The sequence below is a fragment of the Cebus imitator genome, unplaced genomic scaffold (assembly GCF_001604975.1).
Source record: "Cebus imitator isolate Cc_AM_T3 unplaced genomic scaffold, Cebus_imitator-1.0 Scaffold149, whole genome shotgun sequence".
NCBI classification, from domain to species: Eukaryota; Metazoa; Chordata; class Mammalia; order Primates; family Cebidae; genus Cebus; species Cebus imitator.
In genome coordinates this window covers 925,806-995,037 of record NW_016107464.1, presented here as the reverse complement: position 1 = coordinate 995,037, position 69,232 = coordinate 925,806, and the positions used below count along the sequence as shown (strand labels likewise).

At 52.8% G+C, this 69,232-nt stretch overlaps 2 protein-coding genes across 8 annotated transcripts in view; both read left to right on the top strand.

The window, feature by feature from the left end:
- RPP25L (ribonuclease P/MRP subunit p25 like) overlaps positions 1-590 on the top strand; it is a 1,688-nt gene extending 1,098 nt beyond the window's left edge. For both annotated transcript variants that reach the window (XM_017542998.2, XM_017542999.2), the window contains exon 2: positions 1-590. This exon is cut by the window's left edge and continues 249 nt beyond it. In XM_017542998.2, coding sequence (XP_017398487.1) covers positions 1-274 — 274 coding nt within the window. In that variant the 3' untranslated portion in view covers positions 275-590.
- Positions 591-19,403: 18,813 nt separating this feature from the next.
- Positions 19,404-58,532, top strand: CNTFR (ciliary neurotrophic factor receptor). Of its 6 annotated transcripts, none has more exons than XM_017542991.2 (10): positions 19,404-19,503; positions 28,831-28,945; positions 41,066-41,150; positions 45,186-45,419; positions 52,269-52,386; positions 52,561-52,727; positions 53,836-53,999; positions 57,076-57,256; positions 57,625-57,793; positions 57,883-58,532. In XM_017542991.2, coding segments are annotated over exons 3-10 (1,119 nt in total). In that variant the 5' UTR covers positions 19,404-19,503; positions 28,831-28,945; the 3' UTR covers positions 57,884-58,532. The 6 variants fall into 6 exon arrangements, with proteins under 6 accessions (XP_017398480.1, XP_017398481.1, XP_037599577.1 ...); XM_017542992.2 differs by lacking the exon at positions 19,404-19,503 and adding an exon at positions 19,586-19,661; XM_017542990.2 differs by lacking the exon at positions 19,404-19,503 and adding an exon at positions 20,034-20,197.
- The last annotated feature ends 10,700 nt before the right edge of the window (positions 58,533-69,232 follow it).

The window sequence follows — 69,232 nt, the reverse complement described above, 5'->3', positions numbered from 1 at the left end:
TGTGAAGCGGCGGGTCCCGGGCCTACACCAGCTCACCAAGCTACGTTTTCTGCAGACTGAGGACAGCTGGGTCCCAACCTCACCTGACACAGGGCTAGACCCCCTCACAGTGCGCCGCCATGTGCCTGCAGTGTGGGTACTGCTCAGTCGGGACCCCTTGGACCCCAATGAGTGTGGCTACCAACCCCCAGGAGCACCCCCTGGCCTGGGTTCCATGCCCAGCTCCAGCTCTGGCCCTCGTACCCGAAGAAGGACTCGAGATACCCGATCCTGAAGACCCGCTCAGCCAGGCTGTTCTCCAGGCCTGAATGTCTGAGGTGTGTGTGTCTTTTCTGAGAAGCCCTGTGACTGCCAGACATCCCCATCAAGGCTCAAGTCCACAGAGGTGGGCCCCCTTGTCATACTTCCCCTTCTCTCTGGCATGTGGGAAGGGACTGCTGTGAAGAGTGACAGGTGTGGAGCCTCTGCCAAGTTCTGCATTGCTAAAGAAGGGCTTAACTCTGCCTTCTACCTACAGTGCATCTGAACTGCCTTCTGACAGAGGTCCAGGGAGGGATTTAGAAAATAAAGTTTCTACCTATTTGATGAGACTCTACTCAGCCTGCTATGTGGAGTGGGATTAAAGAAATGGGAGTCCCTGCCCTTACTCCCTGGGAGCTGATTGGGTGAAGAAAGAGGAAGAGCAGGCTCAGGCTGATGCTGGGAGGATCTAGTGTAGATAAGAAGCCTCAGTCAGTACTGAATATAGTTAATTCCCTGGGTAGTTTTTGTACCTTTTTTGGGTTGGTTTAGGAACACTGCCTGGTCAGACATTTCTCACCATCTGCAACATACAGTATAGTATAGTGGTTGTGAGCATGGACTTAGGCACCAGTCTGCCTGGGTTTCAGTCCTGGTCTGCCACTTAGCAAGCTACTACTCTGTGCCTTAGTGGTCTTATCCATAAAACAGGAATACAATACTGTTTATCACATAGGGTTGTTACGAGGTTAAATAAAGACATATTTGACATTTAGAAACCACCTTGGCACATAATGCTATTAAATGTTAATTACTATTATCATTATTAATGACTTACCTATCCCAATGCAACAACTATCTCACACGTCCTTCCCTCCAGCTTCCTTGCCCCGATCTCAGCTATGGAGCTGGACTCCTGCTTTGAAGAGATAGAGGCCTTCTGAACTCCCTAATGTTCCATCTTCACCTCCAGACCTATCTGTATACACATTTATCCTCAACTCTGCTAGTTTGCAAACATGGTTTTTTCTATCTTAGAAACATAACTTTGGGTTGGGCACAGTGGCTGATGCTTATAATCCTAGCACTTTGGGAGGCTGAGGCAGGAGGATTGCTTGAGCCTGGGAGGTTGAGGCTGCAGTGAACCATGATTGTGCTACTGCACTTCAGCCTGGGCGACAGAGTGAGACCCTGTCTCAAAAACAGAAAACAGGCTGGGTGCAGTGGCTCATGCCTATAGTCCCAACATTGGGAGGCTGAGATGAGTGGATCGCTTGAGGCCAAGACCAGCCTGGCCAACTTAGTGAAACCCGTCTTTACTAAAAATATAAAAAATTAGCTGGACTGGTGATGTGCACCTGTAAACCCAGTTACTCGGGAGACTGAGGCAGAAGAATAGCTTGAATCCAGGAGACAGAGGTTGCAGTGAGCCAGTATCACACCAGGGTACTCCAGCCTGGGTGGCAGAGCAAGACTCTGTTGAAAAACAAAACAAAAAATACTTCAATCCCACATCTCTCTTCAGGTATCATCCTTGCCTTTTTTTCCCTTTGCTGCTCCTTTTCTGCTTCACCGTGGCCTTAAACTCTCAGGTCAGGGGCATGAGGAAAGAGGTGACTGTTGTATCAGTAGCCGGGCGCTATGGGAACTAGAGCAGGATTATGTGCAGTAGTGAACTCTGAAGAACTGAATCAGTTGGGTCTCCCATGGATCTTGAGATTTTTCTCCAATGTGTCCAGCAGCCTGGGTGTCCAGTCGTGAGGAAAGCAGAAGGTTGGGGCTCTTCTGGGTTCACATTGTAGTAGAGTGGGCCCAGCAATGTAAGGATTTTGAAATGATACTTAACTGAGACCAGGCAAGAGGGATTCAGATGTTGGGAGAGGGAATTGGGGGACTGAAGGTCTTGATAAGGGCTTAGAGGAGGGGTGAGGTGACCATAGGGCCAGCAGGCAGTGGTCAAAATTTTAAATACTACATCCTTTGCTTTCAAAAATAGGTCAGCTCTGAGTGATGTGGAGGACCCTGGGGGAGGGCAGGTGATGAGGAGTCAGATGATATTAGAAGAGAAAACCTCAGTAGCTGCTGAGCCAGGCCTCTCAAATGCACAGGTTGTGAAGCGTCTAATACACCCCTAAAGGCAATTATGGCTGCAGTGGCAGTGACTAAGGTGTCTTGCTGTCAGCAACTGACTGACTTCCCCCATTCTCCTCGAAGCTAATTCAGGGATTTTATTCCCTCTCAGCTTCTGCATACTGTTTTTTCTCTGAACATCTTCACTTGTGTGTCTTCTGCCATCAGCAGTTCTCGGTATCACTGGATTTCCAGAGCTTTGAGGCCAGGCAGGCTACCTTGCACACTACTGACCTTTGGCTGATGATCTCATCCCATCTACTGATGGCCAGGATGGAGGGATCACATGAAATAATCATGGAAGGTAGCATTGCAAGCTCTGGAGTCCCTGGAAGGGCATTTTCTCTCCCTCTTTGGTCTCTACAGGACCCAGCTGGGGCCTGCAGGAGGAATGGCAGGGAGGGGACCAGAGACATGAGCCCTTTGGAGTCAGAAAAGCTGACCAACTTTACAAGACAGCACAAGAGTTGTGTCTAGTTCTGTCCACTCTCTCCTTAATTCACTGCAGAGTGGCTACCACCACCATAAGGTCACATCTTGGCACAAAAGGTAAGGAAATAGAGATAGCTCTTTCAAGAAGTTGGATTGTGAATGGGTGGAGAGGGGTGATAGATAGCAGGAGAAGAATGTGGAGTACAGAGAGTGTTGGTTTTTGTTGTTTTTTTTATTGTTGTAGTTTTTAATATACTAGCAGAGACTTTAGCATGTTTATAGGCTCACAGACAGAAGAAGCCAGTAGGAAAAGAGATGAAGGATGCAGGAGATTGTGGATAACTCACAATATGATGTTCCTGAGCAGGTAAAAGCAAATGGGACCCAGAAGCATGGTGGTAAGGCCTCTCAAGGGAAGAGGAGGGATGACTTCCTGTAACAAGAGGGATGGAGTTAGGACGGATATGTATGCAGATAGGTCTGGAGGTGAAGATGGGACATGAGAGAGTTCAGAAGGCCTCTATCTTCTCAAAACAGAAGTCCAGCTCTATAGCTGAGAGTGGGGTGAGGAAGCTGGAGGGAAGAATGTGTGAGATGGTTGTTGCAGTTGGGAGAAATGACTAGGGAGAGGTGCAGGAGGATGACCAGAGAGGACTAAATGTCCAGTGTAGGCTGGTAGGGTTGTTGGTCAGGGTGTGTGAGCTCTAGCAGTACCCATGGGATAGGTGAGGATTCAAAAAAAGCATAGTTACATTCTTCCAGACTGATTTTAAGATAGACAGGAATGATGGAAGATTAATGAGGAGACTAGCAAGAGAGTACATGTAAAGAAGGACCAAGGCATCCAAACTGTGCTAGGAGGGAAGTGAGGGAAAGTGGACAGGGGACAGTGGCCTGGAGATCCCCATGAAGATGGGGTGGGGTGAGATGGACTATCCTAGGACAGGAATGCTGTAGCTGTATGGGTTTCCTAGGCTGCTGTAACAAAGTGCCATAAATTGGGAGGCTTAGAACAACAGAATTTATTGTCTCACAGGTTGGAGCTGGAAGTCTGAAATCAAGGTCGTAGCAGGGCCACACTCCCTCTGAAATCTGTGGGAGAATCCTTTCTTGCCTCGTCCTGGTGATTTGCCAGCATTCTTTGGCATGCTTGACTTACAGGTGCATCATGTCAATCTTCAGATGGCATATCCCTGTGTCTCCACCCCATCTTACCTTTTTGTGTGTCTTTGTGTCCAAATTTCTTCTTTTTGTAAGGACACCACTTAATACTGGATAAGGGCCTGCCCTAATGACCTCATTTTAACTTGGCTATCTCTATAAAGGCCCTATTTCTAAATAAAGTCACATTCTAAGTTACTGGGGATGAAGATATCAGTATTTGGTTTTGGCAGGGGGTAGGCAGTGGGAGTGGAGGGCACACCTAAAGAGTGGGAAGGTATTAATAAAATTGAGGGTTGTCAGAGCTGATAGGATTTGTGGCCATGACAGTGGATAGCTGGAGGCCCTGGAGGAAGAGTCACTGAAGATGAAGCTGGTGAGTTGAGGCTGGGAAAGGTGAGGTGGGGAGCATCCTGGTGGGCAATGGAGTCATCCAGGATGGAATGTGTTGAGCATTCTCACTACCTGTCTTAGAGGTGGCAGTTTCCCTACTAATCCATGCTTCACTCCCTCCCGAGCTCTCCCCCAAGCCAAGCTGCTGGCTATTCCCTTTGTTTAGAATGCTCTTCTTCCCCCAATACTTGCATGGTTCTCTCCCTCCCTCCTTTAAGTCTTTGATAAAATGTCACTTTCATGGGGTCTACTCTGGCCACTTCATTTAAAATTGTAGTCCAGCACTTTCAGTCTTCCTTACCCTGCCTTTCCTCCCCACCTCAGTTTTTTTTAACCTCTATGATATGTACATCTTTAAAATAACACTTTTGTTTATTGTCTCCTCCTGATGAGAATGTAAGCTCCAAAAGGACAAGGATCTTTGTTTCATTCCCTTATGTAACCTAAGGATCTTGAACATCACTTGGCACATAGTAGGTGCTCAATAAATATTTAGTGAGTAAATGAATGAATATTGAGCCCCCCTAATATGGGGCCATACTCAGATCTGACCTTGTCATTTCTCTACTCCCTTAGTCTCCATGCCAAGATTAGAGGACAGGATCCAAGTTCATTCACTAGGTGGTTTTAAAGGACCCCTTTGCTTGGCCTCTGCCCATGGCTTAGTCCATCTTTGGCCTTGGACCCTAGGCTTGAACCACACTCACCCTTCCCAAGTGCCATAAGATTTCATGCCTCTGAACCTTTGTTCTTGTCATTCTGTCTGCTTGGAATTCATCAAAAATGTTCAAAGGACACTGGTGCTGGCCTTGAGCACTCCCTTGGGGCCTACCTTCCCTCTCCTTACTGTAATATTTGTCTGGCCCAGCTCTCACATTGATAGGTGATGTTCTGGCTACACTCACTTCTGACTTCAGCCACAAGGTGGCAGCATTTGCAAAGGGATAGCCCGTTCCTTTCCAGGGTCTGTGCAGAAGGCCTCAAGAGTCCCAAGACACAGAGACTAGGAATTTGATCCTTAATGTGCTCAGTGACTCCTCAGTTATTTAACAAACAGCTAATGATCATCCACAACGTGACAAATGTAGCCACTGGGCTCAGAACCCCCAACCCCACGAGGGCTATAGCCACATATGTAATTTCCCTATGGAGGCCAGGCACAGTGGCTCACACCTGTGATCCCAGCACTTTGGGAGGCCAAGGCGGGTGGATCATCTGAGGTTAGGAGTTGAAGACCAGCCTGGCCAACATGGTGAAAGCCTATCTCTACTAAAAATACAATAAGTAGCTGGTGGTGGCTCACGCTGGTAATCTCAGCTACGTGGGAGGCTGAGGCGGGAGACTGTCTTGAACCAGGGAGGCAGAGGCTGCAGTGAGCCAAGATAGAGCCACTCCCTCCAGCCTGGGTGATAGAGTGAGACTCTATCTGAAAAAAAAAAAAAAGTTTTCCTATGGTGTGACAAGGACACAGATTAGGGAAGTTTACTGCTGCAGGAGTTCAGACAGAGTCCCTATTCTAACCTTTAGGGACATGCAAAGCTTTAAAGAAAAGGAGGTGATACCTGTGTGGAATCTTGAATAGCTTAGGAGAGAAGTGGGAATGGCATTCCAGGTGAAGAGAAGGATGAGCCAAGACATAGAAGCAGCGTAGAAATGATCACTGGAGCATGAAATTCAAGGCAGAGAGTAAGGGATGAGGCTCAGAGGTGAGCGGGGGTCAGACAGGGAGGCCTGCAAGTCTGGCCAAGGTGCTTGGACTCTATCTTGAGGGAGATGAAATGTCACTGAAGGCTTCAAGGCGAGAGTTCTGTGGAATATCAGACTGTGTTTAGAAAGAGAACTCTGGCTACAATGTGGAGAGTGGATTGTGGGTACAGGACAGGAAGGGCAGTGAAAAAGCTGCTGTAGGGATCCAGCTGGGAGACAGTGAGGCCAAAATTATAAGCAGAGCAGGCCCTAAAGAAGCTCCTCCCAGCCCACAAGGGCATTTAATGCCTGGCACTTTGAAACAGTTCTTGGCCCTGGGAACTCTCTCCCTCACCATCTGAGCTACCTCAGCCTCTCTGTTCCTGAGACTCCTGTTGGTGCTATCTCAGCTCCTCTGATTATTCTAGCTGGAACCATGGTCTTTGTCAGTTTCTATATGGAGGTTCACTGTGTCCTAGGTTCCTCTATGTTTGTGGATTTGTTAGACTCCAGCTCAGCCTACACCCCAGCCTCTCTCAGTGTGACCATTTCATGCACCCCCAGTTAGGAATGTGGCTGAAGCATCACCTCCACCAGGGAGCCAAGATGAGCACTGCTCACCCCCTGTCATCTCCTGCTACTCCTTACCTGAGGCCAGTGGCATGTCTGATGCTGAGGGAACAGCATCCCCTGTAGGCAGAGAAGCATAACCTTAGGAAAGGCCTAGAGGTAGGAAAATGAAAAGATGTTTGGGGAGCAGGGGCGGGCATTGTTAGCAGGGTCTGGCAGGGACAAGTCAAGGCCTCCAAAACCAGACTCAGAGCCATAACCATATACTACAAAAAAAGGGATACTATAGCCAGGTTTTGAGCAGGGATTGAGAGTCACCTTCATTCATAGACTCATGAATATGCACAGAAACCTGTTGAATTATGCAGATAGGATGTAAATATGCATGTAAATTTGGCGCTGCCCTCCCTGTTGCTATGGAAACCAGAGAATAGCAAAGTAGGGGCCCAACACCCTGGGGAGACCAGGCTAGAGAGACAGAGGCCAGGAAACTCCTCTGTCCCTCACCCACTTTTCCCACTCATAATGTTTTGATCTCTTGCTTTGCCTTACCCTGTCATTGCTTCCTTCTGCTTTGTCCTCTGTCCATCTCTCTGCCTCCCTCTCTTGATCTTGCTGTCACTGTCCTCCTCTCTCTCTTCTCCATCTCTCCGTCTCTCTCTCAGTTGTTTTTTTCTCCCCACCTCCGTTTCTTCATCTGAGTCTGTCTCCACATTGCTGCTGCGACTGAGACAGTTTCTCTCTGATTTCATGTCTCCCCCTATCTTGCTGTCTGTCTTTAATTCCATGGCTCTCCTGCATTTCCCTGTCTGTGTCTCTGACTCACATCTCTTTCTCTGCGTCTTTATTTTTGTATCTGACTGTGTCTCTGAGAGTTTCTATTTCTCAGTCTCTCTTCCAGGCTCTCTCTTCTCTCTTTTACTCTGATTCTATCTCTCTGAACCTTTTGTCTCAATGCTTGTCTTTATGTGATGAGAGGGACAAGAAGCTGCACATCTGCCCTTACCTGATGGGGTGTTTTGTTCCTTGCCCAGTTGCCCACATGTTCAAGGATTCCTGGCCACTCTCCCACATGAAATCCTGTTTCGAGTCTGGCCCCATCACAGTACTGGCATAGGATCCTCCTAACAGGCCCAGGCTGGCTACCAAGACACCAGACTCCTGCCTCAGCCTCTGCCTGCCCAGAGTTTCTCCCTCTCTGCCTCTGTATTCCCAGTGCTCTTGGCTCGAGGCTGGCGGGTACCTTGAGGCAATGATGTGCTGGGAGTAGGGAAGTGAGGGGGGAGTCTCAGTGGCCCACCCATCTGGCTATTTGCCCAAGAGCTGATGTGAAGGGTCTGGCCAGGGCCCAGGTGTGGTAGCATCTAGGGCTAGTTGAGACCAATTCTGACGCCCAAAGAATACTGCTTGCTGAGCCACAAAGTTGAGCAGCAGCCTTTCCATAGTCTATCCATGTTCCTGCCTGGTACAGCCTCAGCCATTCAATTCCTTGTTTGGAGTCCTCTGTTTGCCCCTCCTTCATTTGGTTTACATTTGATGAGCACCTATTCTACCCCATGCCCACTGCCTTCACAGGTCCACAGTGACATGGAAATGACATCTGGATTTCTTGTATTTGCCCCACCACCACTACCTAGAAGGAGCTTTTTGGACCAGGTGAAGAACACACACTCTTCAACCCCTGCAGTTTCCTATCCCTGGTGGTCTTAGCTTAGGGGTGCAAGGCTTATGCAGCTGCCAAAGTCATGGGTCGAGATTGAGAGAGACAGAGATAGAGACAGAGATAGACAGAGCCAGAGACAAGAGAAACTAGATATGTGGAGGCAATGTGCTTCCATACAGGGTTTGGGATGGGGTATGGGAGGCTCAGAGCAAAAGCTGGCATAAGGATGGGCCAGGATGTTTTGAGGGCAGGTAAGCAACCTTGTATGGGGGTAGAGGGCTACCCTTTCAGTTCTGAGCTTTGGGCAGGTTGCGTCACCTCCAGGCAGGCACTAGTTATGGGCATCTGGCCTCAGTCCAGTGTGGGGGCGGCTAGAGAAGTCAGGACAAGTCTCCCCTCCTCTAAGAAGCTGCCAGGCTGAGCCCCCAGCTCTCCTGCCCAGCCAGAAAGGGCCGTAGACAGGAGCACTCACCCCAAAGATTGTGGTTCACCTATGTTCAGGCTCAGGCATGACCCTGCTGCCATGAATGCCATATTTGAATTTACCTCCCTGGACACTCCCACCCTACTTCACCTGGGCCAGTTGTGCCTGAGGGTTGGAGTAGGGTCATGCAGGGCTCTCTATGGGGCTGCAGGCAGGGCCAGATACAGGGAGAGCCAAAGAGATCAAGAGAGAGACAGTAAAAGACAGAGACAGAGGATGATGTTGACAGAGAGATAAGGAGAAAGGCTGTGACAGAGGAAACATAGACATCGACTGGGAGGAAGCCAAAGCCAGCATATGAAGGGGGCTTTAGCACCTACCAGGCCTAGCGCTAAGCACTTAATTGGATTATCTCATTTAACTTAATCTTTTCAACAGTCCTAGGAAATAGGCAGTTATGATCCCATTTTACTTCTGAGGTAATTGAGACATTAAGTCACTTGCCTGAGGCCACAAAGCCAGTAGGTGGTAGAGTAAGTATTCAAACCCCTCTTTCTCTAACCAAAGAGCCAGGGAGAGAGACAGACATAGAGAGAGAGGCAGGCCCAGATTTCTACACCAACACTCGGGGAATCTGGGAATCCTGAAATCTCTAGACAGCTGTTCAGGAGGAGGGCCTTCCCATCAGTCTTACAAAAGTACAGCTTCTGGTTCTTTCAGTAAGAGACAAAGACTGAGACCTAGAGAAAGAGATACATCCAAGCAAGGAGAGAGATTCCAGGCCACAGAATTCCTTATCTGACCTTTTCACTTCCTGCTACCCTGGTGTGCAGCCTGTCCTGCCCCTGCTACAGTTCTGACCAGCCAGCACCTCCCTCTGGCAGGGTCTCCCTCAGGCTTTGAGATCTATTTTCCTCCACATATTTATTGAGCATCTGCTAGTTGATGGGTACTCTTGTCCCACATCTATCTCCTCCCTTTCTTTTTCACTATGGCAGAATCATTCTCGGCTAACTTCAACCTGCTAGGTTCTGCAAAAAGGGATTATTAAGTCTAGAATTTGGGATGTCTCAATATGAAGAGGTTAGCCTGGTATACACTGAGCTTTTCTGAGCGCAGAGAAGAGGTCCCCTGAGGTCTGGCTTTGGGTGCCTTCTGGTTGGAGGCCCCTTCTAGTTGGTTTGAGGAGGAGGGTCAGCAGCCCGGCTGGTGGGGTCCTGGGAGAGCTGAGCTGTCAACGGCAGGGAGGATTGGGGTGAGAAGAAAACCAGGAGCTATCCTGGGGGAGCCGCGGAGTCAGCATTATGGTTTCTAATGTCTTAGCCCTGGTTTCAATTACCCCTAGGGTCCCCAGGGTTGCCCAACCACTGCAAGCTCCCTAGTTTGAGTAAGGCTCAGAACTCTCCTGGGAAGACCAAAAACCAGGGGCTCAGGGATGGAAGTCTAGGGGCCTGGGAGGAGCTTTTTGATTCTTCTGCCTGACTGAGAGAGGCCCCCAACCCAAGCAGGGCTCCAGGGAACAGCAGGGAGGCTGGGGAAGGAGGGGTCTGCACTCTACTCACAGGCCCCTGTGGAGGGGTCTACAGCAGCCTATTCCATATCCCCAGCTTGTTCTCCTTGGCCCCAGCCCACTCCTGGCTGCTAAAAACATGGGCTCTTCCTTGGTCCCACCAGGCTGCGTTTTGGCCTCATACAACCCTGATTCTTCTATCTCAGGAGCTACCACACCTTCCCTGTCTTCTGGAAGTCCCTCATCTTTCCTGTTTTATTTTTATTTTATTTTATTTTATTTTTTTGAGACAGAGTCTCATTCTGTCACCAGGCTGAAGTGCAATGGCGCAATCTTGGCTCACTGCAACCTCCGCCTCCTGGGTTCAAGCAATTCCCCTGCTGCAGCTTCCCAAGTAGCTAGGATTGCAGGCACCCATCAACACGCCTGGCTAACTTTTGTATTTTTAGTAGAGATGGGGTTTCACCATGTTGGCCCAGCTGGTCTCGAACTCCCAACCTCAGGTGATTCACCTGCCTCGGCCTCCTGAAGTACTGGGATTACAGGAGTGAGCCACTGCACCCGGCCCTTTATTTTTATTTTTATTGATTTATTTTTATTGATTTATTTTTTACAGCTCCTCTACCCCCAATTTTGTTGTTGTTGTTGTTGAGATGGAGTCTCAGTCTGTTGCCCAGGTTGGAATACGGCGGCACAATCATGGCTCTTTGCAGCCTCTACTTCCTGGGCTCAAGTGATCCTCCCACCTCAGCCTCCTGAGTAGCTGGGAATATAGGTGTGTGCTACCACACCTGGCTAATTTATATATTTTTTTTTTTGTAGAGACACGGTCTCAGTAATGTTGCCCAGTCTGGTCTCAGACTCCCAAGGTTATCCGCCAGCCTTGGCCTCTCAAAGTGCTGGGACTACAGGCATATATCACCACCCCTTTTCTCTCTTTTCATCATGGGTTCCCAGAGTTTCAGTCTCAATCCTCCCCTCCTCTTCCTTTCTTATCACACTCCTTCCCTGTTCTCTGATCTATCTCATCATCCCCTAGCACCATCGTAATGCCCAGGTCAGTCTGAGACCTGAATGCTCAAGCCTCTAGCATGTGCTGAGTACAAAGCAGGCTGGGAACTGTTGAACAGGGGCTGCCTACCTAGCTGTCACACCACAAACCCTTCAACTGAACATGTCAAGTCCCTTCTCTCTCCCAAGCTCAGTGAATGGTAGCATCATCTCCCAGTCTCTTAAGCCAAAAACATGGGAGTCATCTGTACTTTTGTACACAATGTTCCCTCTAGGCCTGGCACATAGTAGGCACTAATAAATGTCTGTTGAACTGAATTTAATTCAGTTTTCTCTCTTGGACTCCCCCTCTGCCTCTGTCTATTTCCCAGAGAGTTGGTGATGCTGGCATTCAGTTTCCAAATCTCTGACTTTTCTCTGCCTTCCCAATCACCATGGTTGAGTTTCTGGGGGAAAGTTGGGACCTTTTTTTTCTCCCCGCCTCTCTCCTACTTCCGGGAATCACAGGCTGGTGGGAAATAGAGCCATGGGAGGTGAAGGGAGGGAACTAATCTTGGGGACACGTGGTCCTTAGGCTTTCCTGGAAATCCCAGCCTTGTTATCTGGGAGGCAGCTCTATAGCAGCAGAGAGCAAGGTCAGACTCTGGGCTGGTACCAGAGGGGACAATCCTTTGAGGACAGTTGCCTCCTCTGTGAAGAATGCTGGGTAGGTGGGATCAGAGCCCACTAGGGTGGGAAGGTAGGGAGGGACTTTGGCTTCTGAGTAGGGCATTTGTTCATGCGAATTTTTGCAAAATGAAAAATTGTGTCTGTGATTTTGCAAATGTATGCCCCTGCTCGCACCTTCTGACACACATAGTCCTCTGACTCCAAGTTTGTTCATTTTCCCATCTCTGCCCCCACCTCCCACTCTCTCTCCCTGTCCCTCTTCTGGATCCTCTGTTCCCGCTCTCTCCACCTGCTTCTCTTTCCACACTTAGCCCAAACTCTGGGATCACCCAGGGGCAGGGTGCTTGGGAGAGCAGACACAGGACTAAGTGTCCAGGGAGCCTGTTCTCTGTATATAAGGTGACATGGGAGATCCTCTGGGGGTCATGGGACCAGATGAAGCAGATGAATCTGAATGTCCTGCTCCTTTCCCAAACCCTGTCCTCTCTCTCCCTGCCGCAGGTCAGGCTGGAGATCTCTTTCTTATGGGCCACTACAAATACCTCTCTGTGGCTGCCCCACCTCCAGCCTCTGCCATCCTCATCACCCTCTACCCAGCAGCCTCAATGGTCTTGCTAAAACTCCAATGTGTTTATATTCCTGACTTCTTTATGCCCTTCTATGCCTCCATAGCCTTGGCCTCAAAGTCATTTCAGGATGTGGTATCTCAGCCACTCAGGTTGCCTCAGCCTGCCTTCTGGTCTCTGCCACCTCACTGGTTACTAAACTTCTTTTCCATCCCTCAAGGTGGCAACCCATTCATGTAGGCTCACACTCCTGTGCCCTGGAGCTTGGGTTTACTTCTCACAGGTCAAGGTTGTCCTGCTTACTTACTTGCATCATTCATTCAGTCAACATTTATTTAAATCTATTTCAAACGTTGGGTGTACCTGTGCTATGCCAGACCCAACTCTAGGTGACTGGAGATGAAGGGCACAGGGCTGCCCTCATTGGAGCTCACACACACCACAGAAGTTACTAGATAATTAGACATCAAACTAACTATCGTAAGGAAAAGCATGGCATTAAGAGAGAGGATAAAGGGGGTTACTATAGGCTTCTCTTAGGTGTCATTTAGGCTGCCACCTCTTTTTTTTTTTTTTGAGATGGAGTCGTGCTCTGTCACCTAGACTGGAGTGCAGTGGTTCGATCTTGGCTCACTGCAACCTCCACCTTCCAAGGTTCAAGTGATTTTCCTGCCTCAGCCTCCCAAGTTGCCGGGACTACAGGCATGTGTCACCTCACCCGGCTATTTTTTATTTTATTTTATTTTATTTTATTTTTTTGTATTTTTAGTAGAGACGGGATTTCACCATGTTAGCCAGGATGGTCTCGATCATGATCCGCCCACCTTGGCCCTCTAAAGTGCTGAGATTACAGGTGTGAGCCATTGTTCCTGGCCCTAGGTTGCCACCTCTTGCCTGAGGGGGCTGGGGAATCAGACTTGGGACTTTTGCATGAACAAATATATACAGTACACAGTTGTGCTTTTTGTTTTTGTTTTTTGGAGACTGAGTCTCACTCTGTCACCCAGACTGGAATGCAGTGGCATGATTCCGGCTCGCTGCAACTTCTGCCTTCCAGGTTCAAGCGATTCTCCTGCCTCAGCATCCCGAGTAGCTGGGATTACAGGCACATGCCACCACTCCCAGCTAATTTTGTATATTTAGTAGAAATGGGGTTTCACCATGTTAGTCAGGCTGATCTCAAACTCCTGACCTCTGGTGATCTGCCTACCTCAGCCTCTCAAAGTGCTGGAATTACAGATGTGAGCCATCCCACCTGGCGTACAGTACACAGTCTTAATGCATGTGTACAGTTGACCCTCCATATCTGTGAGTTCTGCATCCTCTGATTCAACAAACCACATTAGAAAAAATAAAAAACAATAAAAAATAGAAATATAATTTAAAAAATACAAATAAAAACCAAAACAGTATAGCAACTATTTACATAGCACTTAAATTCTATTCGTTATTTCAAGCAATCTAGAGCTGATTTAAAGTAGATGCTGGGGTGTGCTTAGATCATATGCAAATATTATGCCATTTGTTATATAAGGTACTTGAGCATCCTCAGAGCTGGTATTCTCAGGGGGTCCTGGAACTAATTCCCCACAGATATCTAGGGACAACCGTACACTTCTACCACTCTCTCCCAACAACGGTGAATACAGTTGTGATTTCTGTCACCATAAATTAGTTTTGTCTTTTCTTGAGCTTTCTATAAATGAAATCATTCATCATATACTTCATGTCTTTTTCCCCCTTTGCTCAACATTTCGTCTGTGAGATTTATCCACATTGTTGTATGTAGATGTAGTTGGTTCTTTTCCATTGTTGTACTCACATCACAATCATCTATTTGAGTTGTTTCCAGTTTGGGACTATCATGAGTAAAGCTGCTGTGAACATTCTTGATCAACATATTTGTTCATTCTTCCTGGATATATATCTAGGAACGGACTTGCTGAGCCATAGAATAAATATATTTGTAGCTTTAGTAGATACTGCCACATAGTGTTTCAAAGTAGTGGTACCAACTTAACATGCACTTGCATTGTGTGGAGTTCCAGTTGCTCTACATCCTTGCAAGGGCAGAGATTTTTGTCTGGTTCACCGCTGTACTTAGATCAATGTCTGGCATATTGTAGGTGCTCAATATATATTTATTGACTGACTTAGGAATAGGGGAGCCATCAGCATTCCTGAGGTCCTACTCTGGCCCAGGCACTAACTTGCTGCGTGATTCTGAGCAAGTGACTCTCTTTCTCTGGGCTGTTTCCCTGTCTGCAGCATAAGAGGAACAGCACTAGGGTCTTTATCTTTAAGTGCCAGCTGGGTTCTATGAAAGCTAGACACCTGTTCATTCATTTACTCCACTTGCATTGATTAAGGATGGCACCTACTATGTGCCAGGATGGTGAGGGTATTATCTGTGACATACCACTGACAGCGTCCTTCAGATCAGCTGGGGTCAGGGGTCACTGCCCATCTTGTCCCCAAGTCATCTTCCAGGAGCCCGCTCCTCCTCCCTCTGTCCAGCCCTGACCCTGGGGGGAGGGGGTCTGGTTTGAGACTCAGGATGGAAAATGTGATTAATAATCAAAAAAACATCCAAGAGGAAGAGACCAGGAAAACAACTTGAGGAAGGCTCCTCGCCCAGGGGAGGGGGGCCATGTCCTGGGCCTCGGGACAGCTCCGGCTGCCCTCCCGCCACCCTTTCTGGGAAGCTGCCACAGGAGTGGATTATTTTAGCCAAAAGTGAAAAAAAAGTCACCCTAATTATTTACTTTTTAAAAAGATGCCCCCCAGTGTAAATTATGCTTCCCCTGGGCGTTCCCCTCTACTCTGTTACCCTCCTCCTAATGGTCCCCTGCTTGGTCAGGCTGGGGGACCCTGGAAACACTGGGCTGGGGGCAGAGGAGGAATTTCAACATGAAATGTTTTGTTCATTAACAGAGAATATAGGGGGAAATTCCCTTTCTGCCTGGGTCTGAGCAGCCCAAGCAGACACTCAAAAGCTATTGTGAAAAATTGAGTCTAGGCTGCAGAATGGGGTGAGGGTTATGTTGGGGGTATGTACAGCAGACATTTCCCTCTGCTCAGACTCATGACTTCCAGGGGTTTCCTGAGCCTTAATCTTTCTGCCTTTTGGTGATTTTGTTCCTGATTCCTCAGGTTACGCTCAAAATTTCTTCTTAGCAAAGCATGAGAAACTGGGATTAGACTGGAGTTAGAACTTCCAATGGAGGAGGAAGAAAGGACATCAAAGGGAGGGAGGAGAGACCTTGGACATGAATAATTCAGAATTCTGATTGAATATATTGGAATTGGTAGGCAGCAAATGTGAGGGGAACCTGGACAGGAATGAAAGCCCCTCTCAGAATAGATTTAGAGGGCCCTGGTGAGAAGGGAAGAGGAGATAGCTCCAGGAATTGGGGGCAATTCCAGGTTGAATACTTAGTTTCCCCCATTCTTTACCTTTAGGAAGTCTTTGCCCTTTTTGGTGCCAGAGGTTGGAAGGGTCAGGGCACACAGGCAGCCATCCAGATGATGGGATTCCAGAAGGGGGTGTGCAGGATGGGGATGTTGTGAGTGGGCCCCAGGTACTATCTCAGGATGGTGCTGGGGGTTGTCTCTGGATTTGGGGGAAGTTGTCCTTAGGGGCCTGGGCTGGACCCTGAGTTGGGGGACTTTGGGCCCCCCTCCCTGGCTCGGCCCCGGGGCTGTGTCGGATCGGGTTTCTCGGCGCCTGGAGCCTCCGCGAGGCCGAGCTGTTCCCGGGCCCTGGCCAAGCCGCTCGGGGCGCTGGCACTGTGTGAGGAAGCAGGCGGGGTGAGGGAGAGTGAGGGGGGCGCTGTGAGGGCGTTTACATAACTGCCTCCTGGAGCCCGCCTGACCCGCCAAACCCCAGTGTGAGTGAGAGCGTGTGTGACTCTGTGTGTGCCTGTGTGACACTCAATGTGACTGAGTTCATGGCTGTGTGCGTAATTGTGTCTATGTGTGGGTATGGTGTGTGTGACTCAGGGACTCTCCCGCTCTTTTGGGACCTCTAGTTCCTAGCCCAGGCTGGAGACCCTGACTCTCAGTGTACCACAGTGAAGTTGAATATACACCTTTTACTGTTTGAGATTGGGTGCGTGACTTTGTGTGACCATGTGTTTGGCATTTGTAATACAGAGAGCCTGTGTGTGAGTGTGTGTTTGTAAACTTTGGAGAGCCAGGTGTGTGCTCCAGGGAGGAACTTTCTGATGATATAGCAAGTTAGAAGGCCGGGCACAGTAATCCCAGCACTTTGGAAGACTGAGGTGAGCGGATCATGAGGTCAGGAGTTCGGGACCAGCCTGGACAACATGGTGAAACCCCATCTAAACGAAAAATACAATATTTAGATGGGCATGGTGGTGGGGGCCTGTAATCCCAGGTACTCAGGAGGCTGAGGCAGGAGAATTGCTTGAACCTGGGAAGCAGAGGTTGCAGTGAGCCAAGATCGCGCCACTGTACTCCAGCCTGGGTGACAAAGCAAGATTCTGCCTGGGGGGCAGGCAGGGTAAGCAAGTTAGAAACCAGCACCACTTCCTAAAGGAGCACTGGAAAGGTAGACCATAGGAGATGGGGAGAGAGCTCTCCTTTCTCAGGGACATGTTAGTAAGAATGAGGAAGGGTCTTTGCTTGCCCAAAGGGTTGGAATGGCACAAATGACCCCTTGGTGGTGGGGAGGAGATCCAAGCTTAGGTCACCTGCCAATGTGAAGAGTGGTGCCAGAAGTCCTGGCAATAGAGCCCCTTTCATGGTAGGTAGGTACCGAAAGCCAATGCTGAACTTCCCCTAACTTCCCAAGGCTTTTCGGGGTCACCAAATCTGAGATCCATATCATGTACAGGGCACAAAGGATCTGGCCTGGGCGTGTTACTTCCAGCCACTCCCTCATGGGCGAGGTAGACGGTGAAAATTGGAAAGGCAGTGAATTCGTGGAGGTGGGGTTGGGGAGAGGATGTCAGTGAAGTGAATTTGGCTTAAGGATAAGTGACATGAAACAGAAGGGGGCTGACGCAGGACTGGGGAGGCCGGGAATAGGGGCGCCTAATAAAGCTAGAGAGGAGGCAAGGCCAGATTCTGCAGGGCTCTGAAGCCCCACCTAAGTAACCCAACTTTACCCCCAAGGCAGTGGGGAGGGCCCAGCACTGAGGATTACAAGCTCAAAGGCTACAGTGTAGGTAACGGCATCGGAGGCGGCAGGAGCGGAAACCCCGACTAGTCTGTTGACCCAGCTCCCGGGGGAGGAAAATTGGTTGTGGGCCGGGTTGCAGCGGTGTGGAGAGGTGGCAGCACTCGGTGTTCAGTAGGTGGGTGGCCGAGGCCTCAACGCGGAGCGGGAGCAGCAGCCAGAGGAGAAAGCACGTCTAGCACTGCCCGCCAGGTGTCGCTTCGGCCCCAGGGAAGCGCTCGAGGCCGCTGGGTCCCGCGCTGGGAGGAGCTGCTGACCGACCGACGCCCGGACAGAGGACCGACGTGCGCCTCTCCTCTTCCTTTATCCTCTGACACCCACACGTCCACTTCCAGGACTCCGGACGCCCAGTGCGCATCTTGTCCCGACAGCCGTGGACTGCGGCTCTGCCGACGGCAGCCTCTGCGTCCCCGGGGGCCGAGGGGGGACGTTGGACCAGGGCAGAATTCCCGCCTGCTCCCAACCTGGCAGAAAGAGGCTGAGCCAGGGACACCGGAGCATCTGGAGGTCAAGTCCTTTCCCCAACCACTCAATGATTTCCATCCCGTCAGCCCCTCCCCCGACCGGTTGAGAGCTCCCAGTCGGGTCAGCCCCCTGGGGAAGAGCGGTCCCTGGTGTACCGAACCTTGCCAGGGCCTAGATCTTCGCTGCAGGGGCAGGGGCAAGTTCTGCTCCCCACAAGATCCCGTCGCACCGCCCCCTTCCTTCCCCTAGTCCACCGTCTAATCCTGGTCTGCGGCCCGGGAAGCAGGAGGCCAGCTGCCCGGAGAGCCCGGGGAGAGGACACCTAGTGTGGGCGGCTGTGGGCTGGTCCTCAGCGGGGCGCAGCTAATTTGCTGTGTGTCCTGAAGTCCTAACCGGCTGTCTCTGAACTCCAGCCCATGCCGACCTCTGCCAGTTGTAGGGAGGGGATTCTGTGGCCACGGAAGTGAAAGTGAAAAGCCAGGCCGTGGCGGGAAGAAGGATTTTCCTCTGCAGTGGGAGTCCCTGAGGCATTTGTTGGGAAAGGGCCCGGGCGCTCTAGGCAGTCTACCGGGGAAGGATGTGAGGAAACAGTGAGACATTTCCCTCTCTTCTCCTCGCCCTCAGTCCTAGAGCAACTCTCGCGAGGGCAAGGCCCAGGATTATGGGTCATGGGTCAGGTGAAAAATCCAAAAGGTGGAGACGGGGTGGCCTTCTCGGTCTCCGCCTCTGCCATGGCCTCTCCATTGCGCTGTCGCGTGGCCTCACAAGTTGGTCAGGTTGTCTAACCTTACTCTCCCATGTTGCAACCAGACCGGAGGCCCAGGGGCGAGTGCAGTGAACAACCTGGCCCCTCAGAGGCCCAGGCTGCGAAGGGAGTGAGCTTCCTCTCGAGGGGTGCACCTCCTGCGCCAAGGCCGCCGAGGGGTGTGCCTATGCCCAGCATTGAGGGTGCACCCTCCCTACCCCTTCATTCCAGGGGAGGCTTCTCATCCCGGCTGTGTGTCCTCGGGGCGCGAGGAACATGCGAATAGTGGCGTTGGTGTCATCGGAGACATGGGAGGCATGGGCCTGGGCTCCCGGCCGGGTCCATCCCGGATCAAGGAAGCCCCTTTCCCTCCCGCGAGGGGGTGACCCGGAGGGGAGTCGTTGCGGGGGACAGTAGGAATAGGGGAGGGGCGGAGCCGGCTGGCTTCTTCTGGCTTCTTCTGCCCAAAGTGGGGGTTGGGGGTTCTGGCTCGCGTTCCTCTCCCGGCGACGCCGGAGGGAGGACCCCGAGAGTTGGCCCGGGGTGTGCCGTGCCAGGGAGTCGGTGCGAGGCCGTCAGGGCCTGAACGTGCAGGAGTGTGCGCAGGAGAGACCTGGCCAAGGCCGAGGGGGAGAGTGAGTGTGAAGGAGCGATCCTGGGGGTGGGTGCGCGCCCAGCCGCCCTAGGGGAGCAGGCGGAGTGGGTGTGGGTGTGTGTGCACGCGCGTTTGCGAGCCGGGGTTGCACGTGAAGCACGGGGACCACAGCCGTCTGGAGGGTGCACCCGAGAAAGGGTGAACGCGAAGGGGCCACGAGTGCCAGCGGGATCGAGTGTGCCGGGCGGGGGGGCAGAGCGCGTGCCAGTGCCGGGCGAGTGGGAGTGGGGGCTCACAGGCCCTCTCAGGGCAAGCGTGTCCCCGCGAGCTGGCCGCGCGTGCCAGGCGCGGGAGCGTGCCAAGTCGGGGGCGCGCGGGGCCCGTGGCGGGGAGGGGTCGTGGCGCGCGGCCGCGGAGGCGCGGGGAGACAAGGCAAGAGGGGGAGGGGAGCGAGGGCGCGCGCGGCTGAGCGGGCGCCCGCGGTCACATGGGCGAGGGAAGGAGGGAGGGAGCGCGCGAGGGAGGGAGGAGGATGGGGGGGTTAAAGCCGCCGAGCGCCGAGGAGCCGGTGCAGAGCGGGCGGCGGCGGCAGCGGAGGCGGCGGCTCCAGCCGGCGCGGCTCGGGGCTCCGAGGTGGGATCCGGCGGGCAGTGCTAGCTCTGCGCTCCCTGCCTTGCTAGCTGCCCGGGGCAGTCGGAAGGCACGGCGCGAAGCACTGGTGGCCCGAGGGCGCGGTGAGTACCCTGCGGCGGAGTGCGCGCGGCCGGACCCTCAGAGCCCAGGTTGACGGACAAACCCGCGGCCCTCGTGCGCGCGGGAAGAGTGAGGGGACACCCGTGGGCCCAAGGCCGGGGGCGACAGGAAAGTTCACGAGAAACTTTGCCCGCAAACTCGGGGGCGGGGGCGCTGGAGAAGCGGCCCCCACGTCCGGGCGCTCCGGGGGTTGGGCGTGGTGGTGGTGGTGGTGGGGCCGGACTGTCGATTAGAGGGAGGTGGCTCCGGCGGTTCGCCCTAGTGTCCCTCTTCTTCCCACCCCTCAGCTGCACGCGCGGGGTCTGAAAAAATTCCTGGGCTTGGAGCGTTCGCAGTGGCCCCTTCGCGCCCAAAGGTTGCTTCTTTTCTCGGACAGAAATCTGGACTTCAAAGCGCCCGGGGATGCGAACGGACAGTTGCGCGTCTGCCAATGCATGTGTGTCCGTGTGAATCGGCGCGCTCGTGTGTGCATGTGTGTGTGTCAGTCGGCCTCCCATGGTTTTCTCTTGAGTCCGCCTGGATGTATCTCCATGTAGTGGGTCTCCTCCAGTGTGTCTCTTTGTAAGTCTCCCTGGCTTGTGTGAGTCCGCCTGTGGTGTATTCCCCAAGTGTCTCTTTGTGAGTCTGCTCGTTTGTGTCTCCTCCAGTGCAGCTCAGTGTGAGCCGGCCTGGGTGTCCCTGCTCTGAGTAGTGCATCTCCGCGTGCCTGAGGGCTGGGCCGTGGGGAGGTCACCAGACGGACAGCTCTCCCTCTCGGCTCCTCTCCTCTCCCAAGCCTCTCCTCCAGCGTTAGCTCGCTCGCTCGCTCGCTCACTCGCTCGCTCCCCTGTCCCCCTCCCCCCTCCAGTAGCTTCAGGCGGGCAGGACTATTTCACGCCTTGTTGAAAATTCAGGATTTTCTTTCTCTTTCCGTCTAGTCTGTCTCTTTGAGAAGCGTTTGTGTGTGTCTGTGTGCCTGGCAGCTTGTCTGTAACATTGGGTGTGTGTCTGCATGCCGCTATAGGAGTGTGTCTGTAACACTAGTTGTTCTGCCTGTAATACTTGGTGTATTTGTGTCTGTGTCACTGGGGGTGTTTGTGTGGCTGTGATCACTGAGGTGGTGAGAGTCTCAAATGCTGGGTGTGTCTGTGCATCTGTAATTGCTGTGTGTCTGAGGGGACTGAAACACCAGGTGTATTTTTGTGTGTCTCTGGGTGTGATGGTGTGCCATTGCATGTGTGGGGATGGGGCTTGAGCCATTGCATATTCCTAGGGATGTAGGGCTAGCAAGGACTTGGGGGCTAGAAGGGCCTGGGTGTCTCAAACTATGCACCCGCTGTCTCCACTGTCACAACCCACACAAATCCTCTTAGCAGGGGCTCCTGGTCAGCATTGGTGAGATGGAGCTAAGGTTCACACTGTCAGGGTTGATACTCCAACTGAGACCCTGAGCCTACACAAAAACTAGGAGTTTAAAGTTCATGCACAGGGCGTCTGGGGGCTCTGGAATCCATACTCAGATGCACACTGGGACACTTCAACTCCTTCTAGGGTCTAGGGATTTACACTCATATGGACTCACACATTGTGGGGCTCATATCCAGTGATACACTTCGGTCCTGGAGTTTCCACATAGACTCACATTGGGACTCTGCTCACACTGGGACCCACATTGGGACTATAGGCTCATGCTTAGATTCATGGTCTTATCCTTTAGCTTAGATATACAGTGAGACCTAGAGCTCACACTCAGAATCTCATCGGAGTTCTAGGGCTCACACGAAGACTCTGGTGCTCACTCCAATTCACACTTACATTCTGGGACTCTGAGTTACAATCAGATTCACATGGGGAACATGGGGCTCACATTTGAACTCAAGGACTCAATGAGGACACTGGCGTTAATAGTCAGATTCACATTTCCAAGCTAGGGCTCACATTGACACATGCAGGGACCCTGGAGCTCACTGAGATTCACATACAACCTTTGGGCTCACACTTAGATTCATGTGGGGACTCTGAGGGTCAGATCTCCATGGAAACCTAGGGCTCACACTTAGATTCATACCAGGATCTTGGTCACTCCCTCAGATGCACATGAGACCCTGTGACTCACTCAGATTCACATTGGGATTCACAGAGGTCACACTCAGACTCACACTAGGACTCTGGTGATCACACTTGAGATTTCCCCTTCCATTTTAGGATCACTTTGAGACCCAGTGTTCACACTCAGACTCACACTAGGGTTCTGATGTTCACACTTAGACTTACATGGGCACTTTGGGACTCACACTCAGAATTAAAAAGGGACACCAGTGTTCACACTCAGACTCCATATGAGTCACCTTAGCTCATACTCAGAAGCCGTTATAACCAGGGGCTCACACTCAGACTTACACTAGAACTCTAATGCTTATGCTGACTTGTACAGGAATTCTGGGACTCAGGCTAACACTTCAGTCCTGTAGCTCACATTCAGACCCACTGGGTTATTTGTTTTTTCTTTTTGAGACAGAGGCTTGCTCTGTCGCCAGGCGCCAGGCTGTAGTGCAGTGGCGCGATCTCGGCTCACTACAACCTCTGCCTCCCGGGTTCAAGCAATTCTCCTGCCTCAGCCTCCCAAGTAGCTGGGACTATAGGCATGGGCCACCACGCCTAGCAAATTGTATTTTTTAGTAGAGACAGGGTTTCACCATGTTGACCAGGATGGTCTCAATCTCTTGACCTTGTGATCCACCCGCCTCAGCCTCCCAAAGTGTTGGGATTACAGGCGTGAGCCACCACACCCAGCCCCACTGGGGTTTATAGTCAGATGCATGCTGGGACTTGGGCTTATACTCAAACCCATACTTGCATCTTGGAGTTCACACTCAGATGAACATTAGACCCAGATGCTTAGATTAAACTCACACTTTCATCCTGGGCTCACATTCAGATCCACACTAAGATTGTGGCAGTCACAATTCCAGTGGAACTTAGAACTCATGGTCAGATATGCCCATGCTTTCCTTTGGTTTGTGGTGAGTGTTGGGGCACTTGAGGTGAGGAAGAGAGACTGACTGCTTCAGGATCCGTCCCCTCCAAAGGTGAGGAGGAGAGAGGATACACATTTGGTCACATCCCTCACATGGGCTGTGGGCTGATGGAGATGCGGGGGGTGAGGGCGGTGATAAAGGCTAACCCAGTTAAATTTCCTGCTTTCCTTCCATAAGGAGACTAGGCTCTTAGCAGGAAGATCTGCCAGGATTGTTGGTACAGGGGTGACACGAACCCTTAGATTCCTCCATGTGCCATATCAATGCACAGCCATTCCCCTTGAATAGTTTTGGACATCTCTTCTGTGGTAGAGAAGGCCAGGTGGGGGAAATAAGACTCTTGTCTTCCCAAGACGCCCCCCACCATACACACACATCTCAATCATTCTTAAGATGGGAGGGGTGTGAAGATTGGAGGGAGCAGACTTTGGTTCCTATGACTGCTCCAGGGTGCTGAATCTGTGATTATAGAAGAGATAACAGCCTCAAATCTATGCAGGGAAGGTAGCTAGAGGAGAAGACTAGAGCTCACCCTCTCTTCTCTCCTCTGCCCTGGCTGGGAAGGGGTAGAGACCATGTTATGTTGTTTGTGTCTCTGGGATTGCCTGTTGAGCCCTTATCCTGGCTCCAGGGCATGCCTAGGCTTCCCAACGCTGTTCCCCAAAAGATCAGTAGGCTTGAGGGGGTCGGGCTGGGTTGCAGCCAGCCATGGGACTCCAACTCCCCTGGAGATTCTCAGGACTTTGCGTGCTCTGCTGCTTTGGACATCAGTAGTTGGGGCTGCCTGAGACACACTGTCTTCCCCCATGAGAGCCCACACAGTAGAGACATGGTCCTGTGGTCTCTACTCCAGTGCTGAGATGACTGGGCTATAACTGTTGCCTGTCCCCGAAGGGGACACATGCTCTCCAGCTCCCCTATGGGGGTGGGGGGCTGGGAGGCCAAGCACCCCTGCTCTCTGCCCCCCCATGGTGAGTTGAAGTGTAAATGAATCGGAAACATATGGAGTGGATTTTCTTTGAAATGCAGATGGGTTGGGGGGACTGTGTGTGCTTGCTTTGGGGGGGGTCCTGGAGAGCAAGGAGCCTGAGAAGTGAGAACTGACCCCCTCCTCCAGATCCACCATTGGGTGGGGGTGGTGGGGGAGACCTCGGCTGTGTAAACTCCTGTGGCCCTGGGTGACCACACCCACAAGGGCTCTTGGCTTCCTGTGGGGAGGGGCTGAGAAGGCAAGTGGTCCCTGGGGATGGAGAGCACTGAGGTCATCAGTCCCTTTTACCTTTCCAGAGGGCAAAGAGAGTCCCAAAGCACAGAGCTGTGCTGGTTTGGGGGTCACCAGAGCTAGGCACTCTGGGGGCCAAGGGGTGGATGGAGGAGCTGAAGCAGATGTTCAGGAAGAGTCAGACCCTGCTACTGTGGGCAGCCAGTTCCCAAAAGCTGGGGCTAGAGCTACAGTAGCAGGAACTGAAATTAAACTATGATAGTGACTTGTGTTCAGCTTGAGGGCCCATCTTGGGTTTAGGAGCAAAGAGTCCTCAGTCCTATAGAAGGACAGGTTTCTCCAGACCCAGGGCAGTCAGTGTGTCCCACCATATACCCTACCTATACTTTCCCCATGTGACATTCAGTGAGGTTGCATAGTAGTTGCCTATGAGCTCTGTGTGACTCAAGGACTGGATCTATCTTGCTCACCCTGTACTCGCCTGCCCTTGGCACAGACCTCATACACCTTAGGAAGGAATTCTTGTGTGAACAATAATACATCTTTTTCTCTCTCATCAGACTGAATGCTCCTTGTGGGCAGGACCATGTGCCTGGCTCTCTGTACAGTGCCTGGCAGGAAATAGGTGCTCAATAAATGTTGAAGCATGAATCACTGAGTGGAACAGATCGTGGGGAGAGGGAACCTCCTGGGATTTGTGGTTTGCGACCCACCATCCCATGTTCTACACCCCTGTTTGGCTCAAAGGAACACTGGTTTGCAGTTTAGACTACAGGAAGGAAGGACTTCCCTGAGTGAAGGGAAGGAGTGCAGAGGATAGGCGCCTTCCTTGGAAAGGTCTGGACCAGAGGAGGCTGGGGCAGGGCAATCACCCTGATTCCATGGCAGAGGTCGGAGGTCACCCTCCCCCTTCCCACCCTCAGGAGTTTCAGAAGGCAAGGTCCTTTTTTCCCCTATGTGGTTGTAAACATGTCCCTTGCCCTCTCTAGGTGTGGGTTTCTTAGACTCTACCTGAGGGAATAGACTCTATCTCTGACCCTCCAGCTGAGGGAATGGACCCTATCTCTGACCTTCCAAGGCTGGGCTCTGAGACTGTGTAGCTGTTGTGGGCACCACAGAGTGTCTGTATCGGTTATTAATGTCTGTCTGAGAATGCGGGGTTCAAATCCTAAAAATACTCTGTCCAGCCAGAGCCCAGGAGTTGCTGGTGTGGGCCAGTGGCTGCATCTGGGTCAGATAGAGATAAAGAGGAAGAGACACACACCCAATGCCAGGAAAGACTGGGAGAGTGTGTGAATGTGAGGAAACTGAGGTAGCATGGATGAGAGAGGCACAAGAGACAGAGCCTTTGTTTCATGTGGAGCAAAGATGTATAAAATTACTGATGCCAGTTAGTCAAATTATGGCAACATTTAGGGTAATCTGTTATCCTACACTGCAAAGAATTTCCTTCTAAGAGAGTCTGGAGATACATCTGATACCAGACATAAAAACCAAGTATTCAGTAGGATCCATTTCAAGTCCAGCTTCAGGATGTTCCAAAATAAGAATGTGGCAAAAAACAAAGTATTCCCAACTACCCTTTTCTGAGCCACTGCCCTCCTCCTTACCTCTTCAGAGCCCCTTCTTGCAGCCAAAGTCCCAATGAAGGTCTTCAGACTCCCTTTTATAGCTGCCCCCAACCTCACTTCTAAATCCCAGGCCTTCGTGTAGCCCCTCTCTCCAGAAGGGAGCTGCATGGTGGTCCCAAAAAGGCAAGAGGAGCCCAGAGTCAGAGGGAAGATGCCATGTAACCTTGGTCCATGAGCTGACCTTTTTGGGCCCCTCTCTGAAATTGTGGGATGCGGGGCTGGGACCTGGCCCAGGCCTGGAGAGAAGGCAGTTTTGGCACCCATCCAGGCCCCTGACGTCAATGACTCTCCAAATAATGGAATCAATATTGGGGGGTGGGAGCAAGCGTGAACCAAGCCCCAGCGATTAGAAACAGATCAGCACAACCCCACAGCTGATTCTGATAGAGCTGCCTTGGAGCGTTTGGGTGGGAGGCCTGGAAGAGGTAGACCTGCAGGGGTGGGGTTGTGGGGTGCTCAGGAATGGGTAGGCAGAGCCACCATGTGTCCAGAGCTCGAGGGTATACAAGTGGGTAGAGATTTGAGCTGTCTGGGATTGGAATGATGGGGTGAGGGACCCTGTCCTGGTCCCTTTCTCCTCTGAGTCTACAGGGTTCTGAGGCTAGGTGAAGTTTGTGGATGGAGTGACAAATTTCAGCCAACGAGTGATAAAGAGTGGGCAAGGGGAGTTCATCGCTCTGCATTCCAGATGTGGGCCCCTAGGCCATATTAGGGGTCACCGGTTATACCCATGTAGGGGAAGAGTTCTGAGTGAGATCTAAGTAAGATGACCTTTTGCTTGGAGGCAAAGTGCATTAATCCAAAATAGAGAGATGGGTATCCCTCCTCGGATTGGGAGTCTGGCCTCCACCAGCTTACATTCTCTCAGCCTCCAGAGGGCAGCAGGTGAGGATGGAGGGGACCATAGGGTCTATGGGGGGCTGGCCTGGCAGCAGCTCACAAAAAACAGGAAGAAGGGGTGGGGGAGCGGCTGTAATTATGGGGCATTTATTATTAATCAGATGAAATTGCTGGAAGCAGCTGGTGTAATGTGCGTAGCGATACAGACTCTGCATGCTTCCCCCACAACACGCACACACGCATACAAACACCATACAGCTTGAGCCTTGCTTGCTTTCAGTTTGTTTCTTGTGAAGGTCAAATGGGTCTATATGTGTCTGCATACTGGAGTGTATCTGTGTTTTTTCATGTCAGCCTGTACCCTCCTCTACTCCTATTGTCTCCTTTTCCAGCTATCTCTCATTCTTTGGCCTAATGTGTCCTTCTCTGTCTCTGGCTTCCCCTCAGTCTCCCTCTCTTTGGGCCTGTCTTGTTGTGGCTGTATCTGTCACCATCAGCCTGCCCATCTCTAACACCTTATTTTAGTTTCTGGCTCTCTCTTCCTGGTTGGTGATGTCTCTGCATCTCTGGGCAGGATTAGAAGACATGGAGTCCCTTTCTCATGGCATGTATTTAGACACCTAATCACACCTTTGGCAGATATATCTGGGACCTGTTTTCAGGGAAGCAGCTGGACCCTGAGGATCAGCTGGGGTCTTATTGAAGGTGAGGAGTCTTTTGAATGGCTGGAGTTTGTAGAACAACAGTGGCTTTCAAGATATCCCTGAGTTCAGGACTAGCTCCTTTAACAACTACCAGTTGTGTGACTTTGGGCAAGCTGCTTCTGCTCTCTGAGCCTCAGTTTTAGGGTTTGTAAAATGGAAACAGGATTACCTCGAAAGCTTGTGGGTTTTTTGTGTGTTTGTTTAATATAGGGTTTCACTTGGTTACCCAGGCTGGAGTGCAGTGGCTCAATCTTGGCTTACTGCAACCTCCGCCTCCCAGGCTCAAGTGATCCTCCCACCTCAGCCTCCAGGATTTCACTATATTGCCCAGGCTAGTCTGGAACTCCTAAGCTCAGGTGATCCACCTGCTTCAGCTTCCCAAAATGCTGGGATTACAGGTGTGAGCCACCATGCCCAGCCTTGAAGCTTGTTTTGATGGTTCAGTATCAAAATGTAAATTAAGTACTTGTCATAGTGTCTGGGAAATCCAGGACCCTGAACAAGTACTACCTGCTATTATTATTGGGAAAGGCACTGTGGTGGTGGATGAGAGATCTGCATAGGCAGACTGGTATAGCAGCAAGGTTTTGGAGCCAGATATGGACTCAAATCTAGGCTCTGGAACTGGTCAGCTCTTTGGTCTTGGGCAAGACCTCCTTGAAGCTCAATCCCCTTAGCTATCAAATGGGAAGAACATCAGAACCTACCTCATGGAGAAATCATGAAGATTAAGTAAGATAATGCATATAATGTGCCAAACACAGTTCCCGGCATATAATAGATGCTCAATAAATCATACTGGTGATAGGAAGGGTGTGTTATGATGGTGGTTATTTGCACCATGCCTGTGGCCCTGTGACTCTAGGATTGTGCATGTGAAGATGTGTGTGATGTGGAGGTGCCTGTGTGTCTGCAAACTGATTGCATGGGAATTATGGATTGTCTGTGGGTGTGTATCTGTGTTGTATCAGGCCACTGCCTTCTGGCAACCTTTGTCCCTGTGGTTCAGAACCTGAAGTAAGCAAGCGGGGCTGGAAGGGGTCTGTGTTACTCTCAACTTTTCTTCTTACAGATGTTTATCTGCTGCCTGACTCAGTCTCCCCTTCTCACAGTGGAGCTGGAAGTATGGAATGGCCTCTGAGTTGGACTAAGGCCTGTGGCTCCTCTGTGACCTCTGATGTGTGCCCTTTGCCCTTCTAGAATCTAGCCTTGTCACCTTGTCTCGCCCACTTGGTTTTGGAAATTCTGAAGAGTTTGGTCTGGAGGAGGAAGAGGAGGACATTGATGTGCTTGGTGTGTGGCCAGTGCTGAAGAGGTAGGTGCTGGGGCCCAGGTGGGACAGGTCGATCTCAGGGCATGAGGCGGGTGCAGTGGGGCTGTAGGTCTAGGGCACATGAGTGGAAGAGGACCTGAGATTCCTTCCTCTCTTGCCCTGTCATTTCTTCTTCCAGAGGTTTTGGATTCAGCCTGGCTGAGGCTTTTCATGCTCTCATTATAGGCCTAGAAAGGGAAGAGACTTACCTATGGTCATACAGGCAAGGGCAACACTAGGTCAGGAAACGGGGTTCTACGCTAAGTGGGGACTGAGTCCAGATATGAGAGTATGTTTCTGTTTCAGTGTCCTCAGGTTTCCTCTCTGCCCCCAAAACATCTCTCTGGCTTGATTGGAGGAGCAGCTAGGCTTGAAAGAGGTGGAATGGGAGGTCAGAAAGTCCAGAATCTTCTGAGGCCAGCTGTGGGGCCGCGCCTGACTCTCCCTGTCTCTCATTCAAGCCAGGCAAGGCCCCTGGATTGGCGGCTTGGGGGTGGGGGCATCCAAGGAATTGAGGCACTGGAGCGGAACGGAAGGGCCTATTGTCCAAAACCCGCCAGAGGCCCACAAAGGCCTGCCGGGCTTTTCATCTCAGCTCCCAAACAGACTGGCCATTTTCCTGGCTGGGGGCTGGGGGGGACTAACCCTTCACAACTGGGACGAGGGTGTTGTGGAGGGTGGAGTGGGGTACCCCAGGCTGACACATAAAAGGGGCTTAAGATGGAGCTGGGGCCCAGGAGAGGAGGAAGGGAGGCCTGAGATGGCTACAGAAAGTTAAGCTTTTCACCTCACTGTTTCCAGAGGACCCAAGGACATGGGGTGTGTATCTGATAGAAGTTGAGGCTAGGACAGGGCTAGGAGATGGATTTACAGAATAAAATATAATATTTATGGGGGATACCTTGGGAGGAGTCTCGTGGCTTAGAGTGGGCTACTGAGCTTTGAGGGCACATAATCCTCCACAAACTGGGACCACCTTAGGGACCCGGGACAGGAGCTGGAGAAGAGAGGATAGTGGTCAGGGGAAAGAATGGGCTCCCTGCAGCAGGAAGAACTGAGGCCAGACAGCAGGAAGGACTTCCTGCCAGTGAACAGTAGCTCAGATGCCCTGACCCTGTTCCTGGGGATCTCAGAGGATTGCCTTGGAGAGCAGGGGAGCTGGAGAACACCCCAGGGGCTCAGGCTGAGGCAGCTTCTGTGAGGGCCAAGGAGGAGGAGGAGGCCAGAGAGGGAGGACTTGGCAGTTCTGTTCACCCTCCCCCACCAGCACCTCCAGCACCACTTTAAAAACAGCTTTTTAATTTAACAAAGTGGCTGAAAACTGTTTTTGGAAATAAAAGATATTTGCTGTCTCCCAGGCTAGCACTCAGCCCTTGCAGAGAGCCTCTCTCTCTGGGTTTCTCCCTACTGCCGGTGGTTCCTTTCTTCCCTGTCTCTCTTTTTGTTTGTTTCTGCTCCTCACACCCCCCCACACCCCGCCCAGCTTCCCTTTGGCCTCCCATCACCCTCTCTCTCTCCATCATCCTCTTTCCATCTCAGCCTCTGTGGGAGCCTCACCCTCAGTGCCTTATCTTGATGGTATCTCTGCATTTCCTTCTGTCTCTCCTCTCCCAGTCTCTCTCTTCTGGGGCACATCTCTCTCTCTCTTGATTTGTCTCTGTCTCCCAGCCTGTCTCAATCTCTCTCTCCCTCCACCCCCCTCCTTTTCCCCCAACCCCGGCTCTAAATGGGTCTATTTAAAACGCCCAACGCTGCCAAGTCAGAAAAGCGTCTCCTGATAAAGCACATTAGGCGGAGGGAGGAAGGAGGGGGAAGGAGGGAGCGGCGGGCGGACGGATTGATCCAAGCCCGTAACCCCATTAATCAGGCAGCGTGGATCCCCCTCCCTCCCCCGTTCCAGCCCCTTTTGAGCTAAAAGCCCCTTAAATATTTATCACCCCTCCCCAACAGGGGCAAAGGGAGGGATGTATGGCCCTTGGTGTAAGTATCCACAGCTGTCTGGTGCCCCTGACCCTGTGTGCCTGTGCTCATGTGTTACGGGTGTGCACACCTGACAAACCCAGGGTCCAGCAGCCAACCTGCCCCTCACCCTCTGGGCAGCCTGGTCCCTTGGGTTCCTGTAGACCCTAGGAGTCTGGCTCTGCTCCTGTCCCTCTGGAAGGGGGACCTGGGGTCCTCATCCCAAATGCAGAAAGTAACTGGAGAACGGGTGGCATTGCACTATCATTCCCAGAGGGCAGGATGGTGAGCCTGGGGTTCAGTTCCCAGATTCCTCCAAATTCCCAGCATTGGAAGTAACTTGGGGAATAAAGTTAGGGCCCCATGCTCCTAAAGTAAGGCAACTTGGAAGGTTGGCTCAAGTTCCCACTTTATCCTCAGAGGGCAGGAATAGGACCTGGAATAGGACCTGGGGGTAGGCTGGGAGTCTCCTGTGCCCTAAAAATTGTGGGAAGGTGAGCTGGTGGGCCTTGGGTGGGGGCAGTCACCCCGGGGAAGAAGAAGGTAGCCCAGAGCTGGGTCCAGGTCCCACATCTCTCACCCCTTGCTGATAGTCCCAGGCAGCAGAGGTCAGCCCTGAGACGGGTAGTGGTCTGCCCGAGTTGGCCTGCGCCTGCGGCAACTTCGCCTGGGGCGGGGAAGGGAGGCCCGGGCCGCCCCTGGGTGTGGAGAGGGGCCGGGACCAGAGCGGGGAGGGTCCCCTCTCCCTCCCCTCCCCCATCATCAAGTGCCACATCTCCTCCTGACTCAGACAATTAGATTCAAAGGATGACCTCACTGCATGCCGTCCCTCACTCTCCCTCCGCTAGCTAGCTCGCTTGCTCGTTCGCTTGCAGCGCGCTCCTTCCTCCCCTCCTCCCGGCCCGCTTGCCCGGTCGCTCACTCGCCGCTCGGCCCTCGTCGCTCAGCTCACCGCTCACCGCGCCCCCTCGCCCACCCGCCTGCCGGGACCTCTAGGGGGGCTGCTTCTGCCTCCCGGGTCTGTCCCTGCTGCCCGGGCCCAAGCCCTGCAGACCCGATGCCCGCGGGCGGCCGGGCGGACCCGCGGAGAGCCGGAGGCACCGACGGGGCGCCTGCGTGGGGACTCAGGTCAGTGACCGCAGGGCTGGAGGACTTGTCACCCCTGCTGCCGCTGCGACGCCCCCGCCCGCGCCGGCCAGCCAGCCAGCTCGGCCCGCCTCGGCGCTTCCCGCTCCCTTCTCGGCCCCCGCCCCCCACGGCTGCTCGGCGCGCTCCCCCTGCCAAGCTGTCTCTCTTCTCTTCTCTTCTCTTTCTCTCCCCTCAGCCCCCCTGCCTCTGCAGCCGGTGGGAGGGACTGGGACTTCCTGAGGTCCCAGGGATGGGGCCGGGGCCCATTGGCTGCAATCGGACCAGGCCTCTGAGAGGGGAGGGGGCTCTGGCTATGTCCATTGGCCTGGGGGAGGGGACCACTGCCTGAGTGGAAGGGGGGCTGCAGAGAGAGAGGCCCACAGTGTGGGGTGACATCTAGACAGAGGGGATGAGCTCCTGATATCTTTCTTTTCTCACATCCTGTGGGCCTCTTGCCTGGTTTCATCTGATCCCCAAAGCCTGGCTTCATTTGTCCATACCTCCTAGCTAACTCCAGTCCCCACTGCCTGGTTTCATTTGGCTCCCACTGCCTACCTTCATTGGGGCCCTGTCACCTGGTTTCCTTACACCCTGCTGCCTGATTCCTTTTGTCCCCACTGTCCCCTTCCCCAAAGTCCTTATCATCTGGCTTTATGGCATTGCCCCAGACAGGTCCTGCCTGGCTTCCATGGAGTCACATCAGGCTCCTTTTAGGATGGGGGCATCAGGACCCTAGCTACGCTACACCTGGAGTGGCAAGTGGCAAGGATGTCCACAGCATTGCCGATCTTTCCTGAGTTGGGGCCTGGCCAGCACAGCCTGGATTCCATTCTGCCTGGACAGCGACTCCGTGTCTACTCCTCAGGAGATGGGGGCGGGGCTGCAGGGTCCAAGGACACCTTAGGACTCTTCTCCTCAGTGATTAGAGTGGTTAGCACCTACTTGTTCTGCCTGCTGCCCCCCTGCTTCTGGGCATCTGCCCTACCTCTCTGTGGCGTGGTGCACATGCACATTAGGGGGCAGAGAGAACAGAATACAGTGATGCCAGGGCTTTGGTGGGGGCTGGGGGGCTGGAGTGGAGGGCCTATCTCCTTCCCCTCTCCTGCCCCTTCTGCAGCCAGGCCAGACATCTGGGTGCCTGCTAGACAGTTATGGGCACAAAGAGGTTTTGAAGAGGCCTTGGGATCCCACGGCAGATAGCTAGGCTGAGAGCTGCTGTTGATCCTCATCATGGAGAAGAGGGGGTGATGAGGAGAGGCATCAAGGGCCTGAGGAGCTGGCTGGTTTCTGGGCCTTTCTGGCTCTTGCTGATTCCAGTGCCACCATCTGTCTCCCTCAGGTACTTCCTTCACCTCTCCTGTCTGGACTGTATCTTCCTTCATTCCCTAATACTAGTGAAAGCAGGCTTTGGGGAAGGAGGAGCTGCCTGGGGAATAATCATCTATTTTCTCACTTTTTAGGGACCAACTAAGTATTTCCTTCCCTTTTCCTGCCCTAGGCCACCCTGGTTTTTCTCTCCCTCCCCTCAGGCACAGCTAGGCAACCTGAGGTCCCGGTACAGTGTGGCTACTCAGGGTGTGTATGTGGGTGTTACCCATTGCTGGTTTTGGGGGTGAGAGGCTGAGGGCAACTGAGGGCTCTGAGCTTTTGGAGGGGTACAATGGTGTCTGTGTGGAAGGTTGATTGTTCTGAGTGTGTGATGATATCCATATGTGAGACCATGGCTGTGAGGGATTCTGTGTGTGTGTGACTGTAATGTGTGTGTGCACGCACACCAACGTGTAAGGGGCTGTGGGAGTGGGTGTCCATGTGGGAGGCCCTGATGTGTGGCCACGATGGTAGGTTCTGAATGCCAGTGTCTGTGAGGGGCTGCCTGGTGTGTCTGTAAAGCCGTGGCCCTGTGTGTCTGAGGAGGCGGGGGCTTTGAGAGCTCTGCTGGGTGTAGTAAGAGCCCAAGTGTGTGCTCTGTCTCGGGGTGAAGTGAGCACTGGGTGCTGTGTGGACTGAGTGACTGGTGTGTGCATGAGCATGTGTGTGCGCGTACTCACGCCTGTGTTTACCCATCAGGAACAGATTGCTCTGGCTTCCCCACTGCGAGGAGGGGAGGAAAGGGGAGGAAGGATGGCTTGGTCTTGCCCAGCAGACCAGAAGGCTCCTCAGAAGTAGCGTGCATGGTGCACATGCACGTTAGGGGACAGAGAGAACAGAACACAGAAGACATTTGAAGCTTCTGTTCCCCGCACCCAACTCTGGCTCTGTCAGAATGACCATCCTCAGGTTTTTTTTGTTATAAGCCAATGCATCACATGCATTGCTGTCCCCACCCGCCGGGGTATATGTGTGTGTGTGAGCTTGCATGCATGGGTCTCTGTGTGGATGCAAGGGTGTGTCTGCACCATAGCAGGGATGGGGCCAGGGGTGGGTGTGGTAGGAGATGCTGAGGCAAATAGGTCTTTGTCCCAGCCTCCAACTCTGGAAAGCCATTCTATCCATTCTTGTGTCTCCATGGAGGGCCCTGCCTTGCAGCCTCCTTCCTGTCCCCATCCTGTCCCCGGCATCCGCTTCGGGCCTTTCCCTCCCCCCTCCCCCCTCCTAAGGGAAGTCTTAGTCAACCCTATTGCTCTGCCCATTCCCTGCCTTTCATGGAGTTCTTCCAGCTGTCTAACCTGCTGCAGCATTCTGTCCTTCCAAGAGGAGCAGCACCCCACTCCCCATAGACTTAACCTGACTGGTGTGTGTGTCTTTCCTGGGTAAAGGGGGGGCTCCTGATTTTTCTGGAAATCAGAAAAGACTGGACTGGGGTTGGGGGCTGGAGGATTTGGCACCGGTGCCTCAGGTTCTGTGAAGCTCTCTAGAGCCTATGTCTCCAAAGGGAGGATCTGAACTTATCTGCCCCTTCCTTCTCACCATTCAAGAGGCAGGGGGCTGGACCAGATGACTTTTGAGGGTGAAAGCCCAGCCCTTCTGCATCTAGAGGGCTGCTTAAACACAGGCCTGCATGTATGTGAATATGCAAGCCCATGCCCAGGTCACCAGGCAGCACGCAGGGCCCCAAGTGGGCCTCCACATGTGGGTACAGGCTGGTGACAGATTCTCATCTCCCCAAGATGCCTCCCCAGCTGCCCAGCCAGGCCTATCATGGGAGGGCCCCAGGCTCCCCCCAACAACTTGCCTGCACACACGTGCAGCAGGGCACACATATGCTGATCTCAGGGTCTCCACAGTGCAGGAGACTGGGGGTGGGGGTTTTGAGCACTCAGAGTCCAGGCTACTGCCAAAATCCGTCGGAATCTTGTCCCCCGCCCCAGGCCCCCCATCTCCGGCTGTGGAGGTCACAACAGCAGGTGCGGATACCCACCCCCCCAACTCACTCAATTGGGCCGCCTCCTTTTCCACAGCTTCAGCCAGCGGTGAGAGCTGGGGGACCGCTCCCCCTGCCTCCCTCCTGGCCCCCTCCCACTGGTGCTCAGCTTATCCTCCCCCCTTCTAAGGAGGAGGATGGGGCCTAAGCTTGGGTAGGGTCTTTTCCCCTGAGCACCAAGGCTTGCCCCTGGCGTGGGTGGGGACATGGTAGCCCAGGAGGAAGTAAAGCTTGAATCCTGAACCCAGGCACAGCTTGGAGCCCTATGCCACTTTGGGTGGGGTCACTGAGAGAGCTGAGAGGAGAGGCAGGTCTGGATTCAGTGAAGAGGGAAAAGAGAAGGGGCTAGAGACTGGAGATTCAGAGACAGGAGGGAGAAACACCACCAGGAGTGGGAGCCTGCCCGCCATGGCCAGCCAGCCACAGCCCAGGAGCTGGCCCCTGACCTAGGCCCATCCCTCCTTGGTGGGGGGCCTGCTAGGCCAGCTGCCAGGGGCCAGGCCTCCCTCCTCGGCCTGGTCCCCCCACCCCCTAAGCCTCTGGACGCTCAGGCCTCTGCCCCCGCCCCCACCGCCCACGTTGTCCAGGCTGCCTAGGCCTGGTGGGATCTGGGGGCCTCACAGCCTCAGCCCCTCCTCCCCCTCTTGGAGCTTCCCGCCTGCCCTGATTATCTCTCCCAAGCTCCCCCTCAGCCATTGCTGTTCCTCCCTGCCCACCATGTCCTTGTCCCTGTCTTTGCTGCCCGCTCTGTCTCTCATTTCCTTATCTATCTCTAAATCTATGTATCTCTCTTTCCCTGCTCCAACCTAATTCCTCTGCAGCTCTGAGGCATCTACAGTCCCCAGGTGTTTGAATCAGTGAGTCCATGCTGTGCCCTGTGTTCTTGCCTCATTCCTGAGATGGGCCCTCTAGGCTACTGTGGGGAGAGGTGAAGGAGATGAGGCCCCAGGATAAAAGATGCCTTTTTCCCCCTCACACCGTGGGATTCTAGAGTCTGGGCTGTGGAGGTCAGAGGGGGGACTGGAAGCTGTGGGGAGTCCCCTCTGCTCTATGCTGGGCCAGATGCCCTTCCTGAGATGGATGTTCTGAACCCACCCTGATCCCTGGCAATGGGGGGGAGTTCATCTGGTGACCTTCTTTGGATTTAAATTCCCTGCCTCGGAGATGGAACAGTAACCTTGCTTTGAGGTCATTTGCTTCGAGGCCTCCCTGCTCATTCATTGTCCAGGCTAGATTGAGCCTACCTGACCCTCAACATGCCCACACCTACCCAAACCCTGAAGTTCACAACACCATTATTATAGATCAACACACACACAATTACAACTGAGACACAGTCAGTGATGCTAATTACCCCCCACACCAACCTGATGGTGGCAGGGCTTCCCCAGGGTTGGCCTTGTACAATCTAAGCTGCTGTCTGTGATTCTGCAGGGATAGAGGGTTTCCAAAACTCACACCTCCCTCTCCTAGGTTGTGCCCTCAGCTGGGCATGGGGTGAGGGGAAGGGCGCAGAGCAACTGGAACATTGCTGCAACTGGCAAGAGGCTTCTTGGGTCTTGGGTCCTAAGCCAGACTCTAAAACCAGATAATAAGGGTCCCTGATCTGGAGCCTGTCACTGTGTCTGTTACTGTTACCGATGGCAGCTGTCAGACTCCAGGACTGTCAGTATTACTATGGACTGGTATCATTCTGTGAGACTGTTACTGAGTCTATCAACATCTCTGTGTCACTGTGTTGATGTCACCATTGGTATTACTCTGTGTGACTGAGTCTCATTACATCTTTGATTCTAAGGTTACTGTCACTGTGACTGTGCCAGTGTCAACCGGTATCCTTGCCCTCTTTGTTGGTGTCAATGTATGTGACGGTCACTCACTGCGTTATTGTCATTGTGGTGACTGTCAACATCCCTGTGTGTCATTGTCAACAGTACAGCTGTGTCATTTTCACTGGGCAAGGCTATCATTGTATAATGGTATCTTTATGCCACAGTGGGATAATGGCAGTAAACTGGGGCCCCAGAATTTGACTCTTAATGTGTCACCTGGGTGGGAGTAATGATGACACTGGGGTTCTGTGCTGGGAGAGGTGCAGGGACCCTTGTGCTGACAGGAGGTTCAGGGGCTGCCAGGTGCTGGGCTCCTTTCTTGCTCATGGGGTACCCTCTGTTCCCTCCTCATTCTGGGGCTGACTTCTAGGGGCCAACAGGAAGCCTGGGCCAGTTCGAATAGCCCTTATCTGGGGCTCAGTGGGATTTATCCTGCAGATCTATCCCAGAGCCATGGGGTGTGGACTTGGAAAATTCTCAGGAAAGATGCTCTTTGCCCTGGGATGGGTGGCCTGGAGTGAGCCAGGGCAGGATGGAGGTGTGTTCTGGATGCCTCTGGCTTCATCCTCCTGACCTGGACAGTGGGCCCAGCTAAGATTCTGAAGAAAGGGGGAAGTGAAACTGGCCTGGGGCTTTCTGGATCTGCAGGAGGCAGGGGCAGGGGCAGAGGTGGGGTTTCACCCTTGGATCTGCAGGGGAAGGGGTAGAACAAGGTTTTGCCCTTGTTCCCTAGGGCCTGGGCTCCTAGATCCCCAGCAAGAATCCTTCCAGCCTCCAGGAAGGCCCTGCTCTTGCCTCAAATTGCACTGACCACCCTCCCACCCTCCTTTGTGCTAGAGGAGCTGAGCAGGACACGGATATGCCCTAGGGTGGGCAGATACCCTGCCAGGGTCTCCTCCCTTCTGCCTTTGAGTATCTGCCCATCTCCTAGGTGCGCCATCTTTCCCCTTGTGTATCTTCTATTTCTTGCTGTCTCAGCCTTTCCTTGTTTCTCTGGGTCTCCACTCAGAGCTCCTCCTCTCTCCCTGCCTCTTTCTTCTCCTCCCTGAGTCTCTGTCTTTTCTGGGTGCCCCCAACCCTGCAGTGTCTGTCTTGGTACCCCACCCCCACTCTGCAGAGCTCGCTCTCAGCAGCGCCCGTCTCCCATGGCTGCAGCCCCGTTGGCCCAGGGCCCGGCCCTTACAGTAACTCATCGGGCTGATGGAGGCGACTTTGATGAAGAAGCCGCCCCTCCCCCTGCAGAGGCCTGAGAGTGTGTGTGTGTGTGTGTGCGCGCGCGTGTGCACGTGTGTGCATGTGTGCATGTGTGTGCATGTGCGTGCACTCGTGCACATACATGGGAGTGTGTGCTTGTGTGGACCAGGAGGGGGGCTGAGAGTAGAGGCCACCCACTCCTCCTTTCCCTGGGTACTAACCTCAGCGGCTCCACCTGCTCTTCTACCTGCCTATGCCCTGGTTCCTGCTCCCTTGTGGTGGGCAGTGGGCCTGGCAAGGAGGCAGAGGATCTTCCTGGCTGTGAGGAGAATGGCATGGACAGATGGCAGAGTCAGTGGGGGAGGGTCTGAGGGCGACTGGCCAGGGCTGAGGTCGGGGATCCAGGTAGGCTCTGGCTGCTGATCTCTTTTTCTCTTTCTCTTACACCAGCCCTGAATTCAGGCAGTCCTGGGTTCATTTCCTGGCTCCACCACTTGCTGGCTGTGTAACTTTGGCCATTATCTTAACCTCCTAGGCCTGAGGAATAGCTGAAGAGTGGGCAGTGGCTGAGGGTCAGAAGGAGCCAGACCAAGTGGTAGTAAGGCTCCAGGCATTAACTGATGCACAAAGGAAAGGGTAGCTGGGGCCATTTGGGACACAGAGAGGTTTGCTGTGCCAGAGAGGGGCAGTCAGGGCACCTGTGGCTGTGACAGGGAGGAAAGGAAAAGCAGGCTTAGAGGAGGGGACTTTCCTGGAGAGGGTCAAGGGTAGCAAAGGGCAGGGCACACAGGAGCCCCTTCCCACAGAAAGCCCCAGAAAGTCTGTTGCTCTCCAGCCTCTCCGCAGCTGCTTCAGGCTGATACCCACATTTGTCTCTGCTATGCTATGCCTGCACCATCTCGAGCTGTGTCTCTCTGGCACTTTGTCGGGGTGTATCTGGCACTGCGTCTCTGTCAGTTTCTCTGGGTGTGTGTCTGTCAGTTTCTCTGGGTGTGTGTCTGGCTGTTTCTCTGGCAGTCTTTCTAGCAGCGTCTCTGGCAGTATGTCTGACTATGTGTCTGACAGTGTCTGTGGCAGTGTTTGGAATGGTGTGGATACTTCCTGACTGAGCATCTGGCTGTGGCTCTGACTCTTTTCTTGAGCCGTTTTTCTGAGTGTATGCCTGTTTGTGTCTATCAATTTCTCTGGTATTTCTCTGCTTGTGCCTCAGACAGTTTCTCTGGCACTGTTTCTGACAGCCTTAGCTCTCTGGCTTTGTCACCGACAGCTTCACTGCCTTTGCTCCTTGCTTATCCTCCAGTAGTATGTCTGCCTGGGTCTGTCTTTACAGTGTTTCTGGTGAATCCTTTGATTGTGTCCGCTGTTCTCTGACCATCTCTCTGGCTGGTTATCTGGTTTCATCTACCTGCCTCTTTGGCTTTGTCTGATGGTTCTTCTAACAGTCTCTGGTGTATCTTACACTGTCTGTGGAGCTGTTTCTTTGGGGTTCTGTCTGGTTTGGGGCACTGTCCCTGGCCAGCATCTTTGCTATGTGGCTGGCTGGAATCTCGGAGGGTGGCCCTGGTTAGGTGGCTGGTAGCATTCCTCAGTGTATCTCTGATCTCTGCTTCTGTGTGGTTGATAGTTCTCTCTCCTCAGACTGAAGGTCGGCAGGGGGTGGGGGGGGGTTGTCACATTTGGGGCCCATTCTGTAGGAAATAATTATTTTCTTGCCATCAAGTATAGGCATGTGCTGGGAGAGGGGGAGAGAACAGCTGGACTCTTCAGGAAGTGGGACACCAGACTGGGGGGCACTGGATCCATCCTGGCTTCAGAATAGTTGGCCATCCCCAGGGCCATGTCCTGAGTGTGACTTGTACTTGCATGGGTGCATGTAGACACTGATGCATACCTGCTGGGCTGGGTTCCCAGGCTCCTAGGGGCACATGGCTGCAGTCACGGGTGGGCCGGGGTCCCTGACAAGGACTTACATATAAAAATCCCTCATTTTCTCTTGAGCATTGGTGTACAATTAGGCAAAAGCCACATCTGACCTGGGTCATGTCCCGCTGCCCTGACTCAACTACTCTGAGCTTCCCAGGGCCCAGTGGCAAGGCTTGCCTCGGGGGTGTCGGGGACAGATGACAGATCCAAGGGGCTCCTGAGCATCCAGGTTTCAGGCTCAATCCCCAGGAGCATGGCAGGGGTCCTTCCATTCAAAGCAATCTGGAGAAGTACAGACCTCCACTTAAGTTAAAACACTGTCCCATCATCCTTTCAGTTTATGATGTTTATAGCTAATTAGCTAACCTCACCAGTAAAGTTATTACTTATTTTTTTTTTTAGAAAAATGGCCCTGGCATTACCAATATTGTATAACTCATTCGCGGTTGACAGCATTGTGCAGCCAGCAGTCTTATCGAACAGCAAACCACCATAGGTTGCCTTCTACCATCTTAGCAAACCTTTGCCTACAGATGCCAATAATGTTGCTTTATATTGCCTGAAAGAGGATCTTGAGCCCCATTAAGAAGGGCATTTTGGTGTCAAGGTGCCCTAGCCCTAGGGCTGGGATTTCCCAGTCTTGCCTGAGGAACAAGAGGGGCTCCCCAGGAGGGTCCTGCCTGGGCTGATGCTGCCCCCTTCCCCCACCCCGGTTTCTCCCAACAGATGGCTGCTCCTGTCCCGTGGGCCTGCTGTGCTGTGCTTGCTGCTGCTGCTGCAGTTGTCTACACCCAGAGACACAGTCCACAGGGTGAGTGCTCGCGGGAGCTGCCCACTGACCCCCCTCTTAGAGGTGGGCATGAACCCTTGTTGGCACAGCTGCATCCTGATACCACCCAAGAGCCACACACTATCACTGTCACACATGACCACCCAGAGGGACATGGAGTCATGTGATACTGATATGCACAGTCCTCCACAGCCACACCTGGGTGTTGGAATGCTGTTGGTGTCTCTGGCTTGAAATGATCTGTCTTCCTGCTAGGGTGGCATAGGATATAGGCAGGTGGGATGGGAGTTGGTGGGGGAGACTGGGGTGGGGCCCATGTAGAGTATCTGGGTGAAAGGGGATCTCCTGGAGATTTGTGGGGGTGCAGTTGGAGGCACTGATTGGAGACAGTAGGCAAGACTGCAGGCCTTCTACCCTCAGCCTCATCCCAGAGGGAGGATGGGGACAGAGATGGTGACTGAGAATGAGATGATGGGACAGGGTAACGAAGGAGAGGGTCAGTGTACTAAAAAAGGGACAGGTTAGTCAGCTGGAATGGCCACACTGGGGAGGGACAGCTCAGGGCTGGGCCATTGGCAGCCTCCCTACCCTCCCTCTACCTATTTGTCCAGTGAGGGCTAAGACCTGCCACAGCCCACAGGACAAGGAGCCATGTCCCTGCTGGGAGATACAACAGCCCTCTTAACTTGACCTCCTGCCCCTCTACTGCACTTGGGGCAGCACCTCAAACAGCAACATCAGTCCAGGATCTGGACTAAAAACTCACCTGGAACGGGTTCCCTGAGCTTCCTGCCTGCATGATTCCTGCCTCCTACTTCATGTCAGTTGGGTTGGGTGAAAGCAGAGAGGGTGAGGGCCCCTCCAGGGACCAGGCATGGAGCAGACCCTGGTGTCTGGGCTCTGCCACCCTCAAGGCTGTGGGTAGTGAGTTGAGGTTTCTATGGACTCTTCTTTATGAGATCAACAGTGAGACCCAGAGAGATCCTGGCCAGCTCCAGGGACGTTGACTGGGCCTCCCTAGGGCCTGCCAGTGGTCTCTACCTTGTGCCACTGTGATCCTGGACATAAGACCATCTCTCTGAGAGTGTGAGACTGTGTTCTTGTGAGAGTGACAGCGTGTGTCCCTGTTTGAGTGCATTTCTCTGTGTGGCTGTATCTTTGTAGGCTGTGCCTCATGTATGACACTGTCTGTCTATGTCACATTGCCTGTCTGTGTGCCCCCTGTGGGGCTGTATTCTCGAGTTTGAGACTGTATCTTCTGTGTAATCATATCTCTGTTTCTCTTTGTGAGTTTGTATTAAACTGTTTCCCTGTGTTCCTGGGCATAACTGTGCCTCCAGGTGATGATGCCCATCTTGTACGTGTACCTGTGATTTTGTGTCAGATGTTACCATCCCTGAAGTGAGCGAGTGTCCCTGTGTGACTGTGAACTTGCGTGTGACTGTGGCCTTGTGGGTGACTGTCCTGCATGTCCTTCTTCTTTGGGGGTGATTGTCCTTGTTCCTGTGTGTGTGGCAAAGTGAAGTTGCTTTAGGATGCCCAGGGGGACTGTTTCTGGCATGTGGTTCCCCTGTGAGCCTGTGTGTGCAGGTGCGAGGGAGCCGTCAGCTCTGTCCCTCTGTGTTCTCCATGTCTATGACCTCATCCTGTCTCTGTCTCTCATCCTGGCTTCTAACAACCTTTTCACAGCTGATTCCTTTGGAGCATTTGTCACCGTGTCAGGGCCAAGAACCCCATCCTCCCCCTGCTGCTTGATTTAATTTCTGAAATGGACAGCACATCAGTAGGGGCACCCACGGGGCGGGAGCAGAGCTGTCCAGAGACAAAAGATTAAATCACTGCCATCTTTGGAGCAGTTGCATGGCCATGTGTATTGCCTTTGTTGTGTTATTGTAGCAGTTGTGATACTGTGTCCTTGTCACCTCCTGTTGCCCCTCTGCCTCTCCATTGTGGCCTGTCATCTTCTGCCATTGTGTTGTCATTTTTCGTCCTGCCCTGCCCTTACATGATCGGTTTGTCGTTATTGTCAGGTTGTATTTCTACTTTTCTTGTGCAGCAGACAAGGTGTGGTGGGGAGGTGTTATAGCTGTTGTATTTGATGCGTTGTTGGGTTGCTGTGTCCTTGTGTGGTGGCTGTACCTGCTCCCCAGGATTAAGGGCCACACTAGGTTGAGTCAGCATTGAGCTGCCTGGTCAGTGTGACTGTGTTGCTTCTGGGACCAGGGTGGCCACGCCCCCTCCCCAAAGGTCAGTTTTCAGCCTCCTCCTCAGGCAGCTGGATGCAAAGTCTCTGCTAGGGGGTGCAGAGAGAGGAGCTTGGCATGTTTCCTGGAAGCTCCAGGTTTTTGGAAGGGAGGCTGGAAGAGGGGCTCAGTGGCTGGAGCTAGTGGATTGTTGGGGGGGCTCAGTGGCCTGAGTCTTGGACACTGGGCCTCTGGTCAGGGGGAGGCCCCCATTCAGTGTCTGGTCCAGCCTCACAGCTGTGGCCTCCAAGGCCCCCAGCCACCGCCCTTCCGCCTGTTCATCCTCTGTTCGGCTGGTCCCAGGCCCCACAGACGAGTGGTCAGGGTTGGCTGGGTTTCCTGCTTTCTTCTCCTCTGAAAGGGACAGAGAGGCTCAGAGAGGGGCAGGACAGAGACAGGCAGCAAGGGAGAGACCCAGAGTCACAGAGAGACCCGGGCACAGCAAGGACAACAGAGGCAGCAAACCAGGGCAGATGTTTCAGCGCAGAGCAAAGCAGTGCTGAGGAGGGGGCTCCAATGGGAGGAAAGGGTGGCCAGTGGACCCAAGGGGGATCCCTACCTCCCCTGCAGCCTTGATGGTGTTAACAAGTCTAATTAAGAGGCCACTGGCCCAACTTAATTGGCTCGTTAACAGGAATTGCCTCTGAAAATCCCCCAACTCAGCAGGGTGGCTCTCTGGAGGGGAGATGTAAGGAGTGTTAACGAGGGATCCCGCAGCACCCCCCCAAACTGCTGCCCCTCCCCTTCCCTTCTCCTCTCCCATCCTCACTCCACAGATCTGGCCAAGACCTGGAAAGCATGTGTCCCTCCCGCTCAGGGGGGCAGGATGAGAAGGGGGTGTCCTGAGAGTTCCATCTCCATGTCCCTGTGTGGCTGCATCTTAAATCTGTCTCTGCCCCACTTGCTTCCCCCACTTCGCGCTGCCTCTCGACAGGTGCTCGCCTCCACCCTTCCATCTCCAGTCTCTTGGGCTCCTTCCATCACGCCTGGGTTGCTGAGGCCAAGGCTGGGGTTTGCTTTTGGCTCTGACAGGCCCCTCCTGGGGGCAGCAGAGGAATGGTCAGAGTGCTCGCTCCATCCCAGCAGCACCACAACCCCCTAGCCCCCAACCTGCCCTAAGTAGTTCCCGCCTTGTGAATTTGACAGCTGCCAGGAGTTCCCTAGGGTTCTCTGCTGCCCATTCTCCCTTCTCCTGCTGTTGTCCAGAGCCCTGGATGGCTGAGGGGTGGGTTGTTGTAGGGTGGGGGGCTGGGCAGGCAGAGGAGAGGGAGAAAGACAGGAAGAGAGATGGGGGAGGTAGGGATAGAGACAGGATAGAAAGAGACGAGGATGGCGTGGGGAAGAGAAACAAGGAGACAGAAAAAGGAGTCCAGGAGTGTGGCTCGTCAGTGCCAGCTTGCCTGGGTAATGGATGTCTGTGACTGGGCTGGGCCTGTAGGTGGCAAGAGATCATGGGGGTCAGGAAACTTTAAAGCATCCAGGGACTGGAGAGGAACCTGGTTTTCACTGAGAACTGACCCCTCTCAGCACTGTACAAACTCTCTCACATGCAAACACACACAGAAGATGGCTCATTCACACTCATAGCCCTGGACATGCACGTTCACATACACATTTGGAGACACTCATATACCCACACACTTGCGCAGGCACAGAGGAGCTTTGAACACTCTCCATCTCCCCAAGACACTCACACAGTCAGACACCAAGCCTCTCATGCATCCTCACAGGTTCTTGTCTGAGCACGTTCACCTGAGGGTGCTGGGCTGGGCTGTGACTTACGGCTTTTGTCCTGTGCCCCTGCCCCCCACAGAGGCACCCTACGTGCAGTATGAGCGCCTGGGCTCCGATGTGACCCTGCCATGTGGGACAGCAAACTGGGATGCAGCGGTGACATGGCGGGTCAATGGGACAGACCTGGCTCCTGACCTGCTCAACGGCTCTGAGCTGGTGCTCCGTGGCCTGGAACTGGGCCACAGTGGCCTCTACGCCTGCTTCCACCGTGACTCCTGGCACCTGCGCCACCAAGTCCTGCTGCATGTGGGCTGTAAGTGTTGCCCTCACCCCTCATCCAGCCTCCCTCCTTCCTTGAGACCCAGACTCCTAGCCCAGATCAAGTCCCCTTCCTGTTAGGGGGACACAGAGAGGGGAGAGCTACAGCCTGACCCTTGCCCTCTGATCTGTCCTGGCCTGCTCTTCTGGCCTCTGAGCCCAGTCTTGCCCACTGAGTTCAGACCCCTAGACACTTTGCCCATGGATCCTACCCCCTTGGAGGTCTTGGTTATCCTAAAATCCTATCCTCTCTGACAATGTGGGCAGAGGGCTAGTAAGGCATGGCTCATCCAGGACATGAGTGGGGAAAGACCCTTAGGTTGTGGGTCTGAGCTGGAGGAGCCTCACTGTGTCTGCTCCCAGCAGGGCTGGTCAGAGGGCCTTAAAGAGGGAAGTGGGATATGTGGTTATACAGGTATAGGTGAGGCACTCCAGGAGGCTCCAGGGAAGGAGGAAGGCTTCCTGGAGTGGGAAGCAAATGGAGACTTGGAGAATTTAGAAGACGCATTGAAACGTCATTTCTGGCAGAGAGCTCGTTGTTACTGTAGGCCTCAGTGGCCAAAAGGGCATGTAAAGGCCACTTGGGCTGGTGTAGATGTGGAGAGGGAGCTGAAGGAGGGGACAGGAGGCAGATCATGATTCTGGAAGCTGTGCAGTGACAGTTTCTGGGTCATGTTCTTAAAAGATCACTCTGAGTGAAGAGAGGCAGGTTGGATGGAGAAAAACCAAGGTAGGAAACAGGCTGTTACTGGATACAGGAGAGAGGATAAGGACCTGGGACCAGGGCATGGAGTTGAGGAAGCTGAGAAGGGGTAGTTGGACCTCCAGGAATTGGTGACAGATTGGAGGTGGAAAGGACAGGAGAGTAGAGGGTGGGAGGAGTCAAGACAGCTGGAGGGATCCATGACTGCAACAGGAAGAAAATGGAAGGCAAAGATAATGAGCGCTGTTTTAACAGTGTCTTAGTTTATGTTTCCCTAGAATCAGATCCCAAGGTGAGAATTCTTAGGCAAGTAGTTTACTTGGCAGGTAAGGGGAATATCATAAAGGGATGGGAAAGTGACACAGAAAAAGGAAGTTAAGTTAGTCAATAAAGAGGGAGTTGGCCAGGCATGGTGGCTCACGCCTATAATCCTAGCATTTTGGGAGGCTGAAGCTGACAGATCACCTGTGGTCAGGGGTTCAAGACCAGCCTGGCCAACATGGTGAAACCCTCTCTCTACAAAAATACAAAAATTAGCCAGTCCTGATGGCAGGTGCCTATAATCCCAGCTACTGGGGAGGCTGAGGTGGGAGAATTGCTTGAACCGAGGAGGCGGAGGTTGTAGTGAGCCAAGATTGTGCCACTGCTGCATGCCAGCCTGGGCAACAGAGAAAGACTCTGTCTCAAAAAAAAAAAAAAAGAGTTATCCAGATATTGCCTCTTAGCAACTGACATTACCACTGAGGGTGCAGATGTAGAACACACACCTGAGTTGCCCTGCCTGAGGGTGAGGGAGCTGGGATGTGTATACGCACCTGCCTATCAGTGGTTGAGAAATTCACCTGGGGTGGGAGGGAGGAGCTTTGATTCTCCAGCACTTTTGCCCTCATGGCCCAGCAGGCAAAGCAAAAGAAAGCTCTTAGGTGAATAACTGTAGAATTTGGGAATTAGAAGTGTTAATAGTATGGGCAAGGGATCCGTGGCACCCTAGACATCTGCTGCAGACCTGTTCGGTGGGATCCTTGGAGGACAACTGTGAGTTGATGACTGGTAACCAGTGGGTCTGAGTGTCTGGGATTTGGGGAGAGGCCTCTGCTAGAGATGGATATTTGGGGGGTTGTCAGCATTAAAGCCATGGGAAGGGGTGAGATGGCCAAGGGAGAGATCATGGAGTGAAGAGAGAAGAGGACCCAGAATTGAGCCCTAAAGACCATCAGCATGTAAAGAGGTCGATGGAGAGAAATGAGCCACAAAAAGAAATAAGAAGGAGCCAGCAGGAAAGTAGAGGGAAAACGAGGTGAGTGTGATTTGGAAGAGGGATCTGGAGAAGTCAGAATGATGAGGACATCACCGTTGCTGAAGGTGAGAGTGAGGTGGGCAAGCATCGAGATCCCAGCCGGAGGTACCCACCAACAGAGTGAATACTCTGAACATAGTTCCATTTCTTTATTTCATTTCTCCTGAGCCAGTGAGTCAAGCTCCTCTGGCCTCATTTTATTTGGGTACGGTTTACCCCACTGCCCAAAAATGATCTCCTTATTCCCTAGAAGCTACCTAGGAGATGTTTAAGAGATCTGGGAGCACAACTTACCTCGTTGTCAGAAGACTGGCATACATCACCATGTAAAATGTTAGGCTGAAGGCTTGGTCCACTCTGGAGTCCATCAGAAGTGGAGCACTCAGCCTAGGTCAGGCCCTTACAGAGGGAAAAGGGCCATTTACTGAGTGCCATGGAAAATGGATGAACCCAACTTGGCACCAGTCACCCACATCCCCGCCTTCTCAGTTTGGGTCGCAGAAGTCCTCAGGAGGGACAAGGCTGGCTGTGATGGTTGGGTTCTGGCTGTGATGGCTAGGCTTTGGTGACCCTGGGCTCCCATTCCTAATGATGTGATCTTCTTTGAGAGGTCATTGGAGGAGAATTGGGTCTTGAAGTAATGCCCATAGTCTATACTGACAGGACATGCCCATAGCTGCCCTGTTGTGACCAGGGCCCAGACCTTTTATATAGAGTGCTCACTGCCCTCCAGGCCCTACTGCCAGAGGAAGGCTGGCCATGAGTTGGCTGTAGCATTAGTTTCAGGTACTTATCTCTCATTGCATTATTTCCTCCTAAAGACCTGGTCAGAGGAACAGGGGATATTAATCATTATTGTCTCAGTCACTTTATATTAGTAACAAGAGACTGGCTTTGCCAACACTCAATATCAAATTATCCTTCTGCCAGCTCTCAGGCAACAGACAGAGTTACCCCTGATTTGTGGGTCATTCAAACCAAAAATTACTTAGTATTTATCCTAAACATGTACAATTTTTATGTTTCTATTTCCAAGGGAACTTGGTCTTAACAGTATTCTGTTGGAAATCTCCTTACCCAGGCTAATCTCCAAACTGCTTTCTCTTGATCCACCTTCTTGTTCTCAAGTGGATCCTCACGAGCAGAGCCCTAAGGACCCCTTTCCTCCTTAGGATGATGAAAGGATCCCCCCACCCCCACATTAGGAAGCAGGATCACAGTGCTCCTTTTAGTAGCATCTTTTTATTTACAAGACACTGCTGATTCTGTATTGTTCTGATTTTAAGCTAAAACAAACCAGAGATTAAAATGATTTTTAAATGGACAGTTCCTTGTCCAGTTTTTAAAAACTCTTACTTGATTGGTGAGGATGGAAACTCTGGATCCCCTGGTTCAGCACTCCTTTCCCCGCAGCCCTGTTTGGCTGGAAAGGAAAGAGTGGGGAGAGGGCTATGGTCAAAGAAGACGCCTGGGGAGAAATTACAAGTGGGAGGGGCGGGGGAGGCATTTGGGAGTCCAGAAGTTGGAATGCCTCAAGGGATGCCACGAGGTAAGGTTGAGCCAGGCCTGGGCCTTGAATGCCAGGCAGGAGGCGGTGTGCGGGTGGGGCGTGGGTAGGGCTGCAGTGGAAGGGTCACCCTGCCCCACCCTGCCTGATCTGGCCTGGCCTAGGGTGTGGGCAGCTTGCCCCTCCTCCTCCTCTCTGGGCCGGCGGGCAGGCCTCATTCGTGCCGGGGGCTCCAGCCCAGGCGGGCTGGCGAGATGAGAGGAAAAACATGCGGTTTGGTGGGCTGGACATGGAAAAACAAGCCAATTAGGAGGAAAACAAACAAACCCTGGGCCAGCGGGGGCACACGCACGCATGCACACGCACACACGGTCCCGAGTGGGACCCAGGGACACTCTGTCACAGGCTGACACACAGTCACTTGGGTGTCTCAGGAGCCCCCACAGGGGGCAACCCAGATGCCTGTGTGTTCGGAGCCTGATACTGTGACCTATGTGCACAGGAGCTTTTGCTCACTCACTGTCTTTAACATGCACTCACACGGTGTTCAGTTCATACATGACCTATGTGCACAGGAGCTTTTGCTCACTCACTGTCTTTAACATGCACTCACACGGTGTTCAGTTCATACATGTGAACATGCTGGGAATTCCGGGCACCCTCCCACACACATAGTTTGCAAAATACATTCAGTCTCACTAGGCTTCATCACATATGCACTACCTCATATATGAGGTCTAGCTGTCACTGCATTCAGACACAATGGCACATTTACAGGCACTCTTATAGAGTGCCTTAGCAACACAGCCTTGCACATAGAGACAGTCTTGAAATTGAGCAGCCTCACCCTGAGTCACGTGCAAACACAGTCATCCAGTCCAACACAGCCTCCCATCATAGTTACACAACTGCCCAGAGTCTCACAGTCACACACACACAGCCTCTCACAGTTACACACAGCCTCGCAATCACAGCGTCTTAAAAACAGCTTTTCTTCCAACTCGCAACACACTCACAACAGGCATCCCAATCCCACACTGTCCCACAATCTCACAGCACCCCCACCTCCGCCCACCCAGCCCCTCAGCTGGGCTCCAGCTGCAGCAAGTCACTCCTTTTCTTCCTTTTGTTTTTCTTTCCTCCTTTTCCCTCTGAGAAACCTGGTCCCTGTCAGGAAACCCAAGCCCTTCCCTGCTCAGGGCCCAGGGCCAGGCAGGAGTAGCCAGATGACAGACAAAGCCCTCAGTCGGGCCCCCACCCCCCACCCCACCATGACCTCCCCAGTCAGGGAGAGGAACTGGTGTGAGGGGGAGGTTGGAAGGGGAGGCTGGTCTGAGGGGGGAGGACAGTCAGGGAGTGGAGGAGCCTGATCAGTAGGGAGGCTGGTGGGGGGGGCGGGGGCCTGTGAGTCCAGTGCCGTGGCCCGCTCTGCCCTCTAAGGAGTCCCGGGCAGCAGGGAGCTGACTCTGCAGGCTCTGATCCCCACCCCACCCCCATCGCCCTTCCCCTTTGAAGCTGGGGGTAAGCGGGGCGGTGGCAGGAGCGGGGAGTGGAGGCTTCTCGGCCGACCTCGGAATGTCCTTTCCTCCTGGGGTGGCTGCCAACTCCAGCCTGGCCAACAGGCCCCCAGAAGGCACTTCCTGTGTCCTTGGCCGCCCCCCACCCCACCCCCAGGCAGAGTTCTGCACCCGTGGGCAGACAGGGAAGGGACACCAAAGACACACAGGATGAACATGGAATGACACGAGGTAGACATAGGGCCCGGAAGGCTTCCCAGGGGAGGCTGACAGTGGCGAACAGAACGCAGATGGACCCTGTGGGGTCTCAGTTGGGTCCTGTTCTCCCTGGCAGGCCTGGGGAATGGAGCTGTCCCCACCCACAGCATTGCTTCCTCCACCTGCTGCCCTGGAGCCCTCCTGTTGCCCTCTCTGCCCCCTCATCTCTTCTGCTGCAAAGCCAGATCTGGATCCTGGGGGTTCTGCCCCGGGCCCCTCCCAGCATCACACATACTGGACATGAACATGCAATCACACAGAGTCACTCACAGTCACGTGCACGCTGTGGATGGAAGCCCACTGTTCCCCTGTGTCACTATGGCCACTCTGCAAGCATAGACATGCACTCCCCTTCACTGTCCCTGGCTTATTGAGCTGCCCCCCTCCCATTTCCTGTCCACCTGTCAGGCCGGGGGCGGGGGAGGGGGGAGACACAGGAGGGAGATGTCAGTGTCCCTGGAGCCACAGACGGACATTCCTTGCCTGGGTCAGATCACATAAGCTGCCTCCTTCCAGGAACCTGAGCCGCCTGTCCTCACGCCTTACCCAATGCCTGAGGGTGGGACAGCTGGGCTAAGTGCTCACGGCAGCAAAAAGAGTTCGGGTCAGACAGCAGAAAGGACTTCCCAAGTGTGTGTGTGTGTGTGTGTGTGTGTGTGTGTGTGTGTGTGTGTAGCCCCCATCCTGGGGTTTAGTCCCAGCTCTAGCTTGCTGTCTGACCTTGAGAGGTTCCTATCCCTCTCTGGGCCTTCCTATTCCAGAGTGAGAGCAGCTGCTTACCACATAAAGGGCTTCTTAAAGGTGCGATGGAAATGCTAGGGGCTGGCACTGGGGTGAGGTACACACAAAGGGAACAGCAGCTTGCTTTCAGCAGGCACTTGAACACACACACGCACTCATACACAGACACGCAGATTCACACACATCTGAATAGCTGCTCCTACAGATCCCTGGTCATTCATTTATGTCACATAGAGACATGCATGTAGCACATACGTCTGCACACAGGTGTCTACAAACACAGATATGCACACGAGCAGCCACTCAGTTCTGCTCCTGTGTAGCCACCAGGCCTGTCCTTGTGTCTCCATCTCTACTGAGGGAAGTCTGGGGTGTCTCTTCTCCAGGAAGTGACCCGATCACTCCAGCAGTCGGAGGACCCATTCAAGACTCCTCGTCTCCGTAGCACAGTCTTCCTCTGGGAGTGGACACAAAGTGGCAGGAGATGTGGGGCTGGGGCCAATTCCCCCAGACATCACTTCCATCCTGTGATTGATGAGTTGAGGCCCACAGCCCCCTGCTCCCCATGGTTTCTGCCTCCATTGAGCAGGTGGAGGGGGGGGTTCCCTGTCCGCACAGCCCTTGTTTTTCTTTAATTAAACATCTGGCTCTCTGTGGCCTGGGAAGCCTCAGACCCTCGCTGACAGCCTCCCCCCAACAACTTTGGCATCAATGATTAGTTGAGGGGGGAGAGCTGGGGCTCTGGGGTCCACCTGTCCCCACACTAGTGAAGGGGACTGGTAGCTCCAAGAATGCCCTGACCATGCTGTCCTCACCCCCAGTGCCGCCACGAGAGCCCGTGCTCAGCTGCCGCTCCAACACTTACCCCAAGGGCTTCTACTGCAACTGGCATCTGCCCACCCCCACCTACATTCCCAACACCTTCAATGTGACTGTGCTGTGAGTAGCTGCGCATGTAACCCTGGTCCAGCCCTGACCTCTAATCTCTCCCCCATCCCACCACCATGCCCTCAGTCCATACCCCAGCCCTATCTTGGGCTTGACCTTCCCTCAACCTCTGCCCCACCTGACTCTTGATGTTGGTAACAGTACCTGGGCCTCACCTCTCCCTAGGCACGGCTCCAAAATTATGGTCTGTGAGAAAGACCCAGCCCTCAAGAACCGCTGTCACATTCGCTACATGCACCTGTTCTCCACCATCAAGTACAAGGTCTCCATAAGTGTCAGCAATGCCCTGGGCCACAATGCCACAGCTATCACCTTTGATGAGTTCACCATTGGTACGTGTGGTGGTTGGTGGGGGAACCGGCTGTGTATTCCAGTGGGAGTATAAGTGGATGTGTGCCAGAGGCACATAAACATTGGTGGGGATGTCCACATGTATGCACTGTATACATGGCATGTACATGCCTATGCACATGTATGTACAGTGTGCATATTTGTGCACATATATGCATGACATATATGCACCTGTGAACGTGTAAGTTAATGTCCGTTACCTGAAGGACCAAGAGACCTGTCCAGCAGCTCTTCCAATCATCTTTCTGGCTCCCAGAACATGCAGCAGGGGGAAGGGGAGACAGGCCGGGCCAGACCCTTGTGCAGCTGCAGCCTCCACCGCACCTCCCCAACTCTAATGGCTTCCTTACGGCCTGTGATGAATGAGGTGTCAGAACAGGAGACAGGACTGGGACAGATACCGCCCTCCCCTGCCTGACCCCCCATCCCAGCCAGACCCTCTACCTGCCCCTGCCCTATTCCAGGCAGGCTCTCTGCCTGCTGTTCCCCTGCCTCAGCCAGACCTTCTGACTGCCCCTGTCTTCTCCCCAGACCCCCCTGGATTCCTAGCCAGAGTATTTCTACATAAGCTGGGCCCTTAGGCGCCCCTATCAGATCCCCAGCTTACTTCCAACCCAGATCTGCAACACCTGTGGACTTTTACCCTTGACCCAGATCTTAGTTTGGAACTGGAAAAGTTGAAGTGAAAAACCAGGCCTGGGGGAGTGTATGGTGCTGGTATAGGAGGGGAGTAATTCAGGTGACAGTGGGGGTGACAGTGGTAACTATGGAGGTATCACATGGGCTTAGTTACTGGGATGTAGGTCAGCATGAGAATAGGGTTGGGATGATGGGATGGTGAGATGAAATTTGGGATGTTGATATGAAGAGTTGGTGACAGTCATTGGTGATGATGGGGATGTCAGACTTGGAAGTAATGAGATCATTGTCTATGGTAGTTACTAGAATTGACAACAGAAAAGAGGCATGGTGACTATGATGATGATGACAATGGTTGACAATATGAGAAGGTCAGCATGGTGGCTGGAGTTGACAAAGTGGGTTGTTGCCAAAGATGAGTGTAGTAATGAAGCTATGTCTCCTGAACAGTGAAGCCTGATCCTCCAGAAAATGTGGTAGCCCGGCCAGTGCCCAGCAACCCTCGCCGGCTGGAGGTGACGTGGCAGACCCCATCAACCTGGCCTGACCCTGAGTCTTTTCCTCTCAAGTTCTTTCTGCGCTACCGACCCCTCATCCTGGACCAGTGGCAGCATGTGAGTGCCCTGCCCTGCCAAGATCCTGGGTGCCCGACTTAGAATCATGTGGAAAGTGACACCCATATCCCAGGTGGCAGCAGCTCCAGTGTGAGACCTGATGCATCAGGCTGTCCGGGGGGCGGGGGGGACCAGGTGGGCCTGGGAGAATGGATGGAGCTGAGGCAGGTGTCCTTAGGTGTTCCCATTGACCCCTGTTAGTGCAGTGGGAACACATATGTCCTTTGTGGCTCCTCAAGGTAGTGGAGAGAAATGCAGGAAGGGAGATGGTGGGCAGGACAGGCAGGGCGCCCTTTTAGTCCTGACCAGGCATCTTCCTCTTTACACTCTGGCCCAGGCTCTGGGCCTGTGCCGGCCTCAAGGGGCAGGAATGTGCCTGTCCTCAAGGGCTCACAGATGGGCTCAAGGGGTCAGGATCAGGCAATGGGATCAAGCCTGGTCCAGGGTGGGAGTTCAGGCATTGACTGGCATCAGGACTCCAAATTCAGACCCAGCTTAGGGGTCAGCTTGAGGTTATAAGTCGGAAGGTGGCCTAGGCTTGGAATCAAGCAGTGGACAAGAGTCACAGTATGGGATCAGGTTATGGTCTGGATCAAGCTATGACAGAGAGCTCTGGGGAGCAGCCAGAGGTTTGGGGGGTTGCTTTGAGAGTCCTGGGCCGGTAGTGTTGTGGGCACTCTGTGTGGCCAGTGAGGCCTGTGGGCTAGCAGTGGGGTTGGGAGGGTCCCCCATGGGGCAAGCCAGGCTGGTTCCTGGGGGTCACCTTGTACTCCCACCTCATCCACCAGGCTCCATCTCCAGCTCCTCATGCCCCTATCCTGTCTGGCCTTTAAAGTGCGTAATTCGATTCCTGGATGCCTGTCCGGGTTGCGGGCCTGGCCCCCACAAAGGCTGCTCACACATTCACATGTTCCCTGACAGAGTCCGGAGTCCCTCCCGCCTGGCCAGCTGCCCACGCCTAATGCATTGCTAATAACCAGGGTCTAGTTTCACAAGCCCCCCTCCCCCGCTAACGAGCTACAGGCAGCAGCACCGCGTGTTGCGGTGCACACGACTTGCAGTGGACCTGGCACACCGCCCACCACACACACAGGAACATACACACACACACGGCTCCCAGCAGGAACCATACACCATACGTGTGTGTGACTAACATGCCAAGCCCCTGTGCAAAACTGACCTCCACACTGAGTTGAGAAGAGCAAAGTGTGCAGGCTCAGTGGCAAGAACACACGTAGCCTGTAGTGTATCCTAGCCCCATTCTTTGTCTCACTGGCATTGGGGTTGGTTAGATTTATGGTTCTTTTCTGCTGAAGTTTTGCTCTGAACAGTCTGTTCTCCCCAATCCTTGACCTTGGGAGAGGCAGGTGTATGATTTGGAGGGGGCATGAAGGGCAGAGCAGAGAAAAACACCATTTGGATTTTCAGGAGGAAAATGCAGACCAGAAATTGCAAAAGAATGGGCCCTGGGATGCCTGGCAGGGCCTGTCTCAGCACGGACAAGGAGGAGGCAAGTACTGGGACCCAACGTGGGTTCCCTGCAGCTCCTGCCCTGGCCCTAACTCATCAGGGAGGCCTGGAGGGCATGTCTGGCATCTGCTGCAGCAGACCATGGAGGACTTCGAGGGAGGTGAATGCCAGTGACTAGGGAGTTCCGGCCAATTGAGAAGCCTTTCTCTTAAGAGGGAGGATGAAGTGATCACTGATAACCTAGGAAGAAGGATTCTGGTCTCAGATATGTGGCCCCCAGAAGAGCATTGATCTCCTGGGGGCCACATTCCTAGAGGTATGGTACCCACCATGAGCCTGCAGTGAGGCGGCGATTTGATCTGTTCCCCGTGGTTCCCTCCCTGTGGGGAGAGACTGACGTGGAGGTCTGCAGGCCTAATCCTGGCAGGAGGGAGACAAAGGTAAAGAAGCCAGGGCTATTCACCCAGAGGGTATCTTTGGTGAGCAGAAAGGGTCTGGGGTGTCAGAGGTGGAACTAGGACCCTGGCTCCAGGAAAAAAGGGCCTTTGGGCTGGGATTAAGATTTACTGAGCCCAGGGTCTGGGCCCAAAAGGTGTCTCACCATGACCCTGACCTTTACTACTGCATCAGGGCCACAGGTTGAGCTGCAACTGGAAGGGCTTCCTGCCCTGTTTGGACCCACTGCACGTGCCCAGACACACATATACACACATGCGCACGTGCACTCACAGGTTGTCAGGTCAGGTAGCCCAGACCCCAGTTTTCTGGGAGGAAGATTGGAACAGGAACCGAAAAAGCCCTGAAGCCAGACGTGGCCCAGAGCAGCCCCCTTCTCCACCCCCGCCTGCTGCCCCTGTTTACGAGGCGGCTTAATGAGGCGGCGGGTGCCGCTGAGATGAACCAGAGCCCAGCCTGGGCCTGGGAGGGGCGCCGGACAGGCAGGCTGGCCTGGAGGTGGGGGGAGACCAGCAGGATGGGGCCAGCATGGTGGGGGTGGCGATGCCTCCAGGAGGAAATGGAGCAGCTGTCCTGCTCCCCGCAGCCCCATGGGCTGTCCCCTACCCCTTTCCTCTTCAGCAGGGTGATAACCACACTGAGGCCTTCCTAAGGGGATGCCCAGCTTTGACCGGGCTGGTAGGTACCCTGGGCATCTGGGAACCTGGGCTCTGACCGGAAGCCATGGTGATGGCACTGCTGGCTGAAGTGTGTTTGATGCTGTCCTCGTGCCTTGGTCCTCGCTGTAACCCTAAGAGATGGATCCTCTCATGAACACCGTTTTACAGATGAGGATGGCAAGGCAACAGCAGAGTAGCAGGCACAGGGCAAAGACCTCCTTCAAAGGCACCCCCTGGTGTGTTTCTGGTCTCCTTAAAGATTTCTTTACTCTCCTTCAGGGACAACTGTCTTCCCATGGGGTCTCCTCCCTAAGTGTCCTCACTCTCTGGCAGGAATATTCTTCATGTCCTCTTTCTCCTCTAGGGAAGTCCTCACTGCCCTCAGGGCCCTTCACTCTCCTCTCCCTAGAGGTGTGCTCACTTCCTCTGGAGGGACCTCACTCTTCTGGCCCCCGGGTGTATCCTTACCCCCACCCCATGGTCTGGTGCAGGTAGAGCTGTCGGACGGCACAGCACACACCATCACAGATGCCTACGCTGGGAAGGAGTACATTATCCAGGTGGCAGCCAAGGACAATGAGATCGGGACATGGAGTGACTGGAGCGTGGCTGCCCACGCTACACCCTGGACTGAGGAACCCCGACACCTCACCACTGAGGCCCAGGCCGCGGGTGAGCTTGCTCCCACCCCTGCGCCTCCTGGGCTCTGCTGGCTGCCCTGTGGCCTGGTTCTACCCTGCTGCCTCCAGCCTCTGCTCCCGGGGGTAGCCACACTCTGGCAGCCACAATTCTGCCTGCCTGTTCAACCCCTGCCATTCCTGGTCCTTGCAATCTGGACATCCTTGGTAGGGGTCATTGGGTGGAGGGGTCATCTGTGAGCCTTGGGAAGCAGGATCTGCCCGACGAGGAGGCAGGGCCTGTCTAATGGGAGAGGCAGTACCAGTTTGGTATAGGAAGCAGAATGGTTTTTCTCATGAGCCCCCAGATCTGGATGGGACCCCAGCCCTGGCCTTGCCCTGAGTTTCCCCCATGTTCCCCAGAGACCACGACCAGCACCACCAGCTCCCTGGCACCCCCGCCCACCACGAAGATCTGTGACCCTGGGGAGCTGGGCAGCGGCGGGGGACCCTTGGCACCCTTCTTGGTCAGCGTCCCTGTCACTCTGGCCCTGGCTGCCGCTGCTGCCACTGCCAGCAATCTCTTGATCTGGTAGGTGGAGCGAGGCTGGGTGGCAGAGGAAGCCTGAGGGAACCCCCACTCCAGCCCTCTCCCTCATCGGCCCCCACCTGTCTCTGCAGAACCTGGCACCTTTTGAGGACAAGCAGAGCACCTGCAGAGGAGCAGGAGGCTGGAGCTGAGCCTGCAGACCCCGGGTTCTATTTTGCACACGGGCAGGAGGACCTTTTGCATTCTCTTCAGACACAATTTGTGGAGACCCTGGCGGGCCCAGGCCTGCCGACCCCCAGCCCTGCCGCACCAAGCTGGCCCTCCTTCCTCCCTCAGGGGAGGTGGGCCATGCAGCTAACCCACCCACCAAAGACCACCTCACCCTGGCCCCTTGGGCTGGACCCTCCAATGCCAGCGACTCCCAGGAGCCCTTGGGGGGTGTGAGGGGAGCCTCTCACATCCGATTTCTCCTCCTGCCCCAGCCTCCTGTCTATCCCAGGGTCTCTGTTGCCACCATCAGATTATAAGCTCCTGATGCTAGGGGGGCCCAGCCATCCCCCTCCCCCCAGCACCCACACTTTTCAGTCTCCTCCACTCTACCCTGTTTTGTATACCCCTCACCTGTCCCTGCTCCTATCCCACAGTATTTAATGCCCTGTCAGTCCCTTCTAGTCTGACTCAATGGTAACTTGCTGTATTTGAATTTTTTATAGATGTATATACAGGGTGTAGGGGGGTGGGGGGATCTCATTAAACGTCACCATTTCATGAGTTCTTGAAACAGACCCACTTTGGGAGGGTACCCCCCTTCTAAGGACCCTGCCCCTTCCAGGCCTGGTGGAGGAAAGAAATTGTGGTTGGAGAAGGTGGAGAGAAGTGTTCAGCTTTCAGGCCAGTGTATCTGGTAACGGTGTTGTCTACTTCTTGGGGAATAGGGCTTCCCTGGAGCAGAGTTGCAACCAGGGAAAAATGGTGGGAAATGAGGGGTCCCATGGGGGATCTGGTAAGTCCTGGAGGCTACTGAAGTCTTGGCTGGGTCAGAGGCCTTTCAAGGGTCACCTCCAGAGCTGCCTTCCATGAGCACCCAGGCCTGAGCCCAGTGCACAGGGCTATAGAGATGGCAGAAGGGGAGGGGCAGGCTTCATCCTTGGGGCTAGGAGGTGTGCGTGATCCCTGCCATCCAGGATACAGTCCAAGGGTGCTAGAAGGTCAGGCCTAGGGCCCAGCCAGGCCACAGGGGCTTGAAACACAGAGTGTCCTGGGCCTGAACAGGCAGGGGGTGCTGCCTGAAGGAGGAGGCTGCTTGGAGTGTGACCAGGGATGGGACCTAGACTTTAGGGCTGGAATGACAGAGGCTTACTCCCAGGGTTAGGTTATAGTCAGGAGTCAGTGTGGAGCTGGAGAGGGTGGGGCTTTGGTTTTACAGGGTGATCAGTCTTTGGTCCAGTCTCATTCCCTGCCCACTTCTTTCCAGTCCCCAAACTGGGGCTCTGGGATCTCTCTGACTTCTCAGAGGATGCTTGGCTGTCCCAGCCCTACTTAGGTCTAGACCCTGCTTACAGAAGTTTTCTTACTGAGGGTAAGCAGGCATTCTCAGCTTGGAATGCCTGGGGCTGGGGCCAAGTAGGGAGGCCTTGTGACCTGGGGGCGGGGGTGAAAGGGTAGGTCAGAGCTCTGACCTGGGGAACCAGGTTTTGGCCTTGCTCTGGGTGTCTGGAGTAAGAAGAGGGGGGTGGAGTTAAAGTCAGGTCCATACCCACTGGTGCACAGATGTGTCCTGATATACTTCCAATGGCAAGCACTGAGCACCACACCTCCATGGAGCCACCAGTTCCCCCTTGCCATCACACACATTCTCCCAGTTCAAACCCTTGCCCTCAGAGCAGGCTTCAGAAATGGACACCCCTTCCTGGGATCTCCAGGCCCTCCTGGGATCATGCCCTGGGAGGGGACATTGACACTGCCTCAAGCACTGATGAGTCCGGCCTGGACAAGACACAGATCCAGAGTTGGGGCCTGGTGAGGGGCTCGAGAGTAAAGTGGCCAGCTCCTCCAGGTTAGAAGAGAGAGAGGTGTTCTAGGTGGGAGAGCTATGAAAGCAAAGGCCTGGCATCAAGGTGAAGCCTGTGGCTTTTCAAGCTGAACAGCCCCAGCTATGGAAGTGCAGGGCTCTTCATTCACAGGAAGAGGTTTCCAGGATGGACATCCTGAGAGGTGGCTGTGGACCTGCTCTGAACCCTAAACCCTCAGTTCGGCCTGTGGGTTTGGTCCCTGTGAGGTGTGGCTCAGCCTGAACCTATGCTCCAGGTCCAGCATGAATAGAGATAACAGGGGTCACCAACTGTCTTGCCAAGAACATTCCTGGGTTGTGCCAGAACTTCCACCCTCATCTTTAGGGTGGGTTGGCTAAAGTGAGGAGTCTCTGGCCTGTGCTGCCTTTCTGTCTTAAGAGCCCTGGTCAGCCCTGACCTACCCACCGCCCACCCAGAGCTTGGGCATCAGCAATCTGGCCTCCATTAGCAACATGGGAAAGCAATTATGTGGGGCCTCAGGAGGAGGGGGCAGAAGGAGGGGAGGGGGCCTGCCAGAGCCTCAGGCCAATGGAGAGGAGGACTGGAGCCTCTATCTCTCTGCCCCCAGCCCTAAGAGAGAGACTCTGCTCTGCCTAAAGCCCAGGGTGGCTGGAAGGGCAGCCTCATTGCATCTGACTAGACAACTGGCCTGGGCCTAGGGGGTGGTCACCCTCCTTGTGGGTCCAGGGCCCTTGGCCTCACAGAGGCTGTTCACTTTGGAGGGTCTCAGCTGCTGGCTGCCGCCTCTCTCTAGTACTGTCCCTCCACATCCAGTTCTCACAGTGGTTCTGGGGAGCTAGGCATAATAAGTACAGACATCAATTCTTGGAGCTAAAACAAAATCTGGAGAATTAAAGCAACCCTGAGGCGTGGGGGTAAGGGGAGGCTGGGATCCCAGACCCCAGGTGCATTGCAGCCCCCCACTTCTCTTTGCTCCCATGATACACTGGGGCTGGGCCCCGGCTCTAAGTCCTGGCCTATCAGTCACCTGCCCACTTGATCTCTCCTCCCAGTGTGGCTCTGCCCCATTGTTACAACTCTAGACCTGTCTCTGTGCACCCCCACCCCTCTCTTCTTGAAGAAACCATTTTTATTTCTGTGTTTGTCTCTTTTTTTTTGAGACGGAGTCTCACTCAGGCTGGAGTGCAGTGGCGCGATCTCGGCTCATTGCAACCTCCGCCTCACAGGTTCAGGTGATTCTCCTGCCTCAGCCTCCTGAGTAGCTGGGATTACAGGTTCCCGCCACCATGCCCAGCTAAATTTTGTATTTTTAGTGGAGATGGGGTTTCTCCATGTCCATCAGGCTGGTCTGAAACTCCTGACCTCAGGTGATCCTCCCGCCTCAGCTTCCCAAAGTGCTGGGATTACAGGCATGAGTAACCCCCTCCATTCCTATCTCTGAGTCTGTCTTTGTCCTGGTTCCTAGCTTCATTTCTTTCTGTATGTCTCTGCTCCATCCCTATCTCTCTGTATGTCTCCATTTGTGTCTCCTCTTCCCTCTTTGTCTCTATATCCATCCCTCTCTGTCTCCATGCTTGTCTTTGCATCTGTTCTTCTTTGTGTCTTCCCTTTTTCTGCCTTCTCCCTCTCCCTCTGCCTCCTGTGTCACCATACCCATCTCTCTGTCTCTCTGTATATATGTCTCTCCCTGTCTCCACCTCTGTGTCTCCCTCTTCGCTGACTCTGTCAGTCCTTCTCTTTTTTGCCTCCCTCTGTGTTCCCACCTCCATCCAGACCCCAGCCTGTGGCCGCAGTTCCTCTCCGGCCTGCACCAGGGGCTGTCCTGGCTTCTGCTGCCCCCTCTCGGCCACCTGCCTGCCGTTCATTCCTGCTCCTAGGCTGGCAGCTCTCAGCACAGACATCCCACGTCTGGTGTGTATTCCCAGCAGCCTGCCAAGAGTGAAGGCAACACCAGGCAGGAGTCCCTCCTGGGCAGCCTCCGGCCCTGAGAACTCCCCGCGGAGCCTGTGAGCTCTCTGCCGTGTAGGCGGGAACTCCAAGAAAGTTCATTCTCACATGGAGAGAATGGAATGCCGGGCTCCAGCCCCAGTCCTGTATCCTGCACCTTCCTGTCTGCAGGTCCTGAGGCCCACAGCCCAGAGCCATCAGGCCCTGGGAAGGCCGTGCTTGCCTCGAGATGCAGGCCAAGATCCTGGGGGCAAGAGGGATTGGGATGTAATCTCCCCACTGTCTCTTCTCAGAGGATGGGGTGAGGAAGGAGGTCTGAGGAGGGGAGTCGGATGGGGCCAGTTTGAGGAAAGGCTGGAAGGGACCTGGCAGTGACAGGCTGACAGGGAAACCAATCTGAGGGTGAGTGAGTCTGAGAGGGTGCGTGCAACAGGATGAGCCTGAGCCAGGGCTGGTCTGGGACATGCATCAGAAGAGCTTTTGTTTGAAAGGGCCAGCCTGAGGGGTAAGCTGACCTAGGGGTGTCTGAAAGGGCCTGATCTGGTGGGTCCAGTCTGAGGGGAGACTGAGCTGAAGGCACACGGATCCATAGACCTGCCAACTAGTTTTAGTCTGCCTGGACTTTCCCAGTTTTAGAAGTTTCAGAAAATACTCAGTTCCAGGCAAACTGGGACATTGATCACTCTGTTTGAGGAAGGCCTTGCCTGACAGCACTAGTCTGAGGGGGAAGGCTGGTCTGGAGGATGTCTGAGGGAGGAAGCTGGTCTAGAGGACTTCTGAGCAGGGAGGCTGGTCTGGAGGATGTCTGAGCAGGGAAGCTGGTCTAGAGGAGTTCAGAGGGGAGGTTGGTCTGGAGGACATCAGCGGGGGAAGCTGATCTGGAGGACCTCTGAGGGGGGAGGCTGGTCTGGAGGATGTTTGGGGGGTAGTCTGGTCTGGTCTGGAGGACGTCTGAGAGGGGAGGCTGGTCTGGAGGACATCTGTAGGGGGAGGCTGGTCCGGAGGACATCTGAGGGGTTTCATAGTTCCAGTTTGAGGGAAGAGCTTGTTCTAGGCCAGAAGGTAAGAAGGAGGTAGAAAGGGTCCTTCCAGAGGGGCAGTGGCCTGGGGAATGGCCACCAGGGGGCAGGACAGGCTCTCAAGAGATTTGGAAGCAACTGACCCAGAGAAGGAGCCAGACTGTGGGGCTGTGTGCAAAGTATGCCCACAACAACATGTGTCACTGCGCCATCATGTGCAAATGGCAGTGATGGTATTCAGCTGTGCACTGTGTTTATTTTATTGTGGCTAGGTGGCCAGGGGCACATCTGTGCTACATTCGTACCAGATATTCAGTGCTACCACATGTGATGGCATGTGCCTGGTGTGGCCATGACTGAAGTTTCATCTGCGGCTGTCAGGACAACAACAGGAACACCTTGGGGGTCACCAGGACAGAGATGCAACCAGAGAGGAGCAGTCAAAGGAGGCCTCTAGGAGAGGCTGAGGATGGGGAGGAGAGACAGGAACCAGGCTTCCCTACTGCACCTGCCCCACCCACCGTTAGTATCCCTGAGATTCCAAACCCAAGAGCCAAGTGCTTTGGTCATAACAAGAGCAGCCCCTACCTGAGCCCTGCCTGCCCACGGCTCCAGCCTCTCCCCAGCTTCTCCAGCTGGCACTTCTCCAGCTGGACTCCTCCTGTTCCCTGATAATTGTTCCCATCTTCTCCTACTTCCATGCCTTGGTTCATTCTGTGCTTCTGCTCAGATGCCCTCCCGAGAAGTATTTGAGTTCCCTCTGACTCTGTCTCCATGAAATGCTCCCCGCTCATTCCCTGTCTTCCTCGGACTGAAACCCACTGTGTGCTGAGGCCTAATTCTTTTTTTTTTTTTTTTTTCTTTTTTTTTTTTTTTTTTTTTTTTTTTTTTTTTTTTTTTTTTTCTTTTTGTTCTTTTGTGCTGAGGCCTAATTCTATGGGCCCTTGTCTCATCCCAGGAGCTTGAAAGTGCTGGGGGCTGGGGCTGCCAGAGGGGGCGGTCCAAGGGGAGCGGTATGGACAAAGCAAGGTGGGGACCTCTGAGTTAATGAGACAAAGTAGCACCATCACAGAATCCCCCCACCCCACCCCCCTCTAATAAAACAAACACAAGCCAAAATAAAAACAACCATGCTACTACAAACTCATCAAGTCCAAGCAAACAAGGAAATCCTTTTTATAAACCTTAAAATGTGACAGCCAAAGAAATAACAGAAGATTCTGATGCAGTGAGTGAATAATACGTCTCCTAATCCCATTCCCAAAAGTAGCACTGAGAAAAGATGGGTCCACGAAACAAAATTTCCTGTCATCTAAGTGGACTGTTGAGTAAGTAGGCAGGCTTAGGAAAAGTCTGGAAAAAAACCTTTGTAAGGAGAGGCCCCAGTGTTTCTCCATGAGACCTCAGGAGAAGCAAGAAGAGCTGCATGGCTTGATGTCTTCCCGGGGATGGGGTTGGCAGGGACAAGCCAGTGCCTACAGGAATAGGCTGTGCCCCACTCACCAGTTGGAACAAGATGTCTAACAGGGCCTCAGAGGAGGGACAGCACTCAGGCCCCTTCAAGGACAGCAGGCAGCCCTAGCCGGGCATCCTCAGGCCATAGAAAGTCATGGGTGATGGGGGCAACAACAGCCCCCTGCAAAAAAAGGCAACAGCCAGCCTGCAAACCATACCCTCCAGAGGAGATAAACGGGCATAGACAAGATGGGAAGGGGCTCCGGGGCCTGCACACCAGGGCAGGGAGAGATCAGCTAAACATGGGCCCCAGCAGAGAGGAGTAAGAGGAAAGGAAATGGCATGGCCTTTAGGCACCAAGACCACAGCCAAAATGGAGACAGGAAGGAGAGACGGTGGAAGGAAGGAAGGGAGAAGGAAGGGGGAGGAGGAAGGGAGCAAGGAAGATGATGATAAAAACAGATGAAGACCCCAATCTAGAAGAAAACACACCCAAAGGAATAAAAGCAGAGTACTGGAAAATCATTCCTGTTATGGAAGGCCTTATTAATAGCATGAAATCAGGAGAACAAAGAACTCAGACAAGATGATAAAACAGCGAATGAGACGAAAGGGAGATTAGAGAAGTAAGTAAAATAGTAGAGGACTGAAATCATATTATTAAAGATGTAATAAACTAGAAACATAAAACAATAGATATTAATATAATAGACATTAATAGACTTTAACCATTAGATATTGGTTAAAAATCAAAATAGGCCTGGCGCTGTGGCTCATGCCTATAATCCCAGCACTTTGGGAGGCCAACTAGGGCGAATCATGAGGTCAAGAAATTGAGACCATCCTGGCCAATCTGGTTTAGTAGAAACCCTGTCTCTACTAAAAAAAAAAAAAAAAATAGCTGGACATGGTGGTGTGCACCTGTAGTCCCAGCTGATCAGGAGGCTGAGGCCGAAGAATCACTTAAGCCTAGGAGGCAGAGGTTGCAGTGAGCTGAGATTGGGCCACTGCACTCCAGCCCGGGTGATAGAGGGAGGCTCTGTCTCAAAAAATAATAATTATAATCAAAATAATGTTGTCTAGGAAAGGCTTGAGATTTTGAGAGTAAACGTGGTGGGAAAAGATAAATATATTAAAGCAATTAGAAGATAATAGGACAAAGACAAGCTACCATAAGCTTTACTATTAACAGTCCTAAAGTAGGGGTTCTAAAAATGGAACATAAAAGGATATTAAGGTATGAAATACCGAAATCTTTCCTTGAAATGAAAGAACTGAATATTCAGATTGAAAGGGGTATACTATACACCAGAAAAATTGACACGGAATAATTGACATTAAGACATACTGATTCGGCTGGGCTAGGTGGCTCACACCTATAATGCCACCACTTTGGGAGACTTAGGTGGGAGGATCACTTGAGCCCAGGAGTTTGAGGCCAGCCTGGTCAGCATAGTGAGACCCTCCCCTCTGAAAAAGAAAAATGACACATTGATTTAGTTACCAAATTTTGGAGCTAAAGGAAGAATACTTAAGGCACCTAGGCAGAAGAAGCAAGTCATTTGTTTACAATGGGGAAGGGGGAAAATTCAGTCTAGTCTCAGACTTCTCCAAGGTAGCATTTGACAAATAAAGACAATGAAGCAATATCTGCAGAGTTCTGAGGGTAAAAAAGTGTCACCCTAAATCATAACCAACAAAGTGGTTCATCTCAATCATGAATTTGGGGGATGGTGTACTCATGAACCTTTCCAGGGAAGACTACTCAGTGACAAAATCCAGTCAGCCAAGAGATTAGTCAAATTCAGGAACTGAGGAAGGGAGATTCATGGTAAAGAAGTGGTGGTAACATTAATTCCATTTAGGAATTAACCTTAATTCCATTTAGGCTAAGATAACACTGTTGGAATTTTAATTGCAAACAATGTGAATACTGTTGACCTCTGAACAACACAAGTTTGAACTGTGCAGGTCCACTTATTCGCAGATTAAAATCAATAAAAGTTACACCAAGAGTGCCTGCCTCTCCTGCCTCCCTCTCCCTCTTCTGTCTCCGCCACCCTTGAGGCAGTAAGACCAACCCCTCCTCTTCTTCCTCCTCCTCCTCAGCCTCCTCAACATGAAGACAAGGATGAAGAGCTTTATGATGATCCACTTCCACTTAATGAATAGTAAATATTAATATATTATTAATTCCTTATTAACATTTTCTTTTCTCTAGCTTTATTGTAGGAATACACCATATAATATATATAACATATAAAATATGTGCAAATCAATTGTTTATGTTATCAGTAAGGCTTCTGGTCAACAGTAGGCTTTTAGTAAAGTCTTGGGGGAATCAAAGGTTATATGCACAGTCTGGAATGGAGAGGTGGGGTGGCAAGGAGAGCAGAAGTACTAATCACATCTTTGTTCATAGCTGAGTCAATAAATAGCAGATAAAATCAGAGTATAATGGCAAAATCCTACTCCAACCTCCTTTTCATTTATTTATTTATTTTCCTAGACATTGCTATAAAGATGTGTCCAACCTCCTTTTTATTTTTGAGGCAGGGTCTTGCTCTGTTGTTCTGGCTGGAATGCCATGGTGCTATCCATGGCTCACTGCAGCCTCGACCTCCTGGTCTTAAGCAATTCTCCTGCCTCAGCCTTCCAAGTAGCTGAGACCACAGGTATGTGCCACTATGCCTGGCTAATTTTTAATTTTTTTTTTTTGTAAAGACAGGATCTGTCTATGCTGTCCAGACTGGTCTCGATCTCCAGAGCTCAAATGATCCTGCTGCCTAGGTCTCCCAAAGTGTTGGGATTACAGGTGTGTGCCACTGCACCTGGCCCAACCTCTTAATTGAAATGGTGTTTGAGAGAGGTCTTTTAGGAATGACTATTCTTTTAAGGTGAAGAATACCTCAGCTGTTCCTTCATTTTCACTTCAGTTTCTTTTTCCTCTATTAAACTCAAATAAATGTACATTTTCTACTTTTGGTTAAAAAATAGTTTCTATAGTATGTCCCATTAGGACTATGAGAACGGTCCCATTCTTATTTTTTCTACCTGTCCAGCTGTCTCTCTAACCTCTCTCTTTCAATGCTTCTTTCTCTATATTATGTATATGGCTACAAAATGTAATACTGGTCATTTCTGGGTGGTGAGGTTTTGAGCGCTTTGTTGTATTTTTCTTTGTATTCTTTCGTCAGTTTTAAAAAACTTTTATCATCTGTCTATCTGTCTGCCTGTCGAAGGCAAATCACTTAACTTCTGTGAGCCTCCCATTCCTTATCTTCAACCTGGAGATAAAATTGGAGGCCATTTTAAAGACTGTGAGATAATATACTACTCGCCTTGAGGTAGGCTGAATAGTGGTCCCCAAGATATCCACATCCCAATTTCCAGAACCTGTGAATATTACCTTATAAGCCAAAAGAGACTTTGCAGATGTGGTCAAGAATCTTGAGATTAAATTATCTTGGATTATCTGGGGTGGGGTGATAAAATCACAATGGTCCCAACAGGAGAGAGGGAGGTAGGAGGAGTCAGGGGAGACAGTAGTGGGATGATGGAAGCAGAGACTGGAGTGCTGTGCTTTGAGGATGGAGTACTGGTCCACAAGCCAAGGAATGCAGGCAACCATTAGATGCTGAAAAGGCAAGGAAATACATTCTCCTCTCGAAGCCTACAGAAATAACAAGCCCTGCCAACACATTGACTTTAACCCACTGAAACTGATTTCAGACCTCTGAGCAGTCAATTGTAAGATAATAAATCTGTGTTTTTTGTTGTTGTTGTTGTTTTGAGACCAAGTCTCTCTCTGTCACCCAGGCTGAGTGCAGTGGCACGGTCTCAGCTCACTGCAACCTCCTCTCCTGGGTTCAAGCGATTCTCCTGACTCAGCCTCCCCAAGTAGCTGGGATTACAGACACCTGACTTTTTGTATTTTTAGTAGACACGGGGTTTCACCATATTGGTCAAGCTGGTCTTGAACGCCTGACCTCAGGTAATCCACCCACTTCAGCCTCCTAAAGTGCAGGGATCATAGAGGTGAGCCACCACGCCCAGCCTGTGTTTTTGAAGCCACTATGTTTATGGTAATTTGTTACAGCAGCAAAAGGAAGCTAATGTTTACATCTTCCTATATGCTGTTTCCTTGGCCCAAGGTGACCTCCGCATCCATCCCTTTCATCCAGCCAACTCCTATATGTTCAACATTTTACTCATGTTCTCCTGATGTCTGCCCTCCACTGCTGCCCAGAGGGGCATGTGCATCCCCCACCGTAGCACCTGCCACTCTGTGTGATAGTTCCTCATGGACAGGTCTCTCTCCCTCCCAGGCTGTGCATATGTGAGGATAAGGCTGGGGCCCAGTAGAGGACTCAGCTCAGTAACTGTTAATGCATAGATGAATCAGTGAGGGCTGAGCAAGAGGTTGGCACCTGATAATTACCCATGATCCTCCTTTCTTGGTATCAGGATCTCTCTCTTCCCTATGTTTACCTGGCTTTCTCTCCCCGAGTCTGTCCTCCTCCACGTACACACATTCTTCCAATCTCTAGAAAACTGATCCATGTCTATCTCGGAATTCTTCCTTTAGTCATTGGTCTAGAACACATTTGATGACATCTATTACGTGACTCCGTAGGTAGGCTTATCTTTGTGTGCCTGCACGTACGTGTGTGTGTGTGTGTGTGTGTGTGTGTGTGTGTGTGTGTGTGTGTGTGTGATGGAGACCTGTGAATCTCTTCATGTTTTCCTGGCCATGTGGTATGTGTGTAGTTGGTGTCATCATGTGTGTTTCTGTGCGGATGTGTTTTTATTTGCATGCCTGTGACTGTGGGTAGGCTTGTCTGTACATACATCTTTGCTTGGATGATACGTGTCTCTGCTTTGCGGGCTGTATGTGTGCGTGTTTGTCAGTGTGTGTCTGCATGTGCAGGGAAGGACACCCTTTGATTTCTGCCCTCAAGGGGTTGGACTGCCTACTGTAGGAGGTGGTGTGCCAGGATGACTGACCAGGAGTCACACTCTTCTCT

Bases quoted from the DNA above. Each gene is read 5' to 3' on its own strand.
- CNTFR (XM_017542991.2), top strand. From the start codon at position 41,066: ATGGCTGCTCCTGTCCCGTGGGCCTGCTGTGCTGTGCTTGCTGCTGCT. The intron at 45,420-52,268 runs GTAAGTGTTGCC...CCTCACCCCCAG, and splicing joins AGTCCTGCTGCATGTGGGCT to TGCCGCCACGAGAGCCCGTG. The intron at 52,387-52,560 runs GTGAGTAGCTGC...ACCTCTCCCTAG, and splicing joins ACCTTCAATGTGACTGTGCT to GCACGGCTCCAAAATTATGG.